Below are 65,506 nucleotides of genomic sequence, written 5' to 3' on the forward strand. Positions count from 1 at the left end.
AATTTCCGGTATTTAATTAAATCTTTTCCTACCTGTATTAGTGAAATGTTTCCTGTGTCACTGGCTGCAAAACAAGCCCAAGGCAGGGTCGATCCACTGCTTAACAGTTGGCGAGGTGCTGTTTTTTCAAAACATACATTTGCATATTGTGGCCAAATAATTCAACTGTATCTTTCCAAAAGGTATCAGGTGTGTTTAGACTAATTTTTTTGAGAAGGCCATTCTTGTGCAAATGTTGCTGCACAGTGGAACAGTGCACCCCCACTCCATAGTCTGCGAAATCTTCCTAATCCTAATATTCCTAATATTTACAGTGGCAGAAATGATGAGAAGGAGTGCTCAATGTTTTGTATGTCACAGCATAGATAGATGTAAAAGAAAGTAAAAAAGATAAGATCACGCCACAACAAATGTTCATATGTATAAACTTGTAACTTTATAAAAGAAATTATACATTAAACATAAATCAAATATAGATTAAACCTACATACTAAACTTATCTATATCAAACCTACACTACATTGCCAAAAATATTCACTCACTCATCCAAATCATTATTTCCTCACTACTAAATTCTACAGTCAACTGTCAGTGGTATTATAACAAAGTGGAAGTGATTGGTAACGACAGCAACTCAGCAAAGAAGTGGTAGGCCACGTAAAATGACAGAGCGGGATAAGCGAACGCTAAGGCGAATTGTGTGCAGAGGTCGCCAACTTTCTGTAGAATCAATCAATACAGACCTCCAAACTTCATGTAGTCTTCAGATTAGGTCAAGAGCAGTGCGTGGAGAGCTTCATGGAATGGGTTTCCATGGCTGAGCAGCTGCATCCAAGCCTTACATCACCAAGTGCAATGTAAAGCGTCTGATGCAGTGGTGTAAAGCACAGAGCCACTGGACTCTAGAGCAGTGGAGACGTGTTCTCTGGAGTGACGAAACACACTTCTCCGTCTGGCAATCCGATGGATGAGTCTGGGTTTGGTAGTTGCCAGGAGAGCGATACTTGTCTGACTGCATTGTGCCAAGTTTAAAGTTTGGTGAAGGGGGGATTATGGTGTGGGGTTGTTTTTCAGGAATTGGGTTCGGCCTCTTAGTTTCAGTGAAAGGAATTCTTAATACTTCAGCAAACCAAGAGATTTTGGTCATTTTCATGCTTCCAACTTTGCAGGAACAGTTTGGGGATGACCCCTTTCTGTCCCAACATGACTGAGCACCAGTACACAAAGCAAGGTCCATTAAGACATAGATGAGCGAGTTTGGTGTAGGAGAACTTGACTGGCCTGCACAGAGTCCTGACCTCAACCTGATAAAACACCTTTGGGATGAATTAGAGCGGAGACTGGGAGCCAGGCCTTCTCGTCCAACATCAGTGTCTGGCCTCACTAATGCTCTTCTGGATGAATGGTCAAAAAGTCCCATAAACACACTCCTAAACCTTGTGGAAAGCCATAACAGAAGAATTGAAGCTGTTATGGCTGCAAAGGGTGGCCCGACATCATATTAAACTCTATGGATTAAGAATGTGATGTCACTCAAGTTCATATGCATGCAAAGGCAGGCGAGTGAATACTTTTGGCAATATAGTGTATTTCTATTGGTTCATTCATCACTGTCATCCACTTCCAATTGCCATAGTTACGTTCATTAAGGGCCATGGTCTTTGGAACGATGTTACATAAAATAAATGTATCCTGAAATGTTCACATAAAGTCATGTCATGCTATGCAGACATTTTAAAACGTTAAAAAACATTTGCTTACGTGACAGCAATGATAATCACCTCTATAAACGCCCTGCAAGCCCATTTTAAAAGATACCATAATAAAAGTTTCATGGTTGAAAGTACCTTTGGGGGCTTGGGGCCGCCAAGTATGCAGCCTTGAAATGTAAGCCGACCAGCGGAAACAGTGGCAGCTAACATGGGCGTAGCATTGTGGTCAAAGTCACATGGAACAACTTCCTGTTTCTCCCTCCTGAGAAATCTGTCACCCCACGATGGCTTTAAGCATCTTCGTGATTAGTCTGAGGTATCAGCAGAATCCCCCCACAAGCAGGGTTATATTTAGCAGTAGGTAGAACTGTCCCATTTACACGGATCTTATTACAGCCTCCCCAGACCTAAACTGTACCTCTGGCCATTTTAATAGAAACTGCACTACTGATTTCAGACCAGCGCGGAAGACCAGCTTTTCAACACTTTCTATTAAGAGAAGAGACGGAAGCTACTTTCCCAGAGGTGTTCGTTTAAGCCTGTGAGCTTGACTGATGCAGGGGAAAGGATTTTGGAGAAGCCCCACAAGTCCTTACACACATCCTTGTCACTCCATTTGGTCGATCCTGCCAAGAGCATGGGTTGCCTCTGATATCTGTTACAAATGTTTAAGAGTATGGACAAATGACTATTTGCAGCTGAACTTTAAGTGTGAATGTTTTCCTTAAGGCAGACTGGCCAAAGCCAAATCTCTGACCTCTTACCCAAGACTCACCTCTAACTGTTCAATACCATTATCTATATTTTAAACTATTTTAAAACACACATAGACACATGCAGTACAATGGTGCACATGTTTGCCTTGAGACATCAGGGGGTGGGTGAATTAAATATAATTATATTCATAATAATTATATATTTTAATTTATTCTACAATTGGGTTATTTTGGAAACAAAATAAGAGGTCACATATTAAATTGTCAGTAATTTTACAGTGATTTTTATAATTTTCTACTAATTACTTGAAACCTATTAACTGTATGCATATGCACTCATTTTTGTCAAACTGGACCAACATACTTTTTCTAAATGCTATTTTACCTCTGTTGCCTCTTTTCATCAGGTTCTACTTAATACGCATTAGACTATGAGCATTGGTGTTAAACACAGCATATTTGGAACACACACACACACATCCACACCAATAAAACACACCCAGTGACAGTGAGCACACACGCACAGAGCGGTGGGCAGCTATTGCTGCAGCGCCCAGGGAGCAGAGAGAGTGAAGGGCCTTGCTAAAGGGCCCAATAGCGGCAGCCCAAACACAGCTGCAGAGATTAGAGGTTTCCCAACCAACATGCTCATGTGGGGCTCACACGACTGGAACTCTGGCTAGGTGGGATCCAGGTGGGCATATGCTCAGAGTGTGTTTGTACATACTTTGTTACTGGGACCTAATTGGGATTCCCAAATGGGCCCCATTGTTGTAGCCCACCTTAGTCTTATATAGGTCCTGTCTAGGCCCCATGTGCAGCGTATAACCCATGTGGGGCCCATGCGTAACCCCTCCTGGTCCCATCACTAAACCCTGATGGGTATTCATATTTGGGTCCAACATGGAACGCACAGACAAAACTTTCTTTTTCCCGGTCGGGGTACCCTCAATTCTAATGATGTCACATTAAAAAGAGATATATTTTTATATTATATAAATTTTTCCTTTCCGTATTTAGACTTTGCTTTGTGTTCATCCGATTCTTGAATTTTGACTAGTGGCCCTTTAACACCATTCATTTAAGAAGAAACACCACTAGAGTACACAGCACAGACCCAGACCAAGTCTATGTTCACTTTCATTTTTATTGGGGTTTGGTGTTTCAGCTGCAGGTGTGGAAAATGTCATATAAATATCTTAGTTACAACATTGAACACCGTTATCAGTCAAATTACTTTCCAGAAAGTTCTGTGATTTTATTTTTTATTCAGCTTTTTTTTTTTTTTTTTTTTTTTACATTCAAATCATGAACACCAAGCAAATAATGAGCACACCCTATTCATGAACCAAAGCAACAAAATACACAGTGAAAACACTGGTTTAATGGAGAAATAAATAGCACACCTTTTTTCTGCCATTGATAAATAACATATACAGAATAAAATATCCCTTTGTCCTCTGCATTTGTGGACACATCCATTTGTTCCTATGAAAGGTAGCCGTCCCTCCTATTTGTGACAAAATGCCTTTCCCTGCACTGTCAAGCTCAGCAGAAGCGGAGTTGCATTACTCGGTCACCTGTAGCTGCCTGTTCATACTAACCTGCACAATTGACTCATGGCTAATACCTTCACTGCACAGTGAGTCAGATGACAAGTACAATAAGTAGCATTTTCAAATTTTACATTGAGTAGCTGAGGTCACATCAAGGGGGTGGTCAGAGGTGGTCCTGGAGGGCTAACGGTTTTGATGATTTTCCTGCTCTAAACACAGCAACCAACTAAACCTGACAATTGACTGTGGAGTTGAAAATGAGGGTGTTGAATGAGTGGAAAAATCATCACACTGTGCTGGACTCAGACCCTCCAGGAATGGAGTTTGCCCCCCCCCCTGGTTTATCACATCAGAATATGAAGTATCCTGCAGCACCCACTGCTGGAGAAAATGAAGACCTTTTTGCAGTTCAAAGGTAACTATGTGCTTTACTTCTTTTTTCACCTACAGCTACTTATTCTTTATTAGATTATTTCTAATGTATGGAAATGCTACTTAATGCACAATATGCTCACTCCACAATCTCAATGCAATCTCAATTTATTGCTAGGTTAAATTGTTCAGAAGAAAACTCACATGGAGTTAATGCAGCCTATCAGACAGGCCTAAGTGCAATAAAAGGCTTCTGAGGTGACCACTGTCCACAATGTGCAATTGATACACAAGAAATCTTATGACACTGAAATATAGAAAAGACTTATAGCCTTCAAGTAACCGTTTTACATGGAGTATGTAGAGTAAGCGCTCTAATGGCTCCCTCTAGTGGCTGATCTGCCCCAGTGCCAGTGATACAACTGGGATTGCAACTACCCTCAGCTCCAAATAACCTGAGTATGAAAATGTCTGCTAAAAACGCCGCATTCACTTTGACATAAAGCAGTTATAAGAGGGAGCATGGTTATGTGCACAGTACAGAAATGCAGAGCATCTCATCAGACTTTTATATGAGTTCTGTAGTTTTTTGTGATAGCCATTCTATTCTATAAGGCAACAATGAATAATATGCTAAAAACAATATGCGGGAAATGAAGGCTACTACATTCTGCTATAAAAAGGCCCACTGAATAGTTTCTCCCATTTTACACACTTGAAATAACATGAATGAACAGGGTGGGAATATAGCCACCCTTTCATGCTTCATTTATACCATTTCATTTTCCATGTCTTAGAACATAAATTAAAAGCCAGCAATACATCTGTACATGCCTCTGTACATGCCTGTTGAGGAGTACTCTACACTTAGAGCATTTCATTAATATGGAACCCTCTTTTGTGGAAAAAGAGAGAAAAACAGTGAGGGGAGGGGGGAGAGAATGTGTGAGAGTGTGAGAGTGAGAGAGAGCAGTGATCACTTGGTGGCTTTCTTGTCAAGTTGGAAGAGGTCCAGAATGTCACGCATTGCCTGCTTAATGTGACAGCCAAAACGATGAGAGTCCTACAAAACACAACGAGTTCAAGATTTTAGCCTCAGTGAATTCAAGGTGCCTTCATGCTGTAAATTGTAATGGTAAAAGCACAATACTCACAGTCTCTGGGCTGGAGTGTTTGCTGGATATGTGGAAGTTAATGAGATTCTCTCCTAGAATGATGTAAGACACTCCATAACCATCATCAGCCACCTAAGGAAAAACAATCATTGTGGTTAATATAACATTTGTCATAAAAGAGCGCACACAGGTCTAACTGAACCTGAATATTAACCCTAAAGCCAACTAACAAAACTAAACCTCACCATAGACTTCAACACTTTACTCTCTTGTTTTCTATAGTATACTATTAAACACAAAGATGCTACAGAGCTAAGCGATGTCACAGGAGAATTGTTTCTTGATTCTATAAAGAGTTTTTGTAAAAGGGATGCAAGTGTGACCATCTTTTAATTGATCAAAAACTTTAACATTTAATTCTTTAAACCTTTAAAAGGTTCTTTACACACAAAAATGTTCTTTATGGAATTAAGAGTTTTTTTCTTATAGCATCACTCAAATAACCCTTTGTAGTGCCTTTATTTTTAAAGTGTAGATTCATCCAATACTACTTAATTAAACTGTTGTTTATTCTTCTTATTCATTTTACATAAATCTTTCTAAAATGGCTTATTACATGCACATTTTGCATGAGTAGAGGCAATATTTAACTATGCTAAATTATTCAGAGAGGACATTATTAAAATGAACTAAATTATTGAGGCTGCTGTTTACAACTGGCTTCCTGCTGTGTTATATCAGGCGAGTCTCAAAACTCAAAATGTAGTGGATTGTTTCTCTAACTTTGTACAAATACATTTTTTGTTGAAACCCAACCTAACCTAACCAACTCTAAACTGCTGGAGCTGAAAACAATGGGATTCTCCCAGCAGAGCACATACCGGGCCAAAGCCGCCTCCACTTGTGACGTACTCCGGGTTCTTTGTCAGATTGAACAGGTCCACTTGCTGAAGAGGGGTCTGACTGGTGGACAATCTCCAGGGCTCAGAGAGCACCTACACACAAATACAAGCATTCATTTTTAGGACTGAAATGCGTACGTCATCGAAGACCTTCTAACTTCTAACTATAAATAGTCATTTCATAGGACATGCACAACACCTTGTTGTTACAAGATTTTATTCCAAATACTTTGAGACCCTTTATCTATCAGTACTATGTGCTCAATAAATACATACAACTTTAACATGCAGGAGGACGGCTTTTACCTCTTTGAGGAAGGGGGAGTCCACGCCCAGGTACCTGGACACCACGTAGAGGCAGAAAAGATGCCGATCGATGCCTTTGCCAGTCATTGCCATTCTGTACAGATCCTGGTGCTTTTCTGCAGCCAGTTTTAGCAGCTGTAGCCTTTCCTCTCTCTGAGTAGAAAAGGAGAATCGGAATCAGATACACATACATTCAAACAATTATATGAGTTGTGGTTAATTACAATATCATAAATAAAGCCAAAGCTAATTCTAAAAAACGCTGCTCACATCCCCAAATCTTAGTCTGTTTGGCTACTCTTCCTTTGCGTATTCTTCTAGTGTATAAAGCTCAGCTCTTCCTCCTGTTTTTTTTATTAGTAATTATTATAATTATTATATATTAGTATACAGTCTATATTAGTATATATTATATTTTGTTTATATAAAAGGTAAATTAAAAGCATTAAAAATCTCATTTCATCTATTTGTGTTCAGTGAAATGAGGTGAGCTTTACACCTTGGTAATTTTGCCTCTGTTATCAAGATGTGTTTTAAGTCTTGACTTTCAGCCTTGACTAAAGGTTTTATATATATATATATATATATATATATATATATATATATATATATAGGCGGTCCTGTTTATTTATAAATAAACAGGACCGCCTGAATTCTGGAACCTATTAATATCACCAAATGCTGTTTCCTGCTATGCTGGGCCTTTCTTGCGTCTTTCTTCAGTTGCTGCTTGTATGTGGGTCTTTCAGTTTTCAGTTTCGTCTCCAATAAGCAAAGTTGTGCAACATTTGACTGAATCTGAGCAGAGCTTCAGAATTCACCCTGCTACTCCTATCATCAGTCACATCATCAATAAACACCAGTGAGACAGTTCTATGCCCATATCATAACTGTGCCTCCACAATGTTTGACAGATTAGAGGTTTTATCAGTCTAATCTGACCTTTCTGTTCTTGAGTGTTTCCAGTGGTTTGCGTCTTGAATTAATAAATAATTTATTTGACTTGAAGTGCTCCCTTCTTTTCACAAAGGAATTAATTCTGCAATTAATAGTCATTAGTGACAATTAGGCCTTTTGGTAGTGTTTGGCAGTGCATTCCCATTTTAAAGAACATACCAAAGCAATGATCTGGCTACTCCTAAAGTATCTCTCTAATAGATTTCTTTTGTTTCTTCAGCGTTTCTTTTGTTTCGTCAGAGTTCATGAATTAAAGCTGAAGGTCTACTCTCAATCACATCATTACTTCATTCCAAATACACTGAGGTTGTGTACAGAAAAGGCAAAATTACAATGATTTTATCACTGCCCAAATACTTATGGACTTGACGGTATATACACAGCACTCTATATAAACATATACAACAACATTTGAAGGCTGGGGATCCTACCGTCTGTTTCTCATCCAACATCGCACGGACGAAGTTGCAGGACTGGACAGTGCAGGAGCGAACAGTTTCAGTGCGCCCCTCACGGAACAGTCGCGTCATTGAGGCCTCGTATGTCAAGCAGAACTTGCCCTTGTCCTGATGTATGACAGAGAGGGGAGATGGTTGTGCAAAGACTCGTGCAAGAACTGTGGTCTGAAGTGAGTATTACATGTCTGAAGATGTTGAATAATGACTCGTGCAGTTACCCTGAAGTGGGCGAGCTGGAGAGCGAGCTGGATAAAAGCATCTGGGCTGGTCTTGCACTTCTTAATGAGACCTTTGCCAAAGTCACTGAAGGGGATGATGTGGGAGTCCACATCATCTGCTAAGGCATTAGCCACCTTCAGAGAGCTGTTGATCACTGACTGGCACTACAGAAGAAGGGGGGAAAAAAGAAAGAATTTAAAAGATCTACGCTAAGGTCATGTAACCATCATGTCAACCATAAAATGTCACAGGAAAAAACAAAAGACGTGACAACAAGAGATCTGGTAGTGAGTGGTTTTGTACCTCCTCTGGAATATCCCACTGTATGCGCTGTGGTCCTGGCAGATTGGGGTGCGTCTTACCCTTACAGTGACCATCCTCGGCGTATCCCAGAGTCACAGGATCAACAGCTAATACTTGCTGTAGAACACATATATCGTATCATTACATTACAAGCAGCTCCAGAAACATGTTCAGCCTGAGCTCTATGTCACATCTGTAGATCATCGTCACAGAATCTTCAGTTGTTTCCCAATTCTTTAAAACAAAGTCCTGAAAACCTACAGACTCAAATATATAACAGAAGGCACTGTTTTGTTGCTGAATTTGGTCAAACATTCATGTGAAACACATGCTTTTAAATGTATAATGGCAATCACTCAGCCCTTTCTTCATTCAGTGCACTAATGTTCAGAGTGTATTTGCTTGCACATATTGGATTCCTTCATAAAATAAAAATAAATGAATGTATCTCATTTTCATTCAACAGGGCTGCAAAAAATATCCCTCACCTCCTCTCTGTAAATAATAGAAAATAATACATTCTACATGGTCAAACCTAACTTAATGTTAGATATATAAAAAAAAGACCTACCACATTATACTCTGTAAGTTAGTAGCTGGAAAGCCCTCAGTGTTAGTAATGGATCAGCTAATCTAACAAATATGATGTTCTCATAAAAACAGCATTGCTTCACAGAATAAGACACTAAAACAATAAAGCAAGCTTGGCATCTACCATTTAAATTTAAATATTAAAATCTGTGCTTTGAAGAGTATATGCAGCACATGAATCCAAACTGATTAGCAGCTCATAATAAATATTAACAGGATGATTAAAGGGATAAATGTTTTTTTTTTTAAGTAAATAGTCAATAGTTCTGCAGTTGCACAACTGTGTCTCCAGAAGTTTAGAATTTATGCTTTGCCACTACATCTCTGACTTTTACTTATTTGTAAATTACTCTATGATATTAAGAAAAGGATTCGGAATAGAAATGGAAACCTTAAAACCTAGAAATAAGGCTGTTTCTCTCCACTGCTTTAATTTTACATGATATAGTCATGTGTTTCAAACTTTAATTTTCAACAAATCTATTTCCTGAATTCAGCAACTGCCCAATAATTCATTATACAGAGGAGTAACTGACAAAAGCAGCTGTTACAAATTAGGATGAACATCTCTGGATGTTGCTGGTAAAATAATGTGTGTCAACACTGCATGTGTCATTTTGGGTCATTTACCTCCCACAGATGACCAACGATGGGGGCATCAGCCCAAGTGTGCTCAGCATTCAAACCCATAGTGCCGTTCTTAAACACGATCAAGTTAAAGGACTTATCAAACCATCTGGATAGAAAAACACAAACAAGTTGCACATTTCAGTGGAGTCAGTTTTACATTCTACCAGCAATGGCAAAAAAAATCTCTAAATACTGCCAAATTAGAAATGGCACACATTCAAATATGTGTCTGTCTAATTTGGACAGAAGATTATTATAAGGTTTTTGAAATAAATTCAAAACTAATCATCATTCTGACCTGTCATAGCATTTCCCATGGAGCAAAGATTTGGCGTAGCTGTCCAGGGACCGGACAGGATCATTAGCATCATAATGCTGTTCGGTGTCATCCAGAGTCACAAAGAAAGCAGCTTTCTCCACTGCATCCAGAGCCTGCTTATTCTTCCCCTTACTGAAGAACTCTGTACGGGCCTTGGCCCATGGCACTCTGTGAGGGGAAACACAGGAAAAATACATGTTAACAATTACAGCCATATAAACCCCATAAGAAAAGCATCACTAATAATTATCAGATAATGATCAGATCATTTATTTTCATAATAATGTACAAATAACTGTTAACTGTTATACATATATACATTTATTTGTTTCCTATGAGGACATATGAAACAAATGTAGACAACAAATGTTCCTAATGTAGACAACAAGCAGTGAAAGCTCTCTAAATTTCATGCAAATCTCAATCTTTAGTTCAAAGAAAGTTTGGACGATAACATAAATGTAGACCATGAGACAGATAATTCTCTGCAGAATTGTGATTTGTGTTTCTAAAAAACGTTCATTATTTTTTCATGATAATAATTGTAAAAATAATTGTATAATATAAAAAATATATAATTGTAATAATTATTTAAATTATTACAACTTAATTATTATTAAGATGGCACACATTACCATTACCATTTTACCATTACCAGTTCCTTTGGGTAGAAACCAAAATATTGCTTGTGAAGATTGTGAAGCTTGTGTTCATTTCACCTATCCACCATAAATGATGAAGCGATTAATCATAATCATAATAAACTTCTACTACCATATTTCATAATGTGCTTCCCCAAGTATATTATGAGACCATCTAGATAGATTGAGAGTTCTAGATACTTTAGATACTTACCAACTACATGCTTCGTTACATAGGGAGCATTAGGATTTGGATTTAGTCACAGTGTATGAAATGTTAAATTATGTATGTTTTTTATGTATGATATAAAATTATTTTTGTCCATTTCAACTCATCAGATCAGAGAAGAAATACTGTGAAATACTATTTGAGTCAATTCATATATTAATATTCTATATCAGTATGACATAAGGCGTACTGTGAACACTTCCTGAAGCATCTTTATATTCTATTTATGTCATAACACATTTTACAGTGAACATATCTTTGGTTCATTTGCCTGACAAATCTTTTCAAATAGCATTTAAGGATGAGTGTTATTTAGTTGGTGTTGTTTGCTCTATAATGGTCCATAAGTGCCATCTTCTCTTTTGTAATTTTTTTAAATTAACCTTAGCTTAGATTGACAGACAAGGAATTTGACAAACAACAGCGAAACAATAATAACATTAATATTTGTATAATATTTAAAGCACTTTATTTCTATTATAACTTTCTAGTGGTGCAGCAGGACCAGTGCTGTCTACAGTGCCCTCACCTGTCTCCTGCAGTGAGTGCAGGCAGAGTCATCTCTCCAGGCTGAGGCTCAGACGTGTCCGCCAGAATCCTTTCCATCTGCTGCTCGATTTCTCTGGGATACAGCAGCCGGCCGTCATAAAACATCCACACCTTGAAAAAGCGTCCTTTGTGGTACACCACAATGTGCTTGCTCTCGTTCACATGCTGAATGACATCTACTCGTGAAGGCATACGGGAGAGAAGTGGAGTTCTTAGAGCAGTATACACACAACCCAGCTTCAACCTATCAACAAACTATCAAACTACCTGCACTTAACTAATTTGCTAAAGTGTCAAAAGCTGCGACAGCTAAATAACATTGGATAATCTAAATAATAGGAAAGATGGACACTGGATTAGCCACAGTAACAAGCTGAGTTTTAACTGAGACGTTGTTTTTCTAAAACCAACACTTTTAGTTTATTATCCAGAATGCAGTATTGACCCCAGTGCATCCAGTGCACCAGAGCCGTTTCACAATGACATGAAAGCAAAGGGGAGATGAAGACAAGGGAGATCAAAGTCCAAACACGTATTTCCCGAACACCACAGGACATGTGCAGAACACACTACAAATACTCTAAATTTATATGGCCGTTTATTTGTTTTATAGGGAACATCATTGTCCTGTGGTGCTCAAACAAATGTTTGGTCTTGATGGGAATGAGAGGGGGACTTTGTTAATGAATACTCTTCCTCCAAGCTTTAATATTTCCTTATAGTCAGAACAATCGACAATAGATAGCCTTTATAGCTTACATGACTTTTGGATTTCAGGATGTAACAATAGGTAAAAGGCAAATCTGACCATTATTGACTACACCTTAAGATACATGGACAAATGTTCAAGTTACATATTGCCTGAAGCTATTTCAAAAGGTTTATACACACTAATTTGTAATTTATACAAAAACAGCATGTAAAAAAAAAAAAGCTTTAAAGAAATATAAAGGAGTCACATTAGCATTGCACAGCAACCAGTGCTTTCAAAGAGTGTATTATTCATGCAAGTGTTATGTTGGACAGTTATTCAGAAACATAGCTGCTCCTTTAGTTAAGGAAAAAATGGTAGGGTTTTAGAATGCTAGCAGGTGCAGACCCTCCGTTGGTCTTATCAAAGAGGGACTGATTAGTGGCAGTAAAAACAATAAAGGACTTTGACCTTGGATATTACCTGCCATGTACATCCTGTTGTTGTAAAAGCTAAAGTAAAGCCCTTCTCTTACCAGCACTTTTTACATAGAATTTTATTTTAGAGAGTGACAGAACATAATGATATTTTCAGCCTGCTACATTATTTAATGCTTAACCCTTTGAAGTCAAAGTCATTGTCACTCATTTACAGAGTCCCATGTTGGATCTATGTATTCTAAACTTTTTAATTAATATCACACCGTTAAAATGGTTATTTAAGGGTTCTTTAGTAAAGGCAATGGTTCCATATAGAACCAAAACTACACAAATAACTATTGGGGTCGACCCAGGCCCATATTTTAATGGATCAAGTATCGGCCACAGTGAAACTAGGTTGTAGGTCTTTGACTGCACTTGATCTGGTTTTCTATTGTGCTCATATTTTGCCAAAGCAACCCAGTTTGTTTGTATGTGTGTAATAAAGATCCTATTCTGTCCTACTCCATCTTTTCTTTCCTACGGTTCTGGAGAATGTCTGTGAGGATTTGATTGCATTTACAGACAAGAGTGTTAGTGAAGTCAGGATGTAGGCTGATCAACACCCCACCTCATCCTCAACTCCCCAACTCATGCCAAAATTACTGGATGGAGCACCATCATCATTCCAGAGAACACAGTTCCACTGCTCCACAGCTCAAGAAAGTCCTATTCTATTGGCAGAATTCTCTACAGGGACTAGACAATCTGTGTGTGTGTGTGCGCAACTGCCAGCAACTGTCAGCAGTCAGTGCAACCATTAGAATGCATTCATTAGAAGGGGTGTCCACAAACATTTGGACATATAGCATAAATGCAATTAAGATAACTTATTCATATACATGTAATTAAGCATTAAATATGCCATTGCAATAACTTTCGACTTCAAAGGGTTTATTTGTATTGTAAGCCTTTCGGTTTCCTTACTTTACACTGTCCTGGCCAAAAAGCATGGATGTGAACAATCAGATTACAGCACACCCCGGTACAAGATCACACCTCTGCAAAGACATGCATTATAACCATCACCCGCATGCACTGCTCAACGAAGTGGCGGATTGATTTGGATTGCAGATTAAGGTGCTGAAGCAGAGGACAGGAGAGAGCTCTACCTGTTTCTACCCCTGGGACTCGACTGGTGTTGAACATACGCTCATATTGGGATGAGCACATGGGAATAGTGTTTAGAACCATGAGCTGTAAAGCAAGAGGGAGAGTCAGACACTAACAGACAACACAATGCGGGAATACCACACACCACCCCCCCAACAGGGATACCTGAAGAAGAGGAAAAGGATGATTGATGAAGGGGGGAAAAAAAGATGACAAAATGGATGGAGGGATCTCGGAGAGGTTCATAAGACCATGAAACCATGGAACTGCAGCCTCAAGTCACCAGTGCAATTCATCAGTAAAATTTCTCCAACATCAAAATCAGTTCAGCTACAAATTAAACTTCAGATTCACTAGTTCAGGTGAAATGTGCTGTTTGTTTAAGTCTACTAAGCAGCCAAATACATTTCTAACCATATATGTTAACCCCTTAAACTCCACAGACTTCTCAGCAAGTCGAGACTTGTATTCTTCACTCTAATTATTTACACATTAGCTTCACTGATGAATAATGTATAGTACTTCCTGTAAATTAAGCAATTAAGTAATGATTTAATTTTTATTACCAACATATTTGGCATGAAATATGCTTCTACAGTTGTATAGAACAGTCTGGGCACTCCTGGTCAATTTACATATCAACGCTGTCAGTCAAAAACCTTGTTTCTCCTCATCATGAAATTCTGACACAAGGTTTTTGCCAGATGACACTGATATTCTGTTGCTTTTTGAAGTCATAAGAAGTAAACATATATAAAGACGACCTCTGCAGCAAACTATTTAAATAACATACTTAATATACATATTTCTGTAAACGTTGCAATTACTTTATATTTATGAACTTTAAAAAATCTAAACAAATTAAAACAGTAGTTGAAAGTGTGGCCATCCTAAAAAGTCAGCACTTAGTAAAATAATTTAGAAACAGTATTCAGTAATTTGGCCAGGGGTGCCGAAACTTTTACATACGCTACACAAGGTACAAGAAAAATGCATTCATATGAATGCATATGAAACCATATCTGTGGTAGGTGACTGTTTTGTATAGATGCAGATGGAGATTCGGTTTGAAAATAAGGTTAAAAGGTCAGTTTAGGGGGTTAAAAGCTAAAAACTGCTGATTGCAGGTCAGGTGATGTGAGGCTGCATGTTTTAGGTTAACCCGTCACATAGTGTGAGGAGCTCAGGGATTAGCGGCTCACGGCTTCTTCGTCCTCTCTCTTACCTGTCTCCACGCCCGGGATGCGGGACGTGTTAAACATCCGTTCCCACTGTGCCGAACACAGCGGCACTTTGTTCTCCAGCAAGTAAACCTGCGCGTGTGCCGCCACACGCACATTTTACACAGCGACATCCGAAAGCAAGGGACAAAACACAGCACTGTTTAGGAGGGCTCTTTGAGAATCATGCAAACAGGTGAGGATGAAGTAAGAGAAAGAAAGAGAGAGAGGGAGGGAGGGAGAGAGAGAAAAGTGGAAAAGAATAACAGACTTCTCAATTCTTACACTACGTCTAATGATTTGAGTCAATTCATATATTAATATTCTATATCAGTGTAATTTGGCCAAGCACACACATTGCAATGCATCTACATAAGAAAATTAGACAATATCTAAAGGCTTAATATGTTATACAATATTGTGCAGACATTTTCGGCATCTAAGCACATTATTTTAATCCACTGTTTTTGCTCGCTCCAGATCCCACCAGAACAGAACTAATCATAAATACAGTAAAAAGTAACCAGCTCACCTGATAATATAATACATTTACTGACCGACCAAAGCAGGTGTTGGACAATAACTATAAATAATACTAGACTCTCATGAGAAGGGCTTTGAAGGTGTTTTAATGAACACAGTGACAAATCTACTGCTTTCTGCATGAACTTTATTTGTATTTATTCTAATAGTAATATTCTAATGAACAAATAAACACTTTACTGCCCAGATAAGAAGCTTTTAATTCCAATTTCCACTGATGCCTAAAACCTTTGCCCAGTACTGTATAATATTAATCCGGATCAAGTCTTCTCCATTAACTAATATCAATGTGAGGATCAGTAGATGTTTGGATGTCTAACCTAACTAGTTTCTGGGTTTCACTCCAAGAATGGACTCCCCTGCTCATTTCATTGTCCTACATGTTATTTGTATGGCAAGCCCTGCAATTAATGCACAACTAAAAGTACAAACAACCAACCCACAGTGCACTGCTACTTACTGAGAGATGACCTTGCTAATGTGTAGGTAAGGTAAAGCAGAAACGTTCTCCTTGTAAGCATAAGTCTAGGTGATCCACTTTTTTGGACAATGAAATAGTGTTAATTGCTGTAGAGACAGAAGCAGAACTCACAGGTTTGATCTGAGCGCGATCCAGTTTCCTCCTGTACAGCATGGCAGAATGGATGGCATTCCCTGCCCTGGCAGCTTGCAGATGAGTAGGGAAAACGTACAGGAAGTCCTGTAGGTATCAAATGCAGACAATTTCCCACTTTAAATGTAGTGTATAATAGAAGTTGGAAAACATTACCCAGACATTCATGGCTGCATATTCTTGTCTGTCTGCGTCTGTACACATAGATATAACAGGCTACAGTTTTGCTGGCATAGCCTGTTCTGGAACTCATCAACAGAAAAAAAAAATTGCTCTAATAACAACTAGAAACGTTAATTTCTTTGCTAGGCAGTTGCTATGGTACCCTAAGTGGTTGTTTTGGTATCGCTAAGTGATTGCTAGTTGCTTTGTTGCTAATGGTGTTGGCAAGTGGTTGATGTGGCATCCATGTAGTTGGTTGGGTCTGGCTTGTGTAGTATGATTTGAATGATCATGACATACGTCAGGGCATGTATAAATGTTTATATACACAACCATAACCAAATATGTATGTTCAATTGAACATTATACATATATCTATAGCTGTCAAACGTTAAAAAATTTGAATCGAGATTAATCTCAGAATTTCATATAGTTAACGATTAGCGATTAATCACATTTTTTTAAATATGTGTAAATGTTATAGAAAATTTGGATTTAGTCTATCTATCCTTTTATCTATCTATACCAGGTAGGTGTCTCATCACTGCTATCATATCCCTTGCACTAAACATCTTTTAGGGTTTAGGGTGCTCACTTTACTTTCAGTGTTCCACTGTTTTGCCACATCCATAAAATGTTTGGCACGGGTCACAGCACAATGACCGTGCATGACCGTTAAAGCATGTGAATGAAGTCGCCACTGTTCATCTATATAATGACCTGTAACTCTGAGATAGCTGTTGTTACCAAGTGATGTACAATAATCACCTTTAAGAGCAATAGTGGCTATGTTCCAAATCCTAAACTAGTTTTACCCTCTCCGTTTCATAAAGCTTGTGAATCCTGTTGACAATAGGTATTTCAGGCGGGATGTACTCCGGTGATAGCTAAACTCAGCCTGTCAATAACTGCAGCCTTTGTTTTGTCCATTGAGCCATCTGGAAAACGATTGAAATGAAGCTTCCCGTTTAACAGACCTTTCTCCAGAGAGCTGTATCTGAGTTATTCATATCTTTCTAATATTAAGAACGGCACTACTGAAATTCCGTGAGAACAACACAGTCCTGGTTGCAACGATATTATGGAATTTAGTATAATATAGTATTACGGAATACTATGGAATTATAATGAAACTTCTCTTTCTTTTCTCTCTTGGTCACATGATGCCCTGAGGCTCTTTTTAACATGCAACATCCTTGGGTCGCCAACAAGACCCATGATGTGACCACAAGGTCTTCTGTAGCTCAGTGTAAACTGAACTCCACAGAGAGAAAAGAAAGATCTTAAAGATTTTTTACTTTACCATTGCATAGTAGTTGCTGTTGACCATGATGGGTCCACGTCCTCTTAGGTAAACATACTCTTCCCACCAGTCACTGACCTGCCAACATCAAATAGTAGACTTGTAAATAAAATTTAAAAAAATGTGACAAATGTCACATGACACATGAGTTCAGATGTTACAGATGATGGCAGCTTACATAGTTGGAGGCCCACCAGGACTTGAGCTTCAAGTACCACTGCAGTCTTGGGCCCAGATTCTTCTCAAAGTCCTTTGCCAGACCTTCCATGCGTTTGTATTCCTCATCATCCATGAGAGCACGTGCTGATTCAAGATACTAGAACAAAAGACAAAGTGTAATGTTTCCAGGCATGTTAAATAGACAGCAACGACATGGATGTATATGCTATACATCTGTAGTTTACTCTCCTGGAGTCTCCAACTCCTAAAATCTTCTGATTTAACTGTGTCTTACTTATAGATAATTTGTGTTCCTAAAGAACATTAGGATATATACTTTGATGTAGGGTTGGGTGATATGGTAAAAATACTATATCACGATATTTAAAGACATTTTCACAATACACAATATTTATCACAATACATCAGAATCAGAATCAGAATCAGAATCTCTATTTCACCAAGTATGTTACACATACAAGGAATTTGTCTTGGTGAGAGCAACACGTATGACAAATAACAAAAAAACACAGAACACAGTCTTAAACTAAAGGAAAATGACACTAAACAATAAATAGGGTAGGGGATAAATTAAAAAAGTAAAAAGTACTAAAGGTAAATCACAAACAAATCCAAAACATCAGCTTCATCAGATTCTTATAAACTACTATTCAGATACTCTTTCATACTGAGTACAGGGATTTGTATTCAACATCTGCTGCTCTTCATCTAATTAAACCAGTCTAATACCAGTTATAAAACCTGCAGCTGATCAATGTTTATAAAGCACTAACAGTATCCTCAATATGCTTAGTAAAGCATATTGTTATCACAATAACAAAATTTATCACAATGCAATAAAACATCGTCATCTTGCTCAGCTCTACTTTGCTGTACATCTCACAAATCTAGTGTTGTGTGTATATATTCTTGATATTTTCTATAACAAAAAGTATGGGCAGTTCTGTACAAAAGTGTAAATTAAACATGAATCTAATCAACAACATAACTAAGTATGTGATTAATCCTACATACATGTAATTAATAAATAAGTGATTATGCAACTGAATCGAGTGAATTGCAGAACGACTATGATGACTCTTGACTATGATGACACTTTTAGCGGTTAACCTCCCTCAAGAGACGTGGTCTTCTTTGATGTGTAATGTGTAGCATTATCAGAGATGTGCCTTTAATATCTGTATTTGACAGGTATAAACTCACCCTCTTCACTGTGCTCTTCACTGTGGGTACGGGCAAGTTTGGCAGCGAGCTTTGGTAACTGTAGAGCATTGGCTTACGTCCAGAGAACAACTTCACCAACACCTGCAGAGACAACAGGTCCAGACGTCAAACGCATGGAATGGGAACAGAACAGCACGCTGTAAAAAGTGGTTAGCATGTCCTAAAGAACAAATATAGCACATGTCTTTCCGAGACATGGAAAGGGTGTCCAATTGACCCCAGGAATAGTTTTGATTTGAGACAGAACATCCATTCATCGTTCAATTAATCTTAAAAGCTGGTAGTTAAAGGCTTATGCATTAATATTAATATTTAATATTAAGTAAGTACAATGAATACTTCAGTACTAGTAAATGGTACTAATAAATATGTTATATAGAAAGTGGGGAATAAACATGTGATGCCCACATAAGAGCTCTTGCAGATTAAAACTCTAATGCGGAGACCAAAACAGGTAGCTATTTCTGTCTTTTAATCTACTTTGCTTTAGAGAAGTAGATTCAAATGTCTCTGTCTTTTTCACTCTCTTTAATTAATAATTCAATGTTGTTGTCACAGTTATTTTGACTATTTTAAACACAGCTGGTATAGTGTAACTGGACAACATTACTGAGACTGGGGTTCAAATCCTTGCAAGGACTCCTAAAACTACATCATCCTTCCCCTTTTACATGATTAGGCTGCAAGTTGCTTTGGATAAGAGCATATGCCAAACGCTGTAAATGTTCAGTAAGTTTAATGTCATATATTGTTGTTGTCACAAAAATATATGTAGTAATATGAATCTGGCAATTGTGTCAAAAGTTCATAATGAATGGACCAATAGAAATGCAGAATCTTTTTACACTGACTTCCATCGAAAGATAAGGTTATTTCCTTGTACTGTAAAGGTGCTGCTTTGGAGGTACAAGGTTTTTCAGTGATGGCAAGGTTACGTAAAGAACAAAGAAAATACATCAACTATTTCACTTTCATCAATATAACAATAAAGACAGCACAGTGCTTCTTTTATACAGTGATAAGGCTACTCTACAAACAGATTTACAGAAGATAAAGCCAACTCCTCTGAACTTATCACACACGTTAGATAAGCTAGGGGGTAAAGTTTATTCATTATTACACAGCCAGGCACAATTTAGAGACTAAACTCACCAGCCACATCTTTGTGCCTATGGACACACTGCCATGGCGGTTGAACATCCAGCCGTGCCAGGAAAGCAGTGATTTGAGAACATTCCTCATGACGAAGATGATGGTGACCCACAGCCCCGTGCCAACCAGCACTCCACCAGCGACGCGCTGCCCATCCTCTGTTATGTACTTACTGCAGGAAAATCACACTTTACTGTGTATAGGTGACAGCTGCACTGGTCGTAAACATTTAAAATTGATAGAGGGAAGTGGGAAGACCTCTGCGTTGTAAATTTTAGTGAAAAACACAAGATATATCACTCCAGATTTATCTTACTTCCTCACAAAACCATCCATAGGAACTACAAACAGGATGAGGCTTTGAGGTTTGTATATTTGTCACAGCAGCTGTGACAGCAAGATGAACAGGCTTGGCTTCTTTATAGGAATACTCTGTACATTGAGAGCAGAGCACAACAGGCCGCTACATACTGACTTTGCCTGTTTTTATTCTCAATTTTCAATCTAGATGCTTATTACACTTGAAATATAATAATTCATTAAGTGGTTGATGCTTTTAATGCATTAAGGGGCTGCATGCTTTCGGCTTATCCCATAAGCTGTGATGCAAATGTCGAGATCAGAAGTCTGGCATTCAAGGCCTGACTTTGAAGAGGTATTCCTTTTCTTTGCTATTTAACTGATTAAGTTGATTGTGCTCTTCTGGCAGACATTCTCAGGTTATTTCAATGAGGTACAAGTGAGCATGTTGAAATATCAAATAGAATAACAATAAAGTTATAAACGTAATTAATAACTTTAATCTTATACTATTCCATACAAAAATAATAACAAGATCATCAATAATAGTCCCTACACTACAAGAGTCTAGGGTAGGAGACAGAGAGACAGTTTCATAATAAAAAAAGAGAGCAGAAGACAGAATAATGACATGTCTTTGTCCTTGTTACCTATGTCAAATGAACCATTAAAGCTATCAGTCATTTACCTTATTGGTATGTGAGTGGCCAGTTTTGTGAAGATTCCTAATGAGGGGTCCATCTTGGCATACTTTGCATAAGACATGTATCCACTAACAACAACTAGAAGCCCAGTAGGACTTCCAGGATATACTCCAGTCATAACGCCATTCTTCAGAAACACACAAAGAACCCACAATTAACATGTATCATCACACAACACAATATAAACTCATTTTCTATAAAGAATAAAAAAAGGGTAATACATTTTACAGCCATTTATCAGTTTATGTGTAACATGTCACATTCAGCTACAAGCAAGACATGACCCATATTAGGCAACCAACGAAGTAATACTAATATGCCCTTTGAAACACTGCCAGATAAATAATTGGCAGAATACAGAGGAAATTCTATGAGAGTACCTTGAACCTAACAAACTTCTTCTTCCAGGAGTGCAAGCCGGAGAGGTAAACCTGCCGCAGGGCTTCATGGCACAGCTGTAGGTCGATGCCATCTGGAGTGACAGTGAACTGGAAGGCCACCGCCTGGTGAGCTTCTGCCATACTGCCTACAAACTCTCACTGAAAAGGGAAAGAGAAAGGGGCATTGATGATCCACTTATCTACTTTTTAAAAATGACCTTTATTATTACACAACCTGCATAAATGCTCATATGCGTGATCACTAAATGTGACCTGCTTTACTGGGTAACCTTTGTAACTAAAAAGTGTACAGTGACGAATGCTATCAGTATGTAAATAAAGCAGAGGGTATATCTAGTATTAAGTGAAGTTTGCATACGGCATTATTATGTAACAAACATGACCTGAATAAACTAAGTGACCTATAGCCTATATAAAACATGTTACAATTTTAACACAAAGCAGAGTTACGATCACATGACTGTTCTTTACTAAGAAAGAGATTCATTTTGAGACCACATAACTACCCCTACACTGAAAAAGCAGCACTCAAGGCTGTCCTTTCAATGTGTTTACGTATAATAAATACCTCTAGAATGTCACTGCAGGTGTCCAACGTAATCTGAGATAGCAGACATATCTATAAACTAGTTGCACAACATTTGTCAAATCAAACAATACTGAACATTACATCACCTTTCTTACTCTTTACTGTCAAGTGTGAGACATAGTGATGAGCTTTGAATGGTTATCAGTTATCATCTAGATTAGGGCTACGTCTCAGTCCTGTAAGACTGCAGTTCAGCACAGTTTGCTGTTTTCTTGGCTCAAGCACACCCTCCCTTTAAACCTGGCAAGCAACAGATGACTTGAACCAGGTGTGTCCGAGAAGTTGAGCCAACAGGAGCAAGATAATGATCAAATTAAGAGTTATGAGAGTCAGAGTGAAAGTGTATCTCTCTATTTCTTTACTCAAGTGCACACTTTAATTAGACAGTAATATTTTTTTCTGTTTTCGCTCTATGCTCCAACATGTCTGAACTAGGCCGTATTGTTTAGTACGCCGTTTGGCACTTTGTTAAGGAGTAAGAATTGCATAGTGACCATAACAGTACCTAACAACCCAGTAGGCCACAACCACAACAAAGAAAGTAGACCATCCTGGATGTGCTAAAGACGATAATGGCCTCATATTCTAAGCAGGGCCAAAATGTGTAGGTCCCGGTTTCCTGTGTTAAAATCATCTGGTAGAGAGAGTGTTTAGTGTGATACACACTCTACCATTTAAGAACTGTGGTAAACATACTTTTGAGAAAGTCAGCCCTGATCCCCAAAACCTTTGTAAAACCAAGCTTTGGAACAGGATAATGGCAGGATCAAAAAGTGCTATGTTTTGGCTTTCTATTATCCAAAACAAACATTTCTTAAATATTAACAAAATCAGAAGAAGAGAACTGCAGTTATTTGTATGTCTTGGGCTGTATCACAGTTCACTGTTGTGGTTGTGGTTTTGCTTATATGTACATTAATGTGATGAATTTTATTTATACGTACTCATTAAAACCATACATTTATGGATATGTGGTGCATGCAGTTGTTGACTTTCTTGCAGTGTTGCCATTTCATAACTCTATGATTTGGGAATGGAATGAAACGTCCTGTTTCACCTCTTATTGTGGGCTCATATCATTGACTAGTTTACAACGAAACACCCCGATGGCTCCCACAAAATCAACATGTCTGTCAAATTTTTTCAGATAATGCTGCAATCTGTACAATTCGCAGGGCTAGCTGAATGGCGCTGTTCGGAAAGCTGCAAGGCTAGATTTAGCTTTTAGCCTAACCCACTCGTTCCCGCACTTTAACTTCCATGCACACCGCTTTCAGCATGCCTTCCCCGGCTAGTGGCATTACACAAAACAGCAGTAGCAGGGCCTGGTGTGCAAAGCAACCTTAGGTTGCGTATTTTCCAATATCTAGCAGAGCCTGGTGGTGATATGCATGTTCATCAAGGTTACTAATGAACAGCTTGGGAACATATTTCATGAAAGTGGCCGGTGAATGTTATACCGCCCCAAATCATGGAATGGGGCAAGAATGCCGGCATATGTAAATGGTGGGGGGCGTAAATATTAACGAGTCATATTTCATGAAAGTGGCCGGTGAATGTTATACCGCCCCAAATCATGGAATGGGGCAAGAATGCCGGCATATGTAAATGGTGGGGGCCGTAAATATTAACGAGTCTAGCCTGTTACAGATAAGGCTTTTACAGCCCTCTTTCTCTTTGCAGGATTTGCATTTGAATAAGGAAACAACTGTGTTTGAGGTTCATGGTATGTCAGTTCTATGTGCCAAACCCAAGGAAAATACTGTTTATATTTGCAGGGAAGGAGAATTATTATTTTTTTTGTTTTAAACTTTCTACAATACAACCATTTTAGTTAACACTCGAAACCAGCACTGAACCTAACAGGCTATGTGAGTTTTACAAGTAATGTTTATAGTGGAAAAACTAATTAAATGGACTTCTCCCTTACAACTGTATGTACTTCTCTGCCATAAGTGGACTTCTGGCTAGCATTTCATCACAAACCTATTGTAAGACTATGGTTCACATCTGATTTGTAATATCAGCTTTACTTTGGTATATTTATAACTAGGCCGAACTGTCTGCTACACTTAGTTAAGTTGTAAGAATTAAATGGTGACCATACCATTATACCAGATAAAGACCATAAAGGCCTCATATTCTAAGCAGGGCCAAAATGTTCAGGTCTCAGTTTCCTTAAAGGATCTTTAAATTAAAATCATCTTAACTGGTAGAGAGAGTGTTTAGTGTGATCCTCGCTCTACCATTTAGGAACTGTGGTAAACATACTTTTGAAAGAGTCAGCCCTGATCCCAAAAAACGTTGTAAAACTCAATCCTTGGAACAGGATGATGGCATGAAGCATACTGCTGAAGCATAAAGACAGTAGTTCATACATCAACAAATGTATTTGCACTAAATTTCATAATAGCAGCTATCAGTAATTTAGCTTTCGGCATTAGACTCTTTGGACATCTGGTACCATTCACCACTGCTCTGAACAATTATGACTCTAGAATAGAGCATTTCACATCCAACCACTCTGAACCCGTTTATTAACCATCTTTACATAATAATTATGCAGCTTTCTTATTTTTTTTTGGTTGAAACCAGCTTTAAAGTGTCTCCTTTCATGGAATGTCTAAAGAGACTGATATGCACTACCTTCTTTGATACTCAGTACAGCAGTACTGATGTAATTCACTTGGTACCATCAAATGATTGCTTTCCAATACTCTGGCCTGATCGGCACAGTTTCATTTCACATCCAGAAGCCAAAACAAGGCGATGTCGTGTCACTCCTACACCTTGCATAGCATATTTAAGGGTTAGTCCCTGGAATCTGGTTAGAAACCTGGTTTTCCTGAGCATGATGTCATGTAATAACTCAGGGGTGACTGTGGGACGGACTGTTTATAATCTAGCATGAGCACGGGCATGATGCTTTTTCCAAGCCATAGCTTCTTCAATAATGCTCTGTCAATATCAGACCAGGTTGCATGCTGTATGGCTTTAGACAGCCTTACATGTGAAGGAACTCAGAGACATGCTGCGTGGTGGTAGCCCGACAGCACATACTCGAACACAGGTCTTTTAACGCACTGCATATATGCCAGACATCAAAAGTCGTGTGAAGGACACGTTAAGGCACAGGTTGTACGTCAAAGCTCGTTTCTTTCCCCTTCCCCATCCCCCAGCACTGCTCCGCTCCCCTGATCACATGACTAGCCGGTGCAACTGGAAACTAGGGGAAAGGTCGCCATGCTGTAGCATAGGACTGTGTGGTGAGAGAGAAAGCAGCTCTGTGCTGTCTGATCGTGTGCTTTGATGAGCCTGAAAACAGGAAATCTAACACAGATACGTGCATTTGTACATGATGCATAGCCATTTCTCTTCATCTACATTTCATATCTGTAAACACAAAACAATGAGGCTGCATTATTGCCACTGTGTGTAGCCATCCTTAAAATCTCCATATCATAACATTCACAGCAACCAGCTGAAGACATTTGCTTTTATTTTTACTGTAAAAGATGGGGTTAACTGAGGATATCCTACCTAAGCAAAGTCAGGCGGACTGTGGTGATTGGAGAAACACCATGGCTGCCACAGCCACAGCGTAGCCTATTTGCCTCTCATTGCTATATGCTCGAGTAGGATCACTCCAGCAATAACAATCAAGAGCCTTCAAATTTAATCAAATCTTAAAATCATGTCCTTGGACTTATGCCCTACACTCACGGGCACCTACTGACTGACCCCCCCCCCCCCCCCCCTCTCTCTCCGGCAGCACCACGCCGGTGAGCTTGCAAGCATGTTGCCAAAACACTTGTTTATATGACAGCATGCCCTCAGAGGAGACCTTGTGGCAGGACAAACGCTGCTGCGACTTACCTACACGTTTACAAGTGAGAAAAGACAGAAAGTACGACTCAGAAAAGTCTGAACGTCTTAAAATATCTATATTGCGCTGCTATTCGACTGTTTACGACTGTAAAGGCAGCAATACACACACAGAGAGGCTGAACAGCGCTGGGTTGTGTGCACATATGCGTGTGTGTGTGTGTGAAGTAAGATGGCTTCGTTGACTGTGCACTTTAACCTACTTACCACTGAACGAACCAACTCTCTCTCTCTCTCTCTCTCTCTCTCTCTCTCTCGCACACACACACACACACACACACACAGCACTGCAGCTATCTACGTCTCATACTGAGCTGCCTGGAGTCATATAAAGGTCCAGCAGAAATCCTACCTGTCCGTCTTCGCCGGAGGCTCGTCAGGGGCTGGTGTGTGTGTGTGTGTGTGTGAGTGTATGTGTATGAGGATTTGACCACTGCACTAGGCGCCGCCTAGAGAATGAATGAAAGTGGAGGGCTACACATTAAGGCCCGCCCACCGCGTGACGTCAAGTGTTTTCCCCGATAATTTATGCAGCGTACACTGCTGTCCCACTGCACTCAGCAGACACACCCTTACCTGTAACCTCAGCTTACCTGGAACGATGCTGCCTGTTAGATAACGTATGTCATAACGTCTTAATCTGACAATAAACGCCATATCTCCAAAGGGAGCAGGCTACTGGAATGCCCTCATTGACATTATATAAAAAAAAAACATGAAAACAATCAATGCACATGTCCAGAGGAATTCAGATGGATGTGTATGGAATAGCGACACATGAGGGATAGGAATTTAACCCATGCAATGAACACACTCATCGAGGCTCCTTCTCTAACCTTCAGGCCGCAGCTTCAACCTTCAGACCACTATGCCCAATAGAGAGGTGTGAAGCCTCCCCCTCCCTCCATATCCCCACTGCTGGGCAGCACAGCGCCAGTGAGCTTAAAGGCATGTTATCAAAACACGTATAATAGGTTTATATGACAGCATGATCTCAGAGACCGTATGTGCGACGTATTTACATGTTTACAAGTGTGCCGTAAGTGAGGAAAGCTGTGGAGCAGTGTAGCTGCATTCATTGTAGCAACAGAGCTCCATTCAACACCTAACATCAGTGCAAAGCCTAATGCTGTTGTGGCTGAAAACAATCAAATCCTTACAGCAAAGGACCAACATTTAGTGTAAAGTCTTGCCGGAAGTATTGAAACTGTTAATGTAGCGAAGAGGGGTCAAACTCCACACAGCGACACCTATTTGAACTTTGACCTTTTTAAGATTTGGCATGGAAATTCCCAGTGTAATTCACTGTTATCTACATATCATGATGTGAGGAACTGTACTTTCTGGAAGTTCATAAAAGTATTAATCAGTAAATGCAGTGGCAACTTAAAAAAAAAAAACACCTGCATGTTTAAATGGTTCTTCTCTATGATGAAAAACCTACAGTATATGTTTTTTCGAAGAACCGTTCAAAGCACCAAATGGGTCAAATGACCGTTTTTGGTACTAAATGGAATCATTTTCCATCAGTACATGATCTCACTAATGCTCTAGTGACTGAATAAAAACAGATCCACATAGCATAGGTCCAACATTTAGTGTAAATAAATATTAATATTAATATTCTTAAATTCCAGAAGAAGCATTTGATGAGAACTATCTACAAACATACAGGTTGCATCATTGTTCTGAGTCAAATAACCCGTTCTCAGTATCTTTTTCAGAAGCCTTTATGCTCGTAGTGTGACTTTATGGATAGTGTCAGTGTCCTTTCTGGCACTGAAACATACTCTGACCAAAACAACAGCCTGGCAACAAACTTTACAATCAGCATCATGCATTGCCTAATAACTGTTGCCTTGGAGATACTTGGGGTTTATTATATTACTCATGGGTACAGTAGCAACAGCCATCAGCTGCAGCCAAACCCGTGACTTCTTGAGATGGAGCCAAATCCTCAGAGTCTTGAACTCTTAACACAACCAGGGGACATCAAGAATGCAAAGTAGTTTTAGTGGAGGATGCAAGACTGATGACTCCTTCATCCGTAAAAAAGGGGGTTCTTTAAGGGGTCTAGGTAGTCTATGAAACCATTTGAATGCTTAAACAGTTATTTGTCCGGCAAAATGGTCCTTTTTCAGCATGCAAATCTGTACCTTATGTACAATCACATGCAAAAGTTTGGGCACCCCAGTAACAATAGTTAAGTAAGAAGAAGATTTCCAAAAGAAACAGTTTAAACAGAATCAGTGTAACATATTTGTTTGTTCAATATTAGACTGAAGAAAGACACACATGGTTGGGTACATCAAGAGATTTTCAGAACTTCAATAGCTTGTAAATACTCTAACCTCTCGAACTTCTCAAACCTTGTCCCAACAATCAGCAGCCATGGCCTCCTCTAAGCAGAAAGCCTTTTTCTAATTAAGAAATAGCATAAAATATAATTATAAATATAATATAAATATAATAATATAAATATAATTAAGACATAGCATAAAAGGCAAACCAAAACCCTGTTTATTGTCTTGAAACTGTAAAGATCAGCATATAAATATTCTTCCTGAATCTATAATAAAGAAATGTGTCATTCCTAACTCTGAAATCAAGTCTTCTTTATTCACAAAAACTGAAAATTTGACCATAGGTGCTCAAACTATGTTTTCAAAAGAACCTTTAAAATGGTTCTATAAATTGTAGCACCAAAAGGATTCCACTATTGTACATAACCCCTTTTAGTCCTGTAAATCCCTTTTCTTATATGGCAGAGCTAGCCTGTAAGATAGCTTAAGTAGTGTGGGATATGGTTTATTTGGAAAACAGATGATTAGGCTGGAAAACGACACTCAAAACGACACCATTGTACAGTATAGGCTCTAAATTCAGTCTTCACGGATAAACCAGGCTGTTAACTAAAAATTGTTCCAGGCTAAGAAAAAAACCCTTCAGGACTGTGTTAAGACTTTAAATTGTAAGGAAACGTGTTGTTTAGGAAGACTAAAGGTTTTCCACCAATGTGAAAAACTTTTCAACCAGGCAAGGAACCATTTAAGCATCCAAAATGATCCAAAATGATCCTCTGTATCCAATGATCCTGACAACATAACGTCAGTGTATTGTCATAGGCTATTTTAGCAAAAAGTAAAAAAAAATGTATTATAATATGGTGGAGGTGGAACCCTTGGAACCCATTAAGAGAAGAACCATTCGATCAGGCAAAGAAACATGTAAGTGTTCGGATGGTTCTCTAAGGTTAAGGTGCACGTATTTGTCACTGTACAGCGAAATGTGTCCTCTGCATTTAACCCATCTGTGGTAGTGAACACACACTCACACACACACTAGTGAACTAGGGGCAGTGAGTACACACACACCCAGAGCAGTGGGCAGCCAACTCCAGCGTCCGAGGAGCAGAGAGGGTAAAGGGCCTTGCTCAAGGGCCCAACAGCGGCAGCTTGCCAAGCCCGGGAATTGAACCCACAACCCTGTTATCGATATCCCGGCACTGCTACTGCACTACGTTGTTGTGGATCTATACAGAACCATTGCCTTTACCGAAGAACCTTTTGCGGGTAACATTTGTGACCCTCCTTTAGATCTTTAAAATACACCTCCCCTTCTTTTCCCTCTGAAATTTAAAATAGTTTATGCCCCCATAACGCAGGAAAAGGCTGGGAGTAGAGAGCGTAGACAGCAATTTCTTATTAATTAAGAAATAGCAATTAACTGACATGGTAGAGGTCAGGGTGAGGTCTGGAAGTTTTTTGTAGGATTGGTAGAAACGCAAATCAAACCCCATCTGTTTATTTGTCACTGTAAAAGATAATCTTGGAATAAAACAAACTGATAAAAAATAATATCCCCCATCTGTTACCTACTCAGCTATTCAGAAAAGCAGAAATTTTGACCAGGGCTGCCCAAACGTTTGCATGCCACTGTGCAATGTGACTATCCAAATAAGCTCCACATTTGTGAAGACCCTGAAAATCCACTTGATCCACCTATGATCAGAGCTTTCAGTCCCTCCCTCCTTTCCAAGGAAAAGCACAATAACAGAGAAAGCAGTGAAAGGTGTGCCCTCTCTCCACTCCACACACCTCTCACTACCAATGAAGCCCAGCAGCACAGAGACTCCTCGGCGATTCGCCTGCGTTTTGACAAGACGTCCAATGAGAGGCGTGAATGCTGGGAGGTGAGTCTGCACTTCTCAGTTTGCTAAGAAGAGCGTGAGGACAGCCCGGAGCGTGCGGTAAGTCAAAGACAGCGTTATTCCCGCAGGTTAGGCCTCCTAGTTCGTCCCTATGCCCCGTAACAAACGACCTGGGTGATTTGACGGTCGGTTGGAGCACTTTGCCTTGTTTTTGTTTTTTTTTACGGGCCTTTGTCGAAGGAGGAGCACGTTTTGGGTGTCCAGTGCTGTCAAACGTGCAGGAGGTCCACTCCATGCGCACAGGACTGGGGCGTTTAAACTAACAGAAGGAGAGGACAGAAAATACAGATACACTGTAATGCACCTCTTCGTGTTCAGCCAGGCACATTTCCATTGCTTTATCCAGCTAGCTAAACATGCCACGCGGCCCTTTCTCAGTAATAACACACAACCCAGTGCAGCAGACGGGCTGCTTCTGCACTAATCCGCACCACGTGCTGCTGTGGTGTTATTGAGAAAAGATTAATGAGGTAAAAGAAGTGAGATGAACACTTGTTCACCTCCTTTTCTCATTTTCTGTTATCGAGGCAGTATAACAATAATAATTCTGTAGAGAGGTCAGACTAATGTCTACGGCCTACTAGCTAGCTAACTAGTCCTGATTGACTGACAGGTCCTGGGTCTGTAGGCCAGGCCAGCTGTTAAAGCCACGTGCCTCATTCATCAAAATATTCAGACTTCAGTGTTCATCTTAAAGAGCAGAGAAAATGTAGCACTTAACATTTTATTAAAAGTTGGTCAAAGGTCAAAGGTCTAACCAATGGCGTACTGAAATCATCTGGTCCAATCTGTCATCTGATAGCCTGGTCAGCGTTGCCCATATGTTGGCTACTGTCAATAGCAAAAGTGTATAAATACCCATAGAGCTTTTAGCCTGGACTACCAGAAAGTGGTGGACCTATGTTAGGTCATGCTATGGACAGCAGTTTTTAGGAGTTCACATAGTGGGATCAATTAATTGTGAACTTTGGTGAGCTGTAGTCAGTGAAACAGGACACACCCGGTCTCATTCAAACCCCCAGCTGTGCTGTGTGAGCTTCATGACCCGAATGCACTTAGCTGGCTTTGTTCTCTTTGGAAAGGTGGTGCCGTTTTTCTCTGCCTGGGTTTTGTGTTGAGTGCTGCTAGTGCATGCCTGGTAGAGTTGGGTGTGTTGTCAGTATTCACTGACTCTGAGCTGTCATCACTGCTGTTGTAATGTGTTGTTAAAAAAAAAAAAAAAAAATCCATGAATAAACATTTGCATAATGTTTTTTTGTTTTGTTTTTCTTTTAGCTAAAGGGTATCTGCGATGGAGGCACGAAAAAATGAAAAGAATGAAGCCAGAGGTACGCTACTGGATTTAAAAGTCTTTGTCATAGTTTAGATTTAATAGTCTGTTGTTATGTATTTAGGATACAGGATGCATATTACAAATAGGCATGTATTATAAAATGTATGACAGGTAGGTATGTGTTATAAAAGGGGATGATAACAGCAGTATAACATTAAAACTAAAACAATTGGCTGCTACAGTTTCTCAGCTACCATTTTCTGTGCACTTTTAATGCCTTTAAAGACTCAGTTGAATGACATTACAATATAAAACGCGCATGTCTACATATTTTACACAACAAACTCTGTCCACATATTTTAGTCAGACTTTGGATAGTGTGAGTTGTGGGAATTGGCCACAATTATTGGCTTTAATTGAAACACTATGTTGCTTATGTCTCACCTTCTATGTGGTCAGATACACTTGCATTAAACCCACCCCACCCCTAGCTACATGTGATTCATTGACTTGTTTGATTACCCACCAAATCCTACCAGAATATTTTGACACAAAGCACAACTTTATAACCCCTGTTATGCATCATCACTGCACTGTTGGGACAAAACCTTGTATTTCCAAAATAACAAAACCCTAAATAAAGAACAAGGGCTAGATTCAAGTTGTCTAAAAGCAAAAAAGTAAATTTGTCTTTTTTTTTCATGTTCTTCATGTCAAGTTCAAGTTTTAAAGAATTAAACAAAATAAGTAAAAGTAACAGAAATGAATCAGATTCATAAAATTCTACATAAGCTGACAAAAAAACTGCATATGTAACATAATTTTGTATGCACACAGGAAAGGGAGGAAACAAAGGCTCACAGGTTGACAGGCCAGAGATCATCTCTCAAGCAGAAAGGTAAGCATGGAGGGAAGAATATCTGTCTTGCACCAGGGAACTGCTGCCATTTAACATGGTTTATGAATAGGTAATTGTGGGTAAGACATTCATAATTCACCAACTTCCATTGCATTGCTTATTAATAATCCTTCTGTTGTATTTTAACATGGACAGCAATGTTTTCAGGTTCATTTACAGGACAGGGATTAAGTCTAGTTCATGACTATGGGAAACCAGACTAGTGTTTCATATTTCTGATTAATTTTGACTCCTATTGCTGTTTTACTATATCTAACAATCTAAATGCTCTACAGGATACCCAATGTCAGTGCCCTACCCAAGGCAGTGAAAAGGAGAGTGTACGCTCTGAAGAGATTGCAGGTCCAGAGTGCTCACATAGAAGCCAAATTCTACGAGGAAGTCCATGAGCTGGAGAGGAAGTATGCTGGTCTCTACCAGCCCATCTTTGACAAGGTTCTTGTTTGTTCATATTGCAGTGACCTGGAACATTATTCTTGTCTGTTTTTACACCACATGCATCAGAAGAACCCTGTATTGGCTTCGGCTCAATAACCATGCCATTGTATTTTCTATGCTGGTACTGTAGACAGATGACAAAAGCTACCAGCAGTGACCTTTGTCTCATGTGGACATGAAGCTCCAGCCTGGCTTGGTGGCTGGAGGCTGACTGCGGCACTGCTAAATTGATCCCCCACCCAAACGAGCGGCCAACTGCTTTTGCACAGGGCTGGCTGTTTCTTAGGCTGGGAAAATTGACTTTAATTGAATTTAATGTACATTTTTTATTTTTTACTATTATTTTGTTGTGATAGTCAGCCACATTGATTAAAAAACATTTTTTTTTTAGCAATTTTTAACCCCTTGAACCATAGGCTCCTGTTCTGTAAGTAGGTCTGTACTCCAGGTCCTCAAACACCCATCACTCTCACAACTTAATATTACTCACAATGCTCGACATGGCCTCTGTTTAAAGATAAAGTTCTGTTCTTCAACTAAAAGAGGCAGTCGGTTTGCTTTTTATGAGGGGAAGGGTCAATGATATTGGGAAGATATTGTATAGCACATTTCTTTTATGCATATAATAGTGTTTCACAATTTGGAGTGTTATGAGTTTTTAAAAATTCTATAAAACTATAAGAACTCAAGAACACATTAGATGCTTAAATAGGTATTTGCCTGATTATAGCATTCTTTGTGTTGGAAACCTTTTGTAAGTGGTTGTTTATAGAACCTTTAAAATTTGTTATTTTTTTATATATAGCACTATAAGGGTTAATCTAAACATCTAATAACCCATTTTCTGCACTATATAGAACACCTCTTGCTAGGAGTGTATGATCAAAAAGCTAAATAACGGCTCCTGTAATACACACTATGTAAATGTCTGTTTGTGCGTCTAAGATTGGATCACTTTCCTTTTGTGAACTTTATGTGAACTTGCATTGTGAGTGTGCTCAATGGTAAGATGAGCACAGAGTGATTTGCAGACCAAGGTGCCCTGCTCCAGCCTAGAACTGACCCTGAACTGAACAGTTTCATGTTTTCCCTGCTCTAACACTCCTGATGTAACTTACAGAAAGCTTAATAATTGGCTGTTGAGTTTGCTGTAGGAATGTTACACCAGAGAAAACACAGCAAATTAGTTCAGGAGGCTCCCAGAGGAAGGAGGTGAGAAGTACTGTTATAAAAAGCCTTCACACCACAGAGATGTACAGTGAGAAGAACTGTAGATCAGAGAAGATCTCATTTGATGTTAAGCAGAGGTGGTGTTTCAGAATGGCACTTTATATGAGTGTATTAAATAATTACTGTGTGTCTTGCTGTTTAGAGGCAAGCCGTGGTATCTGGAGCAGTGGAGCCTACAGATGAAGAGTGTGAGTGGCAAAGTGAAGGGGAGGAAGAAGAGCTGGCTGTGAGTATATCTACTTCTGTATACACAGTGGGATTTGGGACAGGCCCATTAATTAATCCAAATCTAGGGAATGTCCACTTTTCATGAACATTTTAGTTATTTAAATTGTATTAGTTTTTTCCCCCAGTTTTTGTCATTTTCAAGTTCCACCCACTAGCTAGAAGGATGAAGGCTACCATGTGCTTCCTCTGAGTCACATGAAATCAGTCGGCCACATTTCGACCTAGGGGAACGCTAAATGCCCATTCTTTTACTTCACTGAGACGTGTATATGTATAATCTGTTCTGACAGGAGGATCTGAAGAAGAAAGCTGCTTTGGAAGAGAAGAAGGAAGACTCCCCTCCTGCCGAGGACCCAAAGGGCATCCCAGAGTTCTGGCTCACCATCTTCAAACATGTTGACATGCTAGGGGAAATGCTACAGGTGGGATGTTGATCATTTGGTCTGAAAATGACTAAAATCAGAGAAACATTTGGGGTTATTCAGGATTATATTCAATAAAAGATTTTTAAAAATAGTAAACGTGAATGTAAATGTGCTTGTGGACAGTTTAAGGCAGTTAAGCATGACCTGCATCATTTCTGACCAGGTGTATAAATAAAAATTTAACGGTCGCACCACATTCTATACCCTAGATTATCTAGGGATTATTTAATTTTTAATTTGGCATTATCATTTATTATTGGCTATATGAGATATAGTGTGTTGGCCGGTTGATGCTTTTAAATTGGAACTTGCATGAAATTCTTTTTTTTTATGATGTAGTTACATATTTTTCTTATTTGCAAAAAAATCTATATAATAATTTAAAAAAGCTCAATATTAATTAGAAGAAACCCTGATCAACCTTTTTTCATTTATATCTGCGTTCTCCTGTGGCTTTAATTCTGTATAGTACAGATGATCTTATGATCACCCACTAAAGCATTTGTATAAACTATGTTTAAGTGAACGTGATCATATCTGATCCCACTTTCTTTTTTCTCATTCAGGAGCATGATGAGCCCATCCTGAAGCACTTGCAAGACATAACTGTTAAATTTTCTGAGCCCGGACAACCAATGGTCTGTACTGTGTTTTTGTTTTTTAACATTGGACTTTTAAGGGACTGGTTTGAGCACCGTTTAATCCTATTTTTCTGTTTTGGACTTAATCTATTTAGAGCTTCACATTGGAGTTCCACTTTGAGCCCAACAGCTACTTTAGCAACACTGTACTTACCAAAATGTACAAGATGAAATCAGAGCCTGATTCAGCAGACCCCTTTTCTTTCGAGGGGCCAGAGATTGTGGAATGTGAGGGGTGAGCACCACTTTCGACTTTCACATTACATAACTCTTGGTGCTCTCAGAAATGCACTCAGATTATGCTGTAAAGCGAAGTTGTCCTTTTATAAATGGTAATAAAAAGTACATGCTTTTTTTATGTCTAATCTAGCTGCAAGATTGACTGGCACAAAGGCAAAGATGTAACAGTAAAGGCCATTAAGAAAAAGCAGAAGCACAAAGGTAGAGGAACAGTGAGAACCATCACTAAGGAAGTGCCCCAGGATTCCTTCTTTAATTTCTTCAACCCAGTCAAAGGTGAGATGAGTTACATTTGATGAAGGAATGGTGACAGGTTCTTTAGACTATCCTTGTACAGCAGGGTTGTTAATATTACTAATGTCCAGCAGGTGGTGCCACAGACTAATTTAAGCACCAAATGTCCTCTGTCCTTTACCTTGACCAGCGTGGCTAGCATGTCGTATGAAACTGTTTAAAAAGGAAATGAGAGAAACCTCTGGCTGTCTTACAGTTAAGCATGAGAGCCTGTGGTGTTGCGTGGTTTAAAACAAATAGGATTCTTGAGTCTTGCCTTTTTTTGTTTAAAACTTAATAAGGTCTTTGATTGAACTGTCTCTTTGTTGCGTTATTACCATAAGCCAAATGTCAGACTCTTAAATTAGAACGCATTAGTTCTAAGTGGTCGGTTGCCAAACATGGGATGTGGGGAGTTTTGTGTTGGTTGCTCCTGCCAACTTGATCTTGGTTTTTGACTGGTTTGTGCCTTTACATTTCTGATTCTGGAAACGTAACATTGCTGCATGTGACTTGCGCTTACTAAGGGAGTATTGCATCAGTCAAAATATGCATATTTAAATACACCAATTAGCTTAAGATCAGCCTAATATTTAGTAAGTCCCTCTTGTGCCGCCACAACAGATCTGAGCCTTTAAGGCATGGACTCAAACAAGATCTCAGATGGCGTCCTGTGGTATCTGGCACCAAGATGTTAGCAGCAGATCCTTTAAGTCAGGGGTGGGCAATTCCGGTCCTGGAGGGGTGCTTTTCCAGTTTTGGGCTTTTCCTGCTATGTTAATCTTGAAAAATAAATAAATAAATGGCATACCTACTCTCTCACATTAATGGGCAGTATCGAGGTCAGCGGAAAGTGTTGTTCATGTATAAGATCTAAAATTTTTTTTGTCAAATGTTTGCTATGTACACTTAGGTTGAGGACTTTTATTTATGAGAAAATGATTAATGGCACATGTGCTGAGCTTTCACATGCTGATTGTGTAGTCAGGTGTGTAGTCATGAGATTCTTCTTAGCTAGGTTAATTTATCATTCATTACTCGTTCCTTACAGCAGTTCATGTTTTTCCCTCTGTGTCCTTAGTCTTGGTCAGGCTTTTTTTCTTCTTTTTCCTTTTTGCAAGTCGTTGTTCAAACAGTGTTCGAACCTCTTAGCACTTCCTCTAACACCTTAGCCTGGCTGTGTCATTTCCATTCATGTATCTTATGTCTCTGCCATTAGACATAGTTTTCCTATTGTCTCATAGCATTCTAAGCATTCTCATTCACCTTTTGAGCTGTCATACTCCACTAGTTAAAGAATGCAGCCCTGCCTGTGGGAAAAAAAGTTACCTTAGCATTTGTAAGACCTGTCACCGTGTGTGTGTGTTTGACTGTTGGAGGATAAATGATTTCCTTAGAATTCCTCACAAAGGTGTGGCACTTACCTGTAAACGAGTATGACTAAGCAGGCCGTCACCATAGCAGTATCTGAAAGACTGAATGATGTAATAGAGTGGTAACTAGAGGACTTGGCTAGAGTTGATCGGTTTTGTTTAACCCATCAACTCTAGCCATTTAGTATGCTTTTTTGCTGCCATGTTTTTCTTTTATTTCTTAAGCCTTTTTTGAACTTGTTGTTAATGTAGTGTTTTCTTTCCCTGCTTCTTGTCTCTTGCAGTGTCTCCAGATGGGATGGTGAGTGGGCCCACATCATCCTGAATGAGTGTTTTTCCTCTACTGTTTGTAAACAATTTGGTGATCTGCTCAGTGGGCCATCTACGCATCCTGAAGCCGTTACCTCAAAGCGACTTTAACTGCGTCTTTTAGTCTCTCGTCTGAGTCAGAGAGGTCACACCATTTGCATACATTCCTGTCCCACGTTTCAGCAATTCTGCCATCAACCGCATTTTGTGCGTCAGAAGAGTTTTCATATCAGCACCTACTGTAGTGTGTTGTGTTACTTATGAGGCTTATGTGGAGTTGAGCATGCCACTCTTTTCTGGTTACCGGTTAGCCAAAAATAGCACCTCCTCCATGTAACACACACAAAACAAAGCATAGGACAAAGCTCATGTATTTAAATATTAATCATTTTTTTATTTTTTTAAAAAAAAAACATATTCTGTACTTTCTTTTCATTTGTTTTGTGTTGGTTTATCAAATATAGTGTGGAATGATTACAAATAACGTAAATAAATGCTTCAGACGGTACTTTATAGAACCACTTTTGGTTTCATGGAGAGGTTCATGTTTGTAATAAAGATATGCGAGTGCCTTTTAAAAGGTTTTTCACTTTCGCACATCAGTTACTAACATGGACCTCTATGGAACCAAAAGTGGTTCTTCTATGGCATTACTCCAAAAAATCTAATAATACAGGTTGTTTGTGTATGTTTCAGGATGAGGATCTGGACTTTACTCTAGCCACAGATTTTGAGATTGGTCATTTCTTCAGAGAGAGGATCATCCCCAGAGCAGTGTTGTACTTCACAGGAGAGGCTTTGGAAGATGATGAGAGTGTATGTCCTCCTTTAAGATATTCATTTTTCTTTACCACCAAGCAACACTTTCCATATTTGAGGTTTTTAGATTTGTGAAGTCCAGCACACTGGTTCACTCCTATATACAAAAAAGCAATGCGGTAGATTTAAGCTGTTTTGTCGGACAGCCTTTTAAATGGATGAATTGCATTTATGTAATGGTTGAGAATTGTTTGTGGTGCTTTGCTGGAAATTAAACGCTTGCTGTCTGTGTTTGTGTGGGTGCAGTTTGAAGAGGAGGACCTTGAAGAAGGAGAAGAGGAGGTTAGTTATGCAAACGTATAAGTCATTGCTAAATGTTAGTGTTCGTTATAATAGAGATGTGCGCGTGCATCTGTGTTCTGAAAGGAAGTTTGTGTGCGTATGTTTCAGGACCTTGACGAGGAGGGTGAAGAGGAAGATGAAGGAGATCTTGACCTCACAGTTAGTGCTCAGTTTTGAGTCCTTTATGTCTTTCTTTGGCATTTGGTTTAATGCATCTTCTGCACTTTTATAAATGAGTTTTGAATGTTGAGAAGCAACAAGCAAGCTGCATGTACTTTGTCACAGTGAGCGTTAGCTGTTTCACAGGCTGACACAAAGTAGGAGAATGAGAGCAACAAGAGGTTACAGCACCAAGAAGTCACTCTATCTCACGCACGCTCATACTTTATATTTTCCTTACAACCTGAGCAGAACGCAAAACACTTATTATTTATTCAAGTTAAACTGAGGTCAAAGTAACAAACACTCTTCTCAAAAATCTCCACCTTGGACAGCATCTTTAAAATCCTTGAGGAGAGCTGTGTTTTTAAAAATATCTGTGTGGACCAGCCCTAAATGTACTTAAGACGGCTCATGGTAGTTTAATTTGACTGAATTCTTTCATATTTTCGATTACACTCTTGACGGATGTTTTGATCTGGAATGGTTGACCCTAAACAGTATCTTACAGTTAAAATAACAGCATGTGTGGTGTGTGTGTGTGAACTGATTGTTGTCCCCATCCCCTTTGTCCTCATTGCAGGCATGATTCATTTCCACTTCCATGCATTCCTAGGTAAGGGGTACAATTCCATCTCGTCTTTTGCCGACTTTGTGCACTTTGAGTGTTGATTTTGTCTTTCTTCTGCTCCTTAATGTTTAACCCTCACTTCCCTGCAGTTCACTCCCATGCTGTCTTTTATAGCAGCTGAAACAATTGATTATTCAATGTCTAATTTTGCTGTTCTTCAGTGTGTTTATTTATGCAGTTTCCTACCTTTTCAGGATTCCTCTCCTCTTTCAACTTTTTCTTTCTTCTTCTTTTTGATTCAATCGGATTGGTTCGTTGTTTAATAATGTAAGTCCTCCTTCTCTTCCTTTTGTAGAAAGAGCCTCATCCAGCTGAGTGTAAGCAGCAGTAAAAACGGACACAGTCACAGCTCACCTCTACAGTCAGAGAATCTTGCTCAGAGTGAGTGATCTCGCTCCTGCAGGACCTGCCATATACTCTTCAATCAACGCAATATGAATCCAAATGCCGTGTAGGAAATGCATGATCATTTATATGTTTACGTTATACAGAGATGACCTCTGTGTTCAAACTGAGGACATTTGTTCAGAAAAAAAGCTTCTGCAGTTCACCCCTTTTTTTTTTTGGTGTAAAAGCCTTTTTGTAAGCTCCTGTGTTTGACTGGAAGTTCTGTACAAAGAGGATGTTATGTCTTTTTCAGCTTGTATGTATTTTCTCAGCTCTTTCTTGCTAAACTGTAGCCATGTTTTGTGATGTTACAGAATCCTGAATTCACCCCTGTTGTTCATCACACTGTAGGTCACTCAGGGTTTTTTATGCCAACATAATAGTTACTGTCAACCATGAATCTGCTGTTGAGTTAACTTGTGATTTAAAAAAGAAAACCAACAAAAAAAGTCTGTTACAGCACAGTTAAGGTGGTATTGAATTAGAGATGACTATGTCTTCGTGTCTAGTCTCATGTAGCTGAATGAAATTGAGTACTGTACGAACGCAGCTATAATTTGCCAGCAGGGCTGAGGTCAGTTCATTTTCAGCTTAGCAGAGCAGCAAGCAATTTTAATCAACCGCATGAGTGCCTGTATTAAAACACAGGTCCAGGTGAAATGAGATTCAGTCTTGCTTCCCGCTTATGGCCCTCTGCAATTTATATAAAGAGGAAAAGAAAAGTATTTTTTTAATAAGCTACATTAATTTTCATTGATCTCAGCCATGCAGGCCAGAACAAGCCTCACTCTTTCAGCAAATCATGACAGCTCCTTCCCTGCAGGTGTCCATGTATGAACAGCCAAAATGCGTTTCTTTGTTTGCTTGTTTTTGTTTGGGTTTTTTCTTCTTCTGTAGTTTTGACTTATTTTGAGCACTGGTTCTTCTTTATATTTACTTAAACAATATTTGCTTTGTATTTGCTTTATTAAGTTTATTTGTGTAAACTAAAGGTTGCCAATGCATTTAGGTTTTGCTTAGGTGACTCTGAATGGTGGGATTTGTGACATATAATTTTGACCTTCATTATGAGTGATCAGGAACTTTGGGGTGAAGTGTAGCTTGGTGAATGTTAGCCTCATGGCCTTCTTTTGCACATCATACCATGATAGACCTCACTAAAACAGAACTGTTCGTCCTTGTAATGGTGAAAATACAAAAATGTTGATCACTCAGAATGAACTATGTTCGGCAACAAGGCATCATGCACCTTGGTCAGCTGTTTTCTCTTGTTTTCTCACCATTTAATTCATGCACAATATCCCCCCCTTTTTTTAAAGCAGATTTACTAAAGGTAGATCTTGCGTTTACTGTCCCAGTATTAATCATAGGCTAGTTATGGCCTTATTGGGATTGTTTTTGGGTTTTAATGCAATATTGTTTTTGGTTTGTATAAAATAGTCAAGAAAAATTTATTAAACATTGTGTAATGTGATAAACAGCACTGGATTTGTACTGTACCCCTAGATACCCTGTCCAGTAAACATCCCAATATGTCTCCTATGTAGAACAAAAAATTGTAGGCATTTCCACACCCTCTGCAGGACGTCAGAATAGTCCCATGACCTTCATTAAGTGAGATGTTTTACTTGAGAAGTGGTTTCCACTGAACAGGATTCTTCCAGCAGTGGAGAATGTGAGGAATCTCAGCACTGATGGCTCTGATACAGCGGCCATGAGGGCTGCTCTCAGCTCTCGGCGCTGCTGCGCATGGAATGCTCTCCGGCATTCTTAAATCTCTGCCTCAAGTGCTTAAACTGGAAGCCTAGATGCCGTCAGAGTTGAGACTGTTGCTGTTTTTGTCAAGCCTCCCAACCACCACCTCCTTGGTGCTGGGCTCTGTCAGCAGGGCTGGTGCTGCTTTAGCTCAGCTCTTCAGAAACGCCCCTAGTGTTCTAGCTAGGTGAATTCTCTCTGTGCTGTACCTGTCTCTGTGTATCATCGAGGTTCAACTGTTACACGAATATCAGTCTTCCAATAGAGACAAAAACACACCCAAAACAGTAAGATACACTGGAGTTAGTGTAGAAGACCCTGAACAAGGGCCTATTGAGTTGGAAAATACTTGCGGAAGATGCAGTCATCCAAACAAGTGAGCTTTTCACAAGCTCAAGAGATTTTACAAATGGAGACTGTGAAGTCATTAACAAATATAAATGTCCACAAATGATGTTTGACGCCTAACTGGCTATTCTAAATGGCTTTTCTTGACCGTCAGTGTTGGAGCAGTTCAAACAGCTTGATGTAGTGATGAAACAAAATGTCATTTTTTGTGTCGTTTGTCACTTGTTTACATTGTTTGAATTTGGCAGTTTTTTACACTTCTACATCATTCATATGAGGAATGGACCAAAAGAAATGCTTAAAAATAACTAGTAATAAAATATTTTTCACTGACGTCTAACTGACATTAGGAAAAGCTGCTATATTAGAGCTATGTAATGAGTGCTGTTCACTATCCCCTACATGAAAAATGTAGAGCACTATTATAGAGAAGAGAATTTGACAAGATAGTGACCTGTGTGACCTCACTGCTGTGTGATTGCTGTGCGTTGCAGCAATAATCTTATGGTCATTCTTCCTCAGAGAAGCTGCACACAAATCTTCAATCCACACATTGTGATGAAATATCCCATAGTGGGATTGTTACAGCGCACTGAAAGTTTTCAGACACCACTATGAAATGGTGGCACCCTAAAGTAGTGCACTGCATAGTGAATAGGACATAACTGAGGTTGTTGTGTGACAGTGGCGATCTACAATCTAAAAGTACCGACCCTCTCCTCCATCATCTTATTGCCCTTTAGCACAGTGGGTGTCTTTACGCTCGAAGCAACCAGAGGCTTTTGCCTCACAACAACAAAGCAGCCCCTTTTAAAAAAGGTTTTATAAAGAACCATCAACAAGTGATGATTCCTGTTTAAAGACCCGTTTATGCACTGAAATTGTTGTTTAAGATGTCATGGTTCTATATATAGCCATGGTCTTTACTAAGGAAGCTTCGAAGGACACTTTTGTGGGTGTACTTTGTGAGGACCTTGTCTGATTTGTACATTTTGCTAAATAACTGCTGTAGCCGTACCTGAGTTGCATAATTTTTTAGAAGAAATCCATTTGCACTTTTAGATTCCCCTCATGAGAAAACTTAGCCAAGCCAATCACAGACCCTCCAAAGACAGTTGCTTAAGTGTACTCAAGTCAGTCACAGCTAGTTGATCAAAATGTCAGCCAGAATTTTACAATCCAAAGATGTGATTCAGTAGTTCCATTCAGTGAAGCCCCTCGGCCTGTGCCAGCTGGCCCTGGCAGGCCCTGACAGACCCCCCCCTTCCCCAAAGCCCTGCGGCTCTTGTGTGGGGTTCCTTTAATGTCTTACAGCGGAAGCAACCATTTCAGAGAGCTAAACAGGGAGCTTTGTGCCACTGAAGCCAGGCCCCAGCTTGACTCTGAATTAACTGTGCTAAAATAATAACTGCCTTATTATACTAGATTTAATGCCTCAAGGCGCTCTACTGCAACCGGTCTAATTGTCCATGGATAATTATTGTCCTCTAGGTTGAGATACATGTTGAGCTTCAGTGAATAAAGATGGGGACAAACGTCTCACATCTGACCCTGTACTGAATGGTTTATTATGCTCTATTACAGAGCAAGTTGGTACATGTTTAAGTATGGTACATTATAGACATTAAAGACATAAAACAATCCATTAAATTAATTAATTAAATGAATTAAATGTAAGCAATAAAACCTTTTTCTATCTGACAGTCGCTTTGCACTGGAGTTAGAACACTAACATAATTGAGGTCAATGTAACTCTAAAAGATTTTGGATGACATAAACCCTCTTCAGTCTGGGATCGTTTGTTTTTCTAGAGGACGTATGATGATATCTCCTGTGAGTGATTTAATTAGACACCTTGTATGGGATGTAGTATACATGGAATTTACTCAAATGACCCTGTATTGAGACATTATTGCCTGGACATTTGTGGCAGCGTTAAGATTAATGGAGACCCACCTAAACAAAAGTAATCAGATTGTCAGATTGTAAAGTGGCCTCATACGGCCTGCCACCCGACAAGTCAGAAATGTTAGTGTCTTGTGATAGTTCAAGATATTTAGTTTTCGTTCTCTTAAATAAGCCATCACCAAATACGTTGTAAATCACAGTAGTCCTCTGTTGAACATAAGGATAAATAGCTGTGTGAAGTTGAATTTAGAAGCCGTATGTTCCTTCTGTCAAAAAAGAGGCACTAAATCATTGCAGATTTGTACTAGGTTAAAGTCACAGACCTCATCTGGTTCACAGTCACAGACCTCATCTGGTAATCACTTTTTATTAAAATTAATTTAATAATCCAACCTTCAGATAATCAATATCTATGAAATCAATCACCTTCAAATATGTGTGTTTAATTTTTCTTATACAGGCTGTATATTCTGCCTGACTACATTCAAAATATCTTCCAAAAATTGTCCAGCAATCTCCATTCACCTTTCTTTAGAACATCGCTTGGGCAGTTTACCCTTTCTTATTAAGGACCTTAGATCTGGAACAGCCTATCACCGCATCTATTTTTAAAAATAATTTTAGCCATTAAAAAAAACAACACAAAGCTTATCTTCTCTCTATGCCAGACTCATATGTTGAATATTAATATGTATATATATATAATTTGTTTTTTCAGTATTATATAACTTCATAATTTCCTCTTCATTTAAAGTACATTAGCCCCTCTACACATTTATCTCACCTCTAGATTGTACATCCTAGTTCATTTACTTCTCTTGTGAAGTTATATTGTGCAAATAAAAAATAAATACATCATTAAAAAATAAATTACAATACCTCCACATACTGAAACCAGCCACATACTTCCATTATGCATTGTTTTGGCCTCATAGCGCCAGTTTCTCTCTAATGACCGGGTTATGGAGAAGATTTTGTGAAATCATTTTTCATTGAGATATAAGACTACTGTAATCTTCAACTTAGTTGGTAATAGAATATTTAAGAGAAGGATAATGAAATGTCTTTACCTCTCGCCGTACCATATATGACCAGTATGGTGGCAGGCCGCATGAGGCCAATTTGCCTATTACAACTCTGACAAACAGATCGAGTATCAGGCTAGTGTAGCGGCCTCATTCAAGAAGACAAAAATGGCGCTGTGAGATTTTTCAGATATTTTCATTTTCTTCTCCTAATTAGGCCATCACCAAATCCTCTTTACATTACAGTAATTTTCTATTAAACTTGAAAGTGTGTTAAGTGGGCTCCATTTTAGCAGTTAGCCTAGTCTTCCTTTTCTCAAAAAAAAAAAAAAAAAAAAAAAAAATCCAAGCATGAATGGTATTGCCTATGAAGCTTCAGGTTCAGTAAAGAACAGAAGTTTATTTGCTTTAGGATGATTGCTTGGGGGGTGTGGAATCTACAGACCAGATTTGTGTTATTAAAATCACAGATCTTGTCTGGTCAAATTTACAGTACTCTCCTGAGTAAAATGAAACCAGGGTGCATAGGGACTATAGGCCTTCATTACTGTTTAACTGTTTTGGCCTCCTAACACCAGTGCAAAACTAAAACAGTAAGACAGAAAATGAGTCTTGCCTCAAAAACTGGGTTTTAACTGATGATATGGTCATCAGACCACTTATTAGGAAACTAAAATCATGTCCTTGGTTTGAAAAGTTGTATAGAGTATGTGTTCCCCACACAAACGGAAGCAATGTAGTGTCTGAGACCTTGGTGAGTGTCTAGTGGTAGGAGGCAAAGTTATTATAAGTTTATAATAACGGAGTGGTGAGTCAGTTGAGAGAGGAGTGAGCTACTGATGTAAGATGTGTGTCACTCAGCTCTGTTTGAATAAAAGCTGTAGTGGATAAGCAGTTTTGATTCCCGCTATATATATATAAATAGTAATAGGCCAGTGGTGGCTCAGCGGTTAGAGCGCTGGGCCATCGATAACAGGGTTGTGGGTTCGATTCCCGGGCTCGGCAAGCTGCCACTGTTGGGCTCTTGAGCAAGGCCCTTTACCCTCTCTGCTCCCTGGGTGCTGGAGTTGGCTGCCCACCGCTCTGGGTGTGTGTACTCACTGCCCCTAGTTCACTACCGCAGATGGGTTATATATATAAAATCCTTCATATATATATATTTATTTATTTTTAAACATTAACTTACGTTTAACTACAGGTCATAACCAGAACAATTGGACAATAGCCAGTTTAGTGATTTCCTTGCTTAAACACGCCTAATTCAGGTTACCACCTTTAATGGGTGTGTTTGAGCAGGCTAAACACTAACCTGTGCTAGACTGCCGGCCTCCAGAACTGGAGGTGAATACCCCTGGCCTTTATGTGCCTAAAAACTGTATTGGAGAAGATTAGTTAAATCTTTTCTGGTGTGTTTTATCTGCACGAGTTCCATTTGCATTGAAGCACAGTTAAAGTGGATAATTGTGAGACAGTTTTAGCTTGATTGCTCTTGCATTTGAACAGTCTTCTGACCGCCAAGTAAAGAATGAAAGCTATAAGCTTAGCCCAGTGGTGTAACTAATCTAGGCCAGTGTTTCTTAATCCTGCTTCTGGCGGCCCACAGCGCTGCACAGATTCAAGGATCCCCCAAACACCCCTGAGGCAGCTCATCAAATTATTACTGAGCTCTTCATGAGCTGGATCAGGTGTACAAAGACAAAGAGGAATTGCTGAAATTAGGCAGTGGTGTGGGTTGCCAGGTGCAGGATTAAGAAACGCTGATCTAGACCAGTACTTCCCCACTATAGATAAGAAGGGAAGGGAAATGTTTTCTATCTTATGTTGGCTATCTAACACTACAATATGACTTGTTATATAGTATATCCATGCTAAATGTCTTTAGTTTACATAAGATTGGATTTGCCAAGTAATGCAAAACCAGTACTTTTACTTCTGCTTGTTTTCATAAGGTGGTTTATGGAATTAATCCTCATCCTATGAGTAATAAACTACAATTGCAGTGATTACAGTACACACATCTTATTCATACCGAGGCCATTTTGCTTATTGCACCAGACAGGGTGGAGACAGGTTAATTAGTCAACTATCAACAATGGGAAAGTGGAGCCATTTTACACACATTCCCAACCTAAGCTTTGAAAAGAAAATGAATATAGAGATATGCAAAAATACTTTTCAATAGCTGCTTACTGACTAATTACCCTGTTTCTATCCAGTGTGAGATGTAATAAATATGGCTGCCCTGAATAAGATGAATAGGAGAAAAGTTACCACAGAGAAAACTTTGCTATTTCCATTATAATACAGTGCAGAGCCTAGTTATTGACAACTATGCTTGTTTATGCTAGGGATTTCAATGGATAATTGCCAACATCCTCAAATGCTGGATGAGAGAATCAAATATTTGACAATATCCTTATTGTTTTAATTTTTTTTTTTTCAGTGCGTGTCCTCTTTTGGGGATCTAAAATGCTGGATATCAAAAAAGCCAGAACTCCTAACTTGCTTAAAATGTCTGGGATTTGGCTTTTATTTAATGTTGACGTTTGCTTTTTTTACAATCTGCATTGTAGCACCCTTTTGTTCCTTGTTCCACTATTTTGAAAAGCAAAATACCACCCTACTAAAATATGAAGGAACATACAATATGTGACATCAGTCTTAGACATTTTCTGTTGTGAAAATGTGATTGATGCAGAAAAAAACAGTTGTAAGATCAACATACTGCTGTTGCACATATATCACTATAACGCCATAGAAAATATATGTACATAAATACATGGAATGCTAATAGAATGGGATGTTCTGGAGCGGCCGCACATGAGCCCATATACCCAATGCCAGGCTTTGGCTATAGGGGTGTAAGGCATCCCAACACTGGGCTGCGAGGCACTAGAACTGTATTCTCTTGAGTGATGGGACTTCTTATACAGTAAGTGAACCCTTTGGTACCTGAATTTCTGCAATGATTACTACTAAAATGTGGTCTGATCATTATTGAAGTCATAATTAGAGGCAAACCCAATCTAACTAAACTGACAACTCGCAATGAGTTGTATTGGTCATTTCTTTTTTTTATTTAGCATGTTGAGTAAACATTTACGGTGCAGGCTAGAAAAAGTAAGTGAACTGCTGAATTGCTGAATTGTATCTAAGACATTTGAGATGCAGTAGAGTGGGGGTGTGTGATCCAGTAGTAATCATCTAACATCATTATCTGACCTCATTAATACTCTGTGACTAAATGCAACTAAATTCTCATAGCAAAGGGTAACATTGCGTGTAAAGCCTTCTTAGAAGATTCTTAGATGATTGGAAATATATGACATAATTGAAGTACATACAACAGTAGTGAATTGCAGATTACAGGTAGATTTTTATTGTGGGGTTTACTAATGCAATATTTTAATGCAATTCATTATAAAACACTAGAACTAACATTGAAAGTATTTATATACCTCACCAATATTCTCAGATTATTCTGAAGAACAGGAAGATGAGAGCTTATAGAGCTATGCAGAAAGTCAATGAATTCTGACATTCCCTGTCAAAGCGAAAGGGCAGCCTGCATGGCTAAGATTTACTGCTTGTGCCTGACAGGAATGAAGAGCAGTTTAACAGCGGGCAGGTGGATACCTTCATAAAACCACCAAGGCTGCACCTGCAGCCTCGTCACACTGAGTCAAGCTCTCACTGCTTATTAAAAAATCTAAACTAAGTTTGTATGTATTAGTTAGACTACATCAGTGGAGCAAATTCCATGAATACATATCCCTCCCTAAGCCCCTATTGTCGCTGGATCCACTGGCACAACTCGCATTGACAGGCCTGCGGCCGTGGTGAAGACAGTGGACCTTTCGACCTTTCAGAATGTCATTGCTTTTCATTCCCACTGCATTGTTTCCCAACAGTTTCTCAAGCTTGTCCAGAACATTAGCGCCATTTGTTCTTTTTCCCACGGTATAGCAGCATTTGGCCTGGCCCCTGCAGACCAGGCTTATCTGAACAATGCTTCAAATAGCTATGCGGACTCATCACTCCTGCATTCCGTGGCCGAAGCACAACGTGCATGTTTATGAGCGTGAAGAGAGAGTAGAGGCCTTTGAACGGCAGAGCAGGTCTTAGGCAGCTATATATAGGTGGTCAAAACAATTGGAGTGGACAGGACTTGCCGGAGATAGGCTGTTGACATGCGTGGAGGCCTGCTGCAGAATTATCAGATAGCAGCTGTGAGGCTCGACATGGCATTGTCAGACACTGGTGCTTTCACTATGCTCTTTGTTCATCATTATGATAACTGCCTCACACCCGTGTGCTGTATGCATTATTGACAAATGCATGCAGGTATTCATCCTTCCTGTAGTGTGTTGTTGGTAAATGACTTGCAGATTGCAGCGATAAAATGCACACTCTGTTGGATGTCCCTCAAGTGTAAATCAGTTTGCTTTCACTCTGTTGTCTGCTCATCGCTGTTATGGAAGGTTTGAACTTTTCTCAAGTATTACTGAAATGTAGGACTTGCACTAGTGCTGGGCGATGTGACCTCAAATGAATATCACGATTAATTAATTTATCTCAATTACATTGAATGAACGATCATATATACACAAATTGAAGTAATAAGAATAATTCACATGGGCAAGATTACATCGATTAGATGTTCTGAATGTCAGTTTTCATGAATTTTCAATTAATTGCCCATCCTTAGCTTACACATTTGCTCAGCTTTTACTCCTTATATTTTTATTTACACCTTTAAAGTACTTAAGTTACAAATCTTAAAAGCCAGAAGATTTTTTTTTCCTAATTTACTCTCGCATCAGTCCAGGTATCCTAAATGTATTTTTTTAAACCAAAATATCCCACCAAAGTTCATACTATATAATTTTTTTTTAATGTATTTATATATTGTTATTCACAGCATGGTCTATTAACACTAACACAGTTGTGTATTTACTGTTTTAGTGCTTTCAATTTTTATAAACTTTTAAGAGCCAAGTGCATTAAGAAAATGTAGTCTTGCTTTTCACTGTGATGTAAAGTGTGATCAGCTGGTTCTCAATCTCAAAGTTTTGTTTGTTAAAGTGTATTTTTGACTTCCTTCCATTCTTTATTCTTCTACTTTAATCTGTAAGATTTGACAGTTTTCCTGTGCTTCTTCACCTCTGACCTTGCATACATGCAAGCATTAATTCATTCTATTGTGACAGATTGTTGTTATAATATACCCTCAGTAAGTGAACACATTTCAACCAGCTTCTGTTTTTCATAAATTCTTACAAACTTTACTTTGTGGAACACATTTGATAGCATTAAGATTGGATGACCCTACACAGTCATATTCCACATACCAAAATTATGTTTTGCTGATTTTCTAAGTGAAAGTAAGTTACATTTGTGCATTTTATGTTGTTTTATTTGTATTAAATTCAGCAAATAAACAATAAGAGTGCATTAAATACAGAAGTGCTGTATTCTATGTTTACTTTACAAGCCTTCATAAAAAATATTTTCCCTCAGATTGGATTTGGCTTGACTATTCATATTCATACATGTAAGTGGCCTGTATCCGTGTGTAATGTAAACAACTCTCCCTGAGATGGCCTGCATGCATACAGGCACATAATATCAGATCTGACTGTTCACATTAATGTTGCACGTGACACAAATCTGATTTCAAAGTGTTAGATTTGACATGTTCACATAGCCCTGAAAAAATCAGATTTGCAAAAAAAATGTGATTTGAGCCACTTCAGCATGGCAATGTAAACATAGCCTACCACACCCCATTCAGACAATGCAGGACCTCTGAAGGCAATCATTAGATGGATCAGGTGGGTGGATTATGGTTGGATCTAAAGTCTGTGTGAAGATAGCTCTCCAGGAGCAGGGTTGGAGACAACTGGCTTAGAGGATTTGTGTGTATTTTTACTTAGACAAAACATGTCAACAAAACATGTTAATTGACCAAGAGTTCTCATATGTGTACATACAACTGCCCTTTACAAAGTCTAATATATTATTATTATTAATAATAATAATAATAATAATAATATATTTTTTCTTTTATAGCAGCAGCTGCAGCAGTAGTATGCACTAGCATAAGTTAGGAAAGTCCCTAAATTAAAAATCTCTCTCCAAAAAAACACTCCCCCCCCTCGACAGGCCATTAGCTTTGTGCCCATGATTTAGTTATTTCACACTTTAGTTTTATAATGGCTTGATTTCTTTCAGACTGTGTCAAACAGCAGGAGCTACTGTATGATCTTAGGAGCTGAAGCTCAGAGGAATTACTCTGCATTTCCTCACTCCACCACATAGTGCAAAAGCAAGCATTAGGGGCATGTCCAGACTTGACTGCTTGAACCAGACATGGAGTCAGCCGGGGTAAGTCCCTTGATCCAGTTTATGAAATCACGTTAGCCTTTAAGTAAGTGTCATTAATATTTTAGTTCTTATTGGAAAATATTTCCAACATCTACCAAAGCATACAGAATGTCTATTCAGCAATTCAACTGTAAATGTCTCAGAAACCACAGTAATATTATTCTTCTGGGTAACCCACCTCAGTGCTAACCTAAATCAACGCCTGAATCATGTCCCCCCACAAAACCTTGTTATGACTTTCCTTAGACAATGAGGCCAATGTTAGGAATTTACTGTTCTCAAAATACACCCACTGAGCAGAACCGAAGATGGATTCAGAAGAAGGTGGAATGCCATCTTCAGCAAGTCTGAAGAAGATGCAATACTCCCATTTTCAAATCTTATAAAAGTGCATGGTTCTTTAAGCAACGCCACAGAAGAACCACTTTTGGTTCAATAAAGAACTATGTTTGTAAGAGATGTGTGAGTGTGAGGAATCCTTAAATTGGTAAAGAACCTTTATATCAAGACCTAAGGTCTAAAGAAGACCTTTATTAAGTTCTTTATGAAATCAAAGCAGTTCTTCTATGGCATCGCTCAAAAGAACCTTTAAGAGTGTGGCATGATTCCAGTCCAGTAGTGGGTCAATATTATCAGAAACTAAAAAAATGTACCCAGATATAAGAGTGGCCTTATCAGTTTTACAGCACATTCTTAAAAAATAAAGTGCAACAAAAGGTTATTTGCAGTGAGACCATAGAAGAAAAACCATTGGCTCCCTATCAAGCCGGACAGTTGATGGTTCTATAAAGAACCATGGCTACAATTAAGATGTATAAAGTATAAACAAAGATTTCTGAAGTTTAAAGGACCTCCACTTAATTTAAAGATCCTCCTCAGTGCAGTAGGTTCAGGCTAAGACCCCTTTTTTTTAAGAGTGCAAATGAGGTTCTGAAGACTGGCTGGAAGGGCAATGTCCTTAGCCCATTCTGGAATGAGTAGGCAGAGCCCCTCCCAGCAGGGCTGACTCATAGCCCAGACATGTCTTTCAGCCTGTGTGTTTTCCCTAGATCACGCCCCTTCTCTTACACACACACACCCTGGTAACTACAATACAATCCACTTATACAGAAGGAAATGAAAGGGAAAGGGTTTCTAAATGACAATTTTAAAAGCCAGGTCTGGCACCTTCTGTGGGTACTGGTCCAGTCATCCAGGCTTTGATTACACAATTAGTCATTAAAAATTAAATTACCTAGATACACTCACACTCATACTCATACTCACACACACATATATATATCACTTCTTGTCACACAGCTTGTATGAACACACTTTTATTTTACTGAACATTTGAAACATTTTTTTTTATTTGTTAACTCATCGCCCAACCTGTACTTTATGACTGTAAAGGGCCTTTTCTCATAATGCACAGCTGTGTTTGTACATCTCTCCTCTTCCGCTTCTTTAATCAGCCCTTAAGCCCTTCAGAAGCCCAGTCTCACAGCTAAATAAGCTGCTCACTTCTGATTAACAGCAATATCCTCACCCCCTCACACATGTCGAAAAGCATTACCAAAGCATTTTTTTATTTCTCCTCTACCCGCTTCCCAAACCACGTAAGCCATGGTGGCTGTGGCTCCGGCCCATAAATTATTCAGATCCGTTCCACGGAAACCAAAGCTGTCAAATGATGTTTAACTCATTCTTGCAAAAGAAGGATGTGTTGCAGCTAGAACAAACGGCAGTGGTGAAGATCTGATGAAAGGGTTTCAAGTTTGGTAAACAGACTGCAGGAAAGTACATGAAGCACATGGTTAATAAGATGGTGATGCACACTCTTTTCCTTTGGTGTAAAAGCTGCCGAATCTAAAATGTGGTGTCTTTGTTCACACATCTGTTCAGGAACTGGTGTTTCTCATGGAAGGATTTGTACGTCTTTACCTATTTGTTAATGGTTTAGTGGAATGATTATTTTTTCAGACATATTGGACATTGTAGCCCAGTGCTTAATTGCTCAAACACTGACATGATCATAGACACACACCATACAGTTCACTTTTTTCTTCTCTATGTGTTCCCCGCCACAGTCCCACAAGTTCCTAGTGCTGTTCAAATCTGGTGACTGTGTTGATTATGATATTACCTCAACTTCCTTTCTTCTCGACTCACCCCATCACTTGATGACTGGTGTGGCGTCTTCCATTGTTTTCACATTGTGCCACATTAAGTCATTTTATATGGTTCAGATTGACCTGTTTTACCTTTAGAAACACTTTCTGACAAAAGAAAAAAGAAGACACAGCTATTGCGGCCCCTGGTTCACTGTAAAGAAATGTGTGCTGTTAAACGTCTTTACATGGAATCCATTCACAACTGTAAACAACTTTGTTTACATCTTACATTTACATTACATTTATGGCATTTAGCTGACGCTCTTATCCAGAGCGGCTTACAAGGTTACTCGTATTACAGAGGTGGGCCAATGTAGTGTTAGGAGTCTATGCCCAAGGACTCTTATTGATGTAGCACAGCATAGTCAACCAGACTGGGACTCGAACCCCAGTCTCCTACGTGGTGAGGTAGCTCACTAGCAGGTAGTGGTATTATCTGTTGCGCCACACCAACCACTTCATCTTAATAACTGTATTGCACAAAAAATGCAGGTGAATTTCCCCTTTAATTGCACTATATGAACAAAAGTATTGACCACACCCCTTAATCACTAAATTCAGGTGTTCATTCAGTACCATGGCCACAGGCATCGAAAAGAAATGTACACATATTAGTTAAACAATATGCAGTTCTAAAGAGCTTGCTGAACTTCAGGGTGGTACTGTAATGGGAGCCATCATTGCAACAAGTCAGTTCATGAAATCTGAGTGGTATTATTGAAAAGTGGAAGTGTTTAGGAGCCTCAGCAACTCGGCCACAAAGTTACAGAGCAAGGTCGCTGAGTGCTGATTTGCATAGTGTATAAAAGTCCCAAACCTTCTCTAGCATTAACATCAGCACAACTGTGCTCCGGGAGCTTCAAGGCATGGGTGTCCACAATGCACAATTCCAACTGTCACATGGACTGATGTAAAGCACACCGACTGTGGAGCGACGAATCACATGTCTCTATTTGTCAGTCTGACTCTTACCTTAACCCCATCAAACACCTTTGGGATGAACTAGGATGGAGAGCGTGAGCCTGGCCCTCTCGTCTAACATCAGTGTCTGACCTTACAAATGCTTTCCTGGATGAAAAGGCAAACATGCTCCAAAAGCCTTCCCAGAGGAATGGAAGCTGTTAAAGCTGCAAAGGGGGACCAACTCCATATTAACTGCTCTATATTTACAATGGGATGGGAATTGCCCAATGACTCTTATTGGTGTAGCACACCCAGACTGGGAATTGAACCCTGGTCTCCAACATGGTACAATAGCTCGCGGGCAGCTAGTGGTTTTATCGGTTGCACCACACCAACCACACAGAAAGAGGGTCCTTTGGCTACATTTACATTTTGTATAGCATCTACCTGACACTCTTACCCAGAGCAACTTACAAGGTTACCCATATTACAGAAGTGGGCCAATACAGTGTTAGGAGTCTTGCCCAAGGACTCTTATTGGTGTAGCACACCCATACTGGGAAGCAAACCCTGATCTCCAACATGGTGCAATAGCGCTCTGGCAGCTAGTGGTTTTATGGGTTGTGCCACACCAACCACACAGGCTACATTTACATTTTGCATAGCATTTAGCTGACGCTCTTATCCAGAGCGACCGAGGTGGGAGGTAGGAGAATGTAGTGTTAGCAGCCCAAGGACTCGTATTGGTGCAGTGTGGTGTTCTCACCCAGCCAGGTAATCAAACCCAAGTCTGCCACAGTCTGCCAACCTGCTTCCTTAATTGGATTAACTTTTTGATTCTTGATAAACTTGAGCTTTTAAGATGGCCAGTTTGGCTACTTTTTAGGTTCAACGTGTGGGTTCAGTTATAACAGGGCAAACAAATAACGTTTTCATCCAGTGAGGGTTGGGTTATAAGGCCAGTGCTGCTTATAGATTTAGTGTAATATTTAACGAGGCCCAACCCTGCGCTTTCATTGGCTGTACTGGTGCGCCCTTCAGCCAATGAGGGAGCGCCGCAGCTGGCCCGCAGACAGAGGGTGTAACGGAGTGGAGGCGGATCACAGGCTGACACTATATAGCCTCCCGCTTTCATTCATTCCCAGCACCGTCTTTGTAGTCTCTCACACACTTGCACGCTCGGAGAGAAGCGCCGAGGACTTCGGAAGCCCACCCTTGAGCTCACTTTGGATTGTTGTGGTCTGGAAGGCCAGTGGCCGTCTGGTAAAACCATGAAAATGTCCGCGTCCGAGGTGTCGCGAGTCCTGAAGGAGGGCGAGCTGGAAAAGAGGAGCGACAACCTGCTGCAGTTCTGGAAGAGGAAGACGTGTGTGCTCACCACAGACAGCCTCAACATCTACGCCGACCAGCAGAAGAAGAACAAAAGCAAAGAGCTGAAGCTCCAGTCCATCAAGAAGGTGGACTGCGTGGAGCGCACCGGCAAGTTCGTCTACTTCACCATCGTGACCACGGACAACAAGGAGATCGACTTCCGGTGCTCGGGAGAGGAAAACTGCTGGAACGCGGTGATCACCATGGCCCTGATCGACTTTCAGAACAGGCAGGCCATCCAGGACTTTAAAACGAGGCAGGACACCGAGACCACAACGCAGCAGGACATAAGAATGGCCAGATCCCCCTGATCGCGCTCCAGGCTCTCCTCCACGCAGCAGGGTGAGTTAGCCCATACGCACACTCCTTGAGGACATGAGGCATGGAGGCTGTCAGGCGTGTCACACCACCCATCTCACATTTCACCATCAGTCTTTTTACAGCCCATTACGCCACCGGGTTGCCTTCCCCAGATAGGTGTCATAGGCTGTTCAGTAATGTGTCATAACGTTGGGCAGCGGTTTAGTGTTCTGTGCCTCTTTTCTTTGTAGAGGGATGTTGAGAAATGGACCCAGAAGAAAGCTTGGACCAAAGTGGAGACATTTCTCTTTCGTTGTCTACATGTCTGAGAAGAAGGGATGGCGGCTGAAAAGAGAGGGAAACCGTGGAGGAGCTGCTCCCCACCACCACCACCACCACCACCACTCTTTGGCAAGAATTTCTACAGACACTCAGAACAGACACTCAAGACTGAATCCTTGAACTTTCAAAGCGATGCGAGGGCCACTGGACGCCCCTGGACGACTGTGTACATTTGTTTTATTTATTTCTTACAATGAATATTGTATTAGCGTATGTCATTAAGTTATTATACATGTGCTCTTTCGCTATGTATTTATTTAAATAAATTTTCAAGAAATCAACAGTATTCCATTCGACTGGAAATCATTATTCGGTTAAGCGGAGATCATAAACCTTAACGTTAATCTTTTCATTTGCAGTTGGGAAACTGATAGCCTCACTTTTCCATGTAAACTTGTATTTAGAATATTTGTTTTTAATGTAATGTAGTAGAAACAGACTTTTAGGGTCAATCACTAAAGATTTTAAGTAAGTAAAATTTGCTACACCTTAATTTTCTGACAAGCTAAAATTCTGTTAAAAAAATAAGTTGGAAAACCTTATGTAGTACATTTTACTACTACCATACACAGTGTGCTCATACCTACAAACTTCAAATGACCTCAATAATACAAGCTCTTTAAGTTAAATATTTGGCTTCCAATTTCTAAAAAAAAACAAATAATAAGGATTAGGATAAAGCTAGGATTAACCATTGAACCCCTTTCTCTTTCCAACGCCCAAGACAATAGTTAAGTTACTGACACCTTAAAGAACCTCACCTATTCCTCCAGGCCTTGGAAAGTCCCTTGTCACTGCTCTTACTCATTCACTTAAAATGTTCGGTCATAGTATATGAGATAAGGAACTCAATAGGCCTGTTCTATTGCATTGCTTCTTTAGCGTGGGTTGAGTGGATGCTGAAATGCAGATGAATGAGAAGAATGTTGCACTCAGAGCTTGACATAAGACTGGAACTATGTTGATTCGTGAGTTTATACATTTTACAAGCTCTTTACGAGAGAAATTTACAAGCTTGCGCCAATAAACACGACTAAGTCTAGATTAGACTATCATAAAAAGTGTGACCCACCCGAGGTTCAATAGAAGCCGCTTCATTAACTGGAGGAGGAATAAAAGTAACCTCAGGCTTACAGGAAGCCGGCGTCCAGATTACGTATTGTTAGTCAGCACAGAGAGGCACTTCACTCGGTGCTCTCTGGTCTAAAGGTCTTGAGTATAATTGACCGGTTGGTTTGTGAACAGCCGAGTTGCATTGGTGTTGCGTACAGGACTGACCTAAGACATAAAAAATCATCTAGCAACTTTATACAAACAGGCTTTTGTGGTTAAGCAGTATTTCTAAGTTAATGATGTTTCTAAATAAGGTCTGTAAAAAGAGACAAAAAAATAATGAGCATATCAGGAATTTTAGAAACAAATCTTATCTCTGTTTTTACACCACATGAAAAAGCCAGTTGTTTACCTTGCGTGAACATTTCATGAAAAATAGACCAACGGAACTAGTCCTAAATTACGAGGAAAGGCAAAGCAAGTACATTTATACCATTCAGACACAGTGGCAATTCAAAGACAAAGAATATTAAAAGCCTTCAGAAAAAAATGAATGCATGAGAATAAATGAATAAATAATGGATAGCAGCCATAACTGAACAACCTCTAAGCTGTCAAACCATCATATTATACGAATAAACAGTACTATCTAAAAGTCTTTCAAAACCTAGCCAGTATGAGTGTTGGTTTCATGTGTTGGGGTGTTTTATGTATATATGGGTTGGTTTCCCATATATATCATCTCTATCGGACAAAACCTTGTATCTCAATTTTCTGATTTAAAACCTGATTTGGTTTGTTTCATCTCCAATAGAAAAGCTCCGAAATGACTGAATAAAATCTTCCAAAAAGTTATGTTTTTCCCCCTCTGTCTGTAAAGTTGCATAAATATAAATATAAAATATATAAAAATATATATAAATATATAAAACTCCATATTAACTAGTGAACCTATATAAATTAGTTTATATAGAGTTAGAAGAGACTGTATGGATTTGTTCAGTTCCACCAGCAGCTGATCAGCAACTGATTTACTATAATGTAGGACTGATTAGATACACTAGATATTGGATAATAACTGTATGTAGACTTCTGGAAATTGTTAAGGTAACACACTGCCATAAAAAGTAGCATTTAAGGTGTTAACAAACGTTTTGTTGAACTTAATAGATTTTTATTTATGGAACAAACACTTACTAACCAGATAAACAGATTTACACATAACTGCCTCAGATTTTGCAAAGTACACAAGTCTGTACTGTATACTGTATAACAATTTGAGATTTCTTTTGCATAATATGATCTTTCTGAATATAAGTGTTTGTTCCAAAAGCCATAGCTTGTTTATTACTAAAGAAAACTCTGCCTGCCATACGTTTGCACTGTATATTTGACTTAAAGTGAGCACATTTCTCCCTCTGCCTCTAACCAGGTCTGTTTGAGTTAATCTGATAGCCCTATGCTGTATTTTAAGCTTTAAATTAAAGCCTGTCAGCCGTCCAGTCTATTGAGCCGAGGGGGAAGTGAACATGTATGACCAGGCTTCAGAGTGACCGTAACTGAGCTCCTCTCTGGAGTTACTTTGCCGCCAGCCTTTGATGCTGGATCAGACTACACTGTAGATCAAAGGACATCCTGATCTAAGAAGTAATACCGGGGCCTGATCCTGTCCTAAAATATGTCTCGCTAATTGCCCTTTTCATAACGTCCTGTGCCACAGTTCGTCCTCCAGCCACTTGACCATGAGGTCAGGACAGTCCGAGAGGCTGTGCTTCAGCTTGTGTTCTGAAACAGAAGGCACGGCCGTGACTCCTTACTTCTAGCAACATCGCCATATGCACTCTAAAAAATAAAGGTACTTCAATGGTTCTTTGAGCGATGCCATAGAAGAAGCACTTTTGGTTCTATTAAGGACCAAAAGACCATGTTTGTAACAGAGATGTGTTTTTGTGAACCTTTATATTGAATAAATGTTCTTCACACTCACCCATCTTTATTACAAATATGTTTTTATGGAACCAAAAGTGCTTCTTCCCTAGCATTGCCAAAGAACCCTTTGAAGCACCTTCATTTCACGTGTGATTTAGAAAGAAGTGTGGTAATGTAGCAAATTAAACATATTACTCAAATTACATCTCCATTCATTTATAGGCCTTTCGTAAATATAGGCCTATTTGTAGGTCATTCACTCATAATTAATCCAGGTTGAGAGCGCAGCTTAAAGTCAATATTGGACAAAAGGGCAATCATAGAACGGTAACTGTCAATGAAACCATATCACATGAATAGGAATGGTATATGTGACACTGTGTGACTTTCATGTTTACTTTCTGGGCCTTCGACAACGGTATTTAGAGAAGTTGCTTGAGAATATATGACTCCAGGGCCACTCATGTGTGAGAAAGAAGAGAGTGCGGGAGTGAGTGTGTGTATGTGCTAAAGGTTGGGCCCTGAACGGAAATGTTCCCCCATCCCATATCTAACAGATAAGCCTCACCCACAAGGTTACTCTTAGATCCTGGGAGTCATAATTGTTCATGCCCTTATGACTCAACACGAACAGATGGCAAGTTTTGAAACATACACAGATCAGCCATAATATTAAAACCATCGGGTTAATATTGTGTAGGCCACCCTGGTGACATCAAAAGGGCTCTGAACCGACGAGGCATGAACTTCGCAAGACCTCTAAAGGTGTCCTGTGGTATCTGGCATCTAGACATTAGCAGTAGATCCTTTGAGGTCCTGTTGATCCATGTTGTAAGATGTTGTTGGGGACATGTTTGTCCATAACATTCCACGGATACTTGATCACACTGATACATGAGAAACTTGAAGGTCAGATCAACACCTTGAACTCTTCATGTTAATCAAACCATTACTGAGCACCTTTTGCAGTGTAGAAGGCCCACTGCCACCAGGGAATACCGTTGACATGAAGGTGTTAGGTGACTTAGTCTGCAACAACGTTTATGCCAGGACTCTAGACTTTCCAGCAGAGCATCACACAGCTTCTTCTGGTTTGCTGTTTTCCCACAGCCCATACTGGTGGGATCTCTGCAAGGTAAGCAGCGCACACTTGCCTGGCCAGTCACATGTGAAATAAAACATGATTCATTAGAACAGGCCAGCTTTCTTCATTGCTCAGTGGTCCATGGTGATCCAGTTCTGATGTAGGTATTTTCAATGGTGGACAGATGTCAGCATGGGCACTCTGACTGATTTGCGGATATGCAGGCCCATATGCATCATGCTGCGATGTGCTGTGTATTCAGACACATTTCTATCACAGCCAGCATGACACTTTGTGCTACAGTAACTCTTCTGTGACTCTTCCAGACAGGCTAGCCTTTGATCTCCACGCACATCAATGAGCCTTGGGTGCCCATGTCTTTGCCGACGATTCACTGGTTGTCCTTCCTTGGATCACTTTTGGTAGGTACTGACCACTGCACACATCTAGTCAAAGTGGCTCAAATTCTTACGCTTGCCTATTTTTCCTGCTGTTAACACATCAGCTTTGAAAACTAACTTGCTACCACTCTGTGCTAATTGCCATTCTGATGAGAGAATCAGTGTTTTTAATTTTACTTGGTTTTAACGTAGAACAATCATCCACTGGCAGAAACCACTGATTACTCTCAAAAGTAAGTCGAATTTGAGATTATTCTCAAACATTGAGGTAATTTCTACCTAGAAAGTAAAATAAAATGTCAATTACTGCTAAGACTATGAACCAAAATTGTAATTCCTGCCAGGAAAGTCAAGTAAAATGTTATTTACTTTTAAGATTTACTTTTAATTGAAAATGAAATTTTCATTGTTACCTAGAAGGTAAAATAAAATATCAGTTACTGCTTAGACAGTAACCCAACATTTGACTTTGTGCCTCAAAAGGAAAATAAAATTTCAATCACTCCCATTAAAATAAGCCAAAAGAAAGTCAATTGAAAGAAAGTAATCAAACATTTTGGTAACAATTGTGTAATATATTTTATTTATATGGAAATTGTTGTTTTACTGATACATTTTTGTCTGGAAATGTGACATTGGTACCCAGTAAAGAATGGATGGACCTGCTTTCCTCATCAAAACCGTATGAGTCATAGTTTTGATCTCCAGTTATCCAGACCACCACACTTCCAGGCATCAGTGCTGACGTAAAAAAACAGAGAGCCCTCTCTCATCAGCTCTGTCTCTGCTGCTTCCTGAACAAGCTGCTTAAATTTGCTAAATTATTAGCATTCCCACATGGGGCTGGGCAATGAGGAGTAAATAAAAGCTCCAAATGTTCAACAGAGAAAATGTGTTGCAGACATTCAAGCTAGTAAACATCCTGCACTGTGTATTTGATTATCTGTCCCGTGCGCTGCATGAGGCTGATTTTGTTAGCGAGGCAGACTGCAGCTGCTCTGGAACAGACTACTCTGAGGGTTTTTTCTGATCATGAGATGCTTGTCTTTTAGATTCAGATATCTTTTTGACTTTTCTTCTGTGATTCTTAGACCTAAACTTCACTATGTGGACAAAAGTATTGGGACACCCGCTCATTTATTGCTTCTTCAGAAATCAAGCGTATTTAAAAAAGAGTTTATCCTGCTTTTGTTGGAGTAGATGTCTCTACTGTCCAGGAAAGACTTTTATCCATTTCTACTAAATTTTGGAGCATTGCTGTGAGGATTTGGTCAGGATGTTGGATGGTCACCACCTCACCACATCTCCAACTTCCCATCTCATCCCAAAGGTATTGGATGGCGCACCATCATTCCAGGGAACACTGCTCCACTGCTCAATGCTGGGGGGCTTTATACCCCTCTAGCCCATGCCTGGCATTAGGCATGGTGCCAATTGGTTCATGTTCATCTGTTCCAGAGAGTCCTATTTTATTGGCACTATTTCTCAACAAGGACTAGACAAGCAATGGGTCGGAAATTGCAACTGAAAGTAGCTGAATGCCTTCATTAGAAGGGGTGTCCACAAACATTTAGACACATAGTGTGTCTTAAAAAAAGTCAACATCTCCACAGTTTCTGTAATTAAACAGGGGTTGTTTAAGCCTGATCTACACAGTTTTTTGTCTGCCGTCCACTATATATGTACTGCTAAGGCACAAGACTGAGTGATCTCATAGCAAAGTCACACCTGAACACATTCCTTTCCTCAAAGGTAAAACCAAACGGAAGGGTAAAAATGTGACCTATGAACACATGTCATTTGTGGATGCCTTTGTGTAAAAAACAAAGGACGCATAGTGTCTTTTCTTCTGTATTGTGCCAACTTTTGGACTGAGGACATTTTACAGATTGTACACATTCTCAGTATGTCACCTAATACGTAAGTCTAGCTAGAAAAGGATCATTTTAATAGTTCACTGTTAACTGATTTCTGGTTTTATTCAGTATCCAATGTTGTTGTTGCTCAATTTGTTTTTTGTATTTATGTAGCACTTTTTACAACTAATGTTGTCACAAAGCAGCTTTACAGAGATCCAGGTCCAAGCCTCCTTTGAGCAAGTCAAGGGCGAGGAAAAACCAACCAAGGAGAAACCAAGACTCAAAACCCAGTCCCTTCTGGTCGACACTGGATAATAGAACAAAAATGATCCCGTTTTAGCTTTTATTATTTTTCTCAAGGTGCTCCAAAAGGTTCTTTGAGAGATGTCATAGATGAACCACCTTTGGTTCAAAAAAAGAACTATGTTTGTAATAGAGAATGAAGAACCTTCACCTAATATAAAGGTTCTTTGCCAATTAAGGCATTCTTTACACTCACACATGTCTATTATAAGTGTATTATGGAACCAAAAGTGGTTCTTCTATGGTATAACTAATAGAACTACCTAAAGCACCTTTAATTTAAAGAGTGTAGGTAAAAAAGTGTAGGTTCTTTAAAATTAAAAGTTCTTTACACTCAGACATACAAAAAGGCTCTCTAAAGAACCATACATTTAGCGTTTTTATTGTCTTCACACAAAGAACCTTTATTAGTAGCTTTTTTAAGCGTGTAAAACTTGAAGGCGTGTAAGAAACTGGGAAGCTGGACAAACCTCAGAAAGATTCTACATTCTGCGTCTAATGTTGCCCCATTTCGGCTAAAATTACACATTGGAATCCAGTGAATGCAGCAGCTCTCAGTCCCTGTTCACTGACTGAGAATAGAGTAAAACCCTCGTGCTCCGACAGATAAAGATCCTAACCAGGCAATGAAGAATGAAGCTTGTACTGCAGCTGTCTAGAGAAGTCTAAGAAATCTCCAATGTTTAGACTTATTAGTTAGAGCACTTTCTGAAATCCCAGACACATTTAATGATGTTGAGATCTAGACTAAGTCTGGGGTGGTCAGTCCACAGTTCAGAGAACACCGGCAGCCAGTGTTTGATTCGATCGAATGTTTCCTTTGTTTTTTAGTGTTCCGGTGGACTAAGGCTCTGCCACCATGATCCGAGGATCATTTGTTGGAATCCTTGGCCAGAGTTCAAGAGAGCACAACTGGCCTTGTTCTCTCAAGGGTGGATTGATGGCACTTCCTTCCCACATCACTCATACTGTGATGTTGGTCAGCACAGGCGTCTGTCAGTTGTTGTATCGGAGCTGGAGAAGCACGCTTTCCATCCATGCGCTCCGGCTACATAGTGATACAAGAAAAGAGCCTGTGACTGGCTTCACATGTGTCAGAGGAGACAAGTGCAAGTCTTCACTCCTTCCTCCTTCTAGTTTAGGGGCATTGCTAATGATAGGGATGTTCACATGAATGTGGACTGAGTTTATTGGCCTTCCAAATTGGGTAGAAAATTGTGTAAAATTAGAAAAACATTATCCTAAAACTTTTATTTGTCTGTCTTACATGCCTCATTAAGAACTTCTTGATCAGCTCCATGTCCTTTCAGACCTACAGTGCTGAATCATCGTCTCACAGTAGAACAGTGGGCAAATCAAATCAAATCACGTTTATTGTAACGGCACATTACACAGGTGTAAAGGTGAGTGAAAAACGTGGGTTCATCGTCATCGTTTTACACATTAACTTATTACTATACATATACTCACACTATACATCTCTCTCTATTTACAATATTGCGCTGGGTTTAAAGCAGTTAAATGTACAGGTAAATGTACATCTAAATGTTTACATTATTTACAAAAAAAAAAAAACACTGGATGGGTGTGAATTCAGGTGAAGTGTGGGTGGAGAGAAGTCTTTGTGGGTGCAGTGTGACTGAGCATAGGAGTGTGTTTGTATGCTGGAGGTGTGATGATTCAGATGAGATAGCTCGTGGACTGTAGACCAGTCCGCTGTGCCATTGTTCCTTCAGCAGCCTAATTGCTTGAGGACAGAAGCTGTCTCATCAGTGGATCTGTTCCGCCTACATGCAATCTGCAGTGGATCCAGGGTGGCAGGTAGTAAGGAGCAGATGAGGTCCCTAACCAGCCTCTCGAAGCACTTCCTTATGATCGGGGTTAAAGCAACCGGGTGTCAGTCATTTAAGGAGGTAATGCTGGCTGTCTTTGAAAGAGGCACAGAGAGACTAAGACTGAGAGAGTGAGTGAGTGAGAGAGAGAGAGAGAGAGAGAGAGAGAGAGAGAGAGAGAGAGAGAGAGAAAGAGACATATTGAAGAAAGTGGGAGCTCGCAACACGGCAGCCATGCTTGGCGCCATCTTGGATGAGAATGAAACATGTTTGGACAGAAACAAGTTTTTAGTTCTGAAGCAAGAGTGGAGAATAAATGTCTCTCCTTTCTTAAAGATGAAAGCTTCAGGTGCTGTTTATCTGCTGGAGTGGTTTTGGTGGTCTACCAGGCCTTGCCTGGTTGTTATAGTCCCATTTTCTATTTTTTGGATTTCAAATTTTTTTTTCCTTCCCCTTCCTTATGCATGATCTTATATGTAATCTCCTCAGAATTTTAGCTTGAAAAGCATACTTAATGTCTTTGACTGGGATTTAAATAATTAAAGGTTGATTTCTGACTTTTTCACAGTACTGTACCAAAGC

General features: G+C 39.4%; 3 protein-coding genes across 6 annotated transcripts; 2 read left to right on the forward strand and 1 right to left on the reverse strand.

The window, feature by feature from the left end:
• Positions 1-3,557: 3,557 nt before the first annotated feature.
• Positions 3,558-26,577, reverse strand: cpt1ab (carnitine palmitoyltransferase 1Ab (liver)). 2 transcript variants are annotated; one of them, XM_072669292.1, is made up of 19 exons: positions 26,487-26,577; positions 21,640-21,798; positions 21,244-21,386; positions 20,256-20,427; positions 19,083-19,184; positions 17,878-18,015; positions 17,700-17,777; positions 16,214-16,321; positions 13,858-13,942; positions 11,556-11,751; positions 10,136-10,324; positions 9,838-9,943; positions 8,617-8,733; positions 8,313-8,477; positions 8,068-8,202; positions 6,680-6,832; positions 6,353-6,466; positions 5,511-5,603; positions 3,558-5,419 (listed from the first exon to the last, which is right to left on the reverse strand). In XM_072669292.1, exons 2-19 carry the CDS (start codon positions 21,778-21,780, stop codon positions 5,333-5,335), a joined length of 2,322 nt encoding a protein of 773 aa, XP_072525393.1. In that variant the 5' UTR covers positions 21,781-21,798; positions 26,487-26,577; the 3' UTR covers positions 3,558-5,332. The 2 variants fall into 2 exon arrangements, with proteins under 2 accessions (XP_072525393.1, XP_072525384.1); XM_072669283.1 differs by lacking the exon at positions 13,858-13,942 and adding an exon at positions 15,084-15,171.
• A 3,721-nt stretch (positions 26,578-30,298) lies between these two features.
• On the forward strand, positions 30,299-41,449 carry nap1l4a (nucleosome assembly protein 1-like 4a). 3 transcript variants are annotated; one of them, XM_072669321.1, is made up of 15 exons: positions 30,328-30,383; positions 31,620-31,672; positions 32,455-32,515; positions 32,812-32,971; positions 34,347-34,430; positions 34,723-34,854; positions 35,424-35,495; positions 35,594-35,733; positions 35,869-36,014; positions 37,669-37,685; positions 38,390-38,509; positions 38,759-38,794; positions 38,903-38,953; positions 39,537-39,569; positions 39,880-41,449. In XM_072669321.1, the coding sequence occupies exons 2-14, from the start codon at positions 31,636-31,638 to the stop codon at positions 39,540-39,542; spliced, it is 1,062 nt and encodes a 353-aa protein (XP_072525422.1). In that variant the 5' UTR covers positions 30,328-30,383; positions 31,620-31,635; the 3' UTR covers positions 39,543-39,569; positions 39,880-41,449. The 3 variants fall into 3 exon arrangements, with proteins under 3 accessions (XP_072525414.1, XP_072525422.1, XP_072525405.1); XM_072669313.1 differs by lacking the exons at positions 30,328-30,383; positions 39,537-39,569 and adding an exon at positions 30,299-30,326; XM_072669304.1 differs by lacking the exon at positions 39,537-39,569.
• Positions 41,450-55,586: 14,137 nt separating this feature from the next.
• phlda2 (pleckstrin homology-like domain, family A, member 2) lies at positions 55,587-56,740 on the forward strand. Its single transcript, XM_072673622.1, has 2 exons — positions 55,587-56,163; positions 56,373-56,740. Exon 1 carries the CDS (start codon positions 55,722-55,724, stop codon positions 56,130-56,132), a length of 411 nt encoding a protein of 136 aa, XP_072529723.1. The 5' UTR covers positions 55,587-55,721; the 3' UTR covers positions 56,133-56,163; positions 56,373-56,740.
• The last annotated feature ends 8,766 nt before the right edge of the window (positions 56,741-65,506 follow it).

Source organism: Salminus brasiliensis, chromosome 2 (genome assembly GCF_030463535.1).
Source record: "Salminus brasiliensis chromosome 2, fSalBra1.hap2, whole genome shotgun sequence".
NCBI lineage: Eukaryota > Metazoa > Chordata > Actinopteri > Characiformes > Bryconidae > Salminus > Salminus brasiliensis.

Coding starts and splice junctions, on each gene's coding strand:
- cpt1ab (XM_072669283.1), bottom strand. CDS start 21,780: ATGGCAGAAGCTCACCAGGCGGTGGCCTTCCAGTTCACTGTCACTCCA. Junction 18,016..19,082: donor TGAAGAGCACAGTGAAGAGG/GTGAGTTTATAC, acceptor CTTTTGTTCTAG/TATCTTGAATCAGCACGTGC. Junction 8,478..8,616: donor AGTGGGATATTCCAGAGGAG/GTACAAAACCAC, acceptor CTTCTTCTGTAG/TGCCAGTCAGTGATCAACAG.
- nap1l4a (XM_072669313.1), top strand. CDS start 31,636: ATGGAGGCACGAAAAAATGAAAAGAATGAAGCCAGAG. Junction 31,673..32,454: donor TGAAAAGAATGAAGCCAGAG/GTACGCTACTGG, acceptor GTATGCACACAG/GAAAGGGAGGAAACAAAGGC. Junction 32,516..32,811: donor ATCATCTCTCAAGCAGAAAG/GTAAGCATGGAG, acceptor AATGCTCTACAG/GATACCCAATGTCAGTGCCC.
- phlda2 (XM_072673622.1), top strand. CDS start 55,722: ATGAAAATGTCCGCGTCCGAGGTGTCGCGAGTCCTGAAGGAGGGCGAG.